At 32.2% G+C, this 61,550-nt stretch overlaps 1 protein-coding gene across 1 annotated transcript; it reads right to left on the bottom strand.

The window, feature by feature from the left end:
- Positions 1–11,820: 11,820 nt before the first annotated feature.
- LOC118197489 (thyrostimulin beta-5 subunit-like) lies at positions 11,821–39,136 on the bottom strand. Its single transcript, XM_035368998.2, has 3 exons — positions 38,932–39,136; positions 24,407–24,629; positions 11,821–13,491 (listed from the first exon to the last, which is right to left on the bottom strand). Exons 2-3 carry the CDS (start codon positions 24,611–24,613, stop codon positions 13,201–13,203), a joined length of 498 nt encoding a protein of 165 aa, XP_035224889.1. The 5' UTR covers positions 24,614–24,629; positions 38,932–39,136; the 3' UTR covers positions 11,821–13,200.
- Between the last annotated feature and the right edge of the window lie 22,414 nt (positions 39,137–61,550).

The raw sequence follows: 61,550 nt of genomic DNA, 5'->3' as shown, positions 1-61,550 counted from the left end.
GTCGGAAAACTTCCGGCTACCTATCAGCACCTGAAGCATAGTCGAAGTCAGAGGTACAGTCAGTCGAAGTCAGTCCTCCTTAAATTTTCTGTCCTACAGCTCATCTGGAAGCATTTCACTCTTACCACCTCCACGTCCAAGAACGAAGTGTCCTCCGATCCAAGTGTTCGAAGTGAAGAATTTTCTGTGTTATCGTTCGTCTGGAAGCATTTTCACTTCTACCAGCACTAAGTCCAAAAACGAAACGTTTCCTCCTTGGTTGCCAAACTCCCAAAATTTCGATCCAGCCTATAAAGAGAGCAATTTACGTTTTCCGCCGAAACCTAACCGAAACAGCACACGCGAAAGTCAAATGAAGGCCAAATCAGAATTCAAACGTACGACAAATTAAAAATTTGGACTTTCCGTAAAATAAAGTCTATTAACTTCTCTACTTTAAACTGGAATTTACTATATAGCTCTGATTTGAACTTAACCTTGTCTTTCACAATGGAGAACTCTTTAATGAGAGCATTTTTAAAATTTTCAAATGTGTAGATATCGTTTTCTGGCTCACCCAATACAAATTTTCCAGTGCATTTGTGCCAAGTGGAAGCATGGCCTCTAAGTGCATCAGTAGTGATAGTAATTTGTTCTGTTTATGACACTAGATACTGTAAGAAATGGGAATTTAATTGTTCGAGCAGGTTCATTACTGAGCGTTTCCAAAAGTGACTGCCAGTTTCGTAGTAGCCCTTACTTTTACAATAACATATCAAAATCCCTGCATGGGATTAACTGTAGTGGGCGGAACTTGAGGCGTTGAGGGAGCCAAACTACTCTTTGAGTTTCTCGCGACATGGTTCTTTTCAAATATCGGCCGCTAGTGTAGAGTTTGGACTTCTTAGGCAGCATAAAGTAGACGAATTCGTGTAAAAACTAGAGGCGAGTTATGTCTGTGCCCTGTAAGTACCACAGAGACAGGAAAGGATGTAAAGGATGCTTTTATTAACTCAAACGAAGCGTAACAGTCGGCACCAGCTTGAGCTTACAGAAGCCAACAGTTATGATTTAAATCAAGGATAATGGACTAACTAAAACTAAAGAAAGTACGTTAGACTAACGGCTTCCAGTTTGGAATAATGTGCAAGCTGGCTGTGACCTAAGGCCGGAGAAAACAAGACTAATGGCGAGAATATTTCAACGCCGCAGAGTACTCTTCGCAAAGTACCAGCGTGGCCTTCAAGCAGACAGGCTGTACTTCTGCCGTTTAAAGCCTTCCTTTAAATGGTTTCTTCTTTATACCTCATTTAAATATCAGGCCAGCTAGAAATTTACATTTTGGCAGGAAAAGGGAAATGAGAGGGATAAGAAATTGAAATAAAATAAAATAACTGGTTAAAAGCTTAAACGTGAACTATATAAAGATATAGCTTTTATTCTATATAATATTTGATTTGAGTTTTTGACTGAAAACGTGGTTTGCATTACATAAGCGACCTGGAATCTCTGAACTACTAAAAGCGTTTTCCCGCCAGCAATAAAATTCACGATGAACTCCCTCTGTTTAGTTGTCTTATCCACTCAGTTACTTTTGATGTGACTATTAGAAATGTTTAGTTTGCGTAGTGTAGTTTACATTTATATATAAAAGCGTTGCAACTGCAGATTAAACAAAAGGCCCTTTTAGATGTAAGCAAATTAAATAAGTTACGTACCAAAGGAGTTCTGTGTTATAAGAATGTCAAAATCTGATATTTTCTTCCGCTATGAATCCAAGGATATTCATCAAGATTTCGCTCACAACAGAATTGAGGCACATATAGCGAGCTTAGGGGCATCATCGATCAGTGACGTCATAAAAGTTTCGTATTTGAAAGAGCTTCATATTAAGTGTGAAGACATTTCTCAAAGCAAGCAGTAATGCTGAATGCTGTCTGAGCTTTTTTAACGATTGGAAGTTTCTGTTTAAATAACATTCTTGTACGATCGCAATATGAGTTCAAAATATCTGCCGAGATAACTAGGAAAGTGAGATTGCTATTTTGGGAAGTCTTCAATACTCTCTAACAAACACGTGGATTTGAAAGTTTGCAGTTCGTAGCAGATACTTCAGTTTCAGAGCCTGTAGCCAAAACTGTATTTATCTATTATAATTAATTTAAAACTGAATTATCTATTAATTCTACAAACTTTAATTATCTATTATAATTAATTTGAGAAAACTCTTTCGAAAATTCAAGTGCATTCCGTGAAATAAATAATTTCATTAGTAATCAATAATGAATTTCTGCCGATTTATCAACTAAAAAAAGAGACTAAAAAAGCCGTCGTTAATTCACAATAATAATAAAAACGTGAAAATTTTAAATTTTAACACAAAATCAAATTATTAGCTCTCATACTAAATTTAATTAAATCATCTTGAGTTTAAATGGAAGTATTAGAATTATAATATCTCTTCTCTCCTTTTTTGCTTGCATTTGAATACAGCAATAAATAAACGATTGAAGAAGGATTGTTTCCTGAATGCTTAATTACTCACCGTTAAGTAACGATCAAGCTCTATTTGACATTTTCCTAATTTTTTCCGCAATTAAAGAAGTATAAGATTTTGTCCAAAAGTCAAAATTTATTGGCAGATATTTAAACAAATGTTTGCAAACGTAGGCTTTTGCAATAAATTTTATCGTAAATTAAGTCAGAAGCTAAGACATCAGATTTTTGGTTTTGATATATATAATGTCATAAAACGTATCGCTTTAGAAAACTGTTTTCTTGCAACATTTTTTTCCACTTTTCATGTCAAAATACAAGAGAGCGTTTTGCCCAAGGAAAAGGAAACTTTTGTGGATGACCTTCTAAGGGAAACTCATATTTATAAGAAAAAGCGACAGTCTTTTGTAGATAACAGGTTATGGAAAACCATACCTTGTTATATATATATAATAAACCAAAATCTCCAAAATCGGATATATGTTACATATACATATTATGACTTTCTTAATTTCTATTGTTATTGACATATTTATAGTATGTTCTAATGAAAAGGGCAATTGTAAGAACTCTTTTTTCAAGTTTCTTTGATGGCTATCATCCGATTTCCTTTCTGTGTCGTCCTATAACAGGAACCTAATACTAGCTATTGCCCATTCCGATTCTATGTTTCTTAAATATTACAAAATAATTTGTTTTACTAGCGAAAGCAAAATGGTCTTGCTTTTAGTATTTATGATGAGAATTCAAACAGCATGAATTTGAAATTGAAGCTATATTTTCCAGGCTGAGCTGCTATTCTTAATCCTTGCTGAGAAATGGATTCAAAACACTTCTAAGGCCCACCAGCGGCCGAGCGGTAAAGTCGCTGAACACTGGTAGTTCGGTCCGAGGTTCGAATCCCGCGAACGGGCTGGCTGCATGGGTGTTTTCGTGGTTTTCCCCATGTGTAACGTGTATACGAGCCAGTTTCCCTTAGAAAGTCCTCCACGAAAGGCATCCCTCCCCTTAGGCAGATAGCCCTAGTGTGCTTTGCCGTAATTAAAATACACACACACAAAACACTTCTACTGGTTTCGGATCAGCGTGTGTTTTAAACGATAGTTTAGAATTCTATAATCCATAACATAATTCTATAATTAGAAACTTAATTCTATAATCCAGTGATTCTCAAGAGGAAGGTTAGGTTATTTAATCATGGCAAAGCCTCGAGGGCTATCTGGGTAAGGGGAGAGATGCCTTCGGGGAGAACTTTCTAAGGGAAAATGGCTCGTATACACGTTACACATGGTGAAAACCACGAAAACACCCATGCAGCCAGCCCGTTCGCGGGATTCGAACCTCGGACCGAACTACCAGTGTTCAGCGACTTTACCGCTCGGCCGCTGTTGGGCCTCAAGAGGAAGAGAAAACTAGGTGGTACGTAAGCAAGAGAAAATAGGTGGTACATAAACAAACAAAGTATTTTTAACTATTACATTCAAAAATTAAATAGCCCAACATCCTGTTTAAGTTTTTCTCTAGCAATCATAAATTTATACTATCTGAGCTTTGTTCAAGGTCAATAGCCGCTCATTGACTTTAGCAAAATAATTCGTTTTTATTTTCACAAATATTCTTTTAGCCATAGACATAACAAAAGTTGTCATAAATGATGTTTTTAAAAAGAGTAATAGAAATAAATGTTGCATTTAATTAGAAATAACAAAAAAGTTCCTATAAAAAATAATATTATCTCATTAATTCTTTTAGAGTTTATCGATTTAATTAGCATGACTGCACTTTATGTCGCCACAATTTCTGGGCTCATATTGCTGTATCCTCAATTAGAAACAATTTTTTACGTCGCTTTGCTGTCTCTAATAACAGGTATTTTATCCTCTTGTTGCTTTGTCTTCCTTACTTTTCTACGCGATTTGAGAATATTGTCGTTTGTGTTTGAAGAACTCGTAATATATTGCGCATTTAAATACTTGTGAAAAAATAATAAACCAAACCTAGATTTTTCAAAATGGAAAAATGGATTAACCGAAAAAGTGATGATTCATGGATCCAGAAAAAACTGAAAGCACTCAGAATATTGAAAAGAAAAGAGAAATTGTTTATAGAAAATATAATGAAAGTTATTTATCACTTGGGTTTATTTGGAATGGATATGAAATAGACCCTCAACCTCAACGTGTTGTTTACAATGAACTATAATCTAATCAAAGTATGAAACCATTTTTTCTTAAAAGACATCTTGAACCTAAACATGGCAATTTTATTTAAAATTTAAATCTAATAAATCTAAAAAATATTTTAAGAGAAAATTATCATTCAAAAATAGTAAACACGTAATGAAAGGTTTTGCAACTTCAAATGAAAAAGGTTTGGAAGCTAGTTACCTAGTAAGCCTAAGAATTGCCAAGACTGGGCAGGCTCACACTGTTGGAATAAACCTTATATTATCAGCAGCTAAAGATATTTTTTTAACATTATTGAACGGAAAAACAGTTAATAAACTTAATAAAATTCGGTTATCAAAGGATACAGTAAATCGACGAATTCATGAAATGGCAAATTCTATAAAAGAGACACTTATTAAAAAAATAAAACACAGGGAGTATTTTGCATTTCAGTTGAATGAAAGTACTGATATAACGAACTTCAGTTATTAGTTTACGTACGTTTCGAAGAAGATAAACGAACTGCCAAAGAGTATTTATTTTGTGAATTTCTTCATGCTAGAGTAACCGAAAATGAAATTTTCAAAGTAATTGGCAAATTTATGGTTTTGAATGATAGTCCTTGGAATTAAGCGCATTACCGTGTGCAGTGACGGGGCTCGGGCTTTAACACGAAAGCATTCCGGTGTTATTTGTTAAATAACGAAAGTCGCACCTGAAGCTAAATTAACTCACCGCTAAATTCGTTTTGAAGCTTCAGTAGCCAAAACATTCCCCGGAAACCTGAAAATCGTTTCCAATCAAGCTGTGAAAGCTGTTAACTTTATTTAAAGCCACGCTTTAAATTCAAAAGTATTTACGATTTTATGCCACGAGATGGGCAGTGAACATGAAACGCTTTTGCTATATTCCGAAGTAAGGTGGTTATCCAGAGACAACGTTTTAAATCGTCCTTTTGAACTTCTATCAAAAATTCAAATCTTCCTTTGTGATTCAAAATTACAATTGCAAAATTGTTTATTTAGTGAATTATGGTTGTCGCGTTTAGTATATTTAGCTGATATTTTTGGAAAGTTAAATGAATTAAGTTTAGGATTTCAAGAACAAAATGCTAATTTGTTTACCATTAGAGATAAAATAAATGCAATAATAAAAAACCTCCAGCTAATCTTCTAACTCGAGAATTGGGTAATAATATTTTAAGTTTTTTACCACTTTTAGAAAGTTTTGCTAATTGAAACTAATTTGAAAATAAAAGAAGAATTAACATCCGACATTAGAATCATTCTTTTTCATTGATAAATAATTTCAACATGTATTTTCCCGAGGATTATGAAAAGGAAAATTGGATTAATACATTTTATTCAACTGTACCTGAAGATTTATCTCTTGAAAAAAAGAACAATTGATAGAAATTTCCTGTGACCGAACTCTAACTGAAATTTCAAGAAAAATAAATACAGGAAAAAATTAAGAGTGGATCCTAATTTGCGGTTAAAACGAAGTGAAATAAGACTAGATGTAAAGAAATTGATCTCTTAAACAGGACCAAATTTCACATTAAATTTTAGAATTAAAACTATTATAACTTAAATTTTGATGATTAAAATGGTAACCGATTTTAATCTAATATTTTTGTGTGTGCATATTTAATACAAATAGCCAATAGGTTGTGCAATTATAAATATATAATTTTTTTTAATATTTCTATCAAGAAATTGAAAAATAATCATTTTAAAATGAAGTGGTGGTACTAAAGTTTTTCAGTTTTTATTTAGATGGTACGCGTTAGTCAAAAGGTTGAGAACTGCTGCTATAATTAAATGTCACACATCTGGAAACAGGTGGCTTACACATTTTCTTTAAAAACTTAAATTTTTAATCATTAGCAGCTGTTAGATCTTTACACTGCGTTTCTCATTCCAAAAGTTATATATAATATCAGTCTTAAAGCATTAATGATATCTGTTTTTGACGCAGTGAAAAACATTTTTGTAACTTTAATTTTGGACACCGGTCCAGAATATTGGTTGCGAGGTGGTCTTCCATACTTTAAAATTTTTTTCGTACTTTCGTAATTAATCTACTTTTCAGGTGACTACTTTGGTATGTAGAAAGATGGGCACTTTATTTTTAGTAGTAACTAGATGAATGTTAACCACTTTTTTCCGGAAATTAAAAAAGACAATCTATAAACGCAATCGGGCCATATATTAGGCAATGATCATCTTTGTTCTCTTCCTTTTAATGTAGGTATAACAAGAGCTTTATTCTAGGCAATTAGTAAAATCATCATCTTGCAGTCTCAAGTCTATCGTAGAGAGTGAGAAATGTTTCCAAAGAATTACAGGATATATATGCGATCTATAGAGGTATTTAATGTTATCAGAATTATTACTGATTTTATTTGTTTCGATAGCATTCTTTTAAAGTCAAGTGTTATGAAGCTTCAATTATTGTAACTTCTATAGCGGGAAGAATCAAGAAAGGCCAAGCGTCTTCATTTATTAGCTTGTAAAATATAAATGTTTGTAAGTAATTGCCTAGATTAGACACCATTAGAAAGAGAACATTAAAAATTTCTGATTCAAATTGACGATAAAAATTGATTGAAACAGGCATCTTTGACAGCCTACATACATCTCTGGGAAAGGGCAAATGATTGGATTCTCCATCGTTTTAAAACAGAGTTGTCCAAACAATCCATAATTGAGAACATTGCTTTGATTTTGTATCTCATTGAAATGCTAAAATTATACGTTGTTTTGAATGATATAGGCAATCAGTTACGTTTTTATCAAACACTTTTATTGGTGAATTATACGACGTTCATTAAATGCGCTTGATATTGACTTTTATATAAATGAAATAAATTGGTGATAGCGCCATACCATTACCGGTGGCATATTTCACAAGTGCACATCTGCGTGTGCACTGAGAGGCACACTGAGAGGTTTCGAAAATGGACCAATGAGCTCCTATTGCTCTTGTGATGCTAAATATTTGGGCATGTGAGCGTAAGCTGTTTACTTTTTAATTTGTATTTATTTCGTAGTTATAAATGTATGGCGTAATAGCAGAAAATCTCATAGTGCTTTTGGTTAATGAGCTTAATTAATCGCTGACATTTCACATACGATTTTTATCACGCATTGATGTTTGGATTGAGAAAATGACTCAAGCTACAATTAGCCTCGAATGTTATGCATTTACTAACACCTGTGGATTAAGAAAAATGCAAGTGTATAGTTTTATTTTTATTGAACTGAAAGGGACTAGAAGCGTTACAATGAATCTAGTGTCTTCTTATTTCAGTGCTTGCATTATTTTAATTTTGAAAGTGTAAGATTCAGAATTCATATCGTGTATGATCAAATTATATCCATTGTTAACATTAAAAGACATGTGAATAAATTGAATATATTCGTTGAGAATAACATAAATTCATTCTTCTTTGATGAGTATTTCTTGTGTAAACAGTACATTTAAGAGCGAGCGGTTAGTAAATGTGAAATTTAACACACTAAATGTATACGAATGCAAATTAGTAAAGTTCACTTTGAATAATATTCTGCATTGGCTATTATTATAGAACCTATTTTTCATATAGACTGATAACAAAAAATATTTCATACAGACTGCAATAAAAAGTGCCGAGTTCTATTGCCATATGTAATTGGTGTAAATATTTTTCTCATATGCATAGTTCTATGTAAAGATAGCATTTGAGCTCAGATTTTTATCACATATTTTTTCCTTCATCTTATTAAGTAATATTTCACATGGATATTTTTGCGGACTATAGAACATCTGTTGTTTGTATTTATTTCAAATTCTTTCAACCAGATAATAAAATCTTCACAATTGCTTATATTTGATTTAACTTTTCAATGAAAATTTTGAGAAGAAATCGACAATGCTTTAATTATTTTTTACCGAAAATTGAGTGCCAAAATATATTCAACCGTCTTGCTTAAATCTTAAAGTGCGCGAAAGGTCATGTGACATGACAGAAGTATTACTGGATGCCTATTGGTCCAAATCAGAAGCCACACCTTTGGTGGCTACACAGATGTGCACTTGTGAAATATGCTTACCGGTGCACTATCAATAGCAAATGGCATGAAGAATTTTCATTTTTCTAAGAAAGAATAGAATTTTCAGAAGAATTTTCATTGTTATAAGAAAAGCATCAGAAATATCGTTTCTTCTCAACTATCTTCTGTTAAGAGCCGATAGTTTAGATGAAATGATAGTAAATAATAATTCCTTGCAACAGTATTTTTTCTTTCATGAATCGGACATGTCCTAATATTAAAGCTTCATTCTCTAGCAAAGCAGATTTATACAGCATTAAACTAGAATGGATTGTTTTTAAAAATCATCTAATGAATCATGGACGTTTTAGGACATTTCATTAATATGATCATGCGCTGGATTATTGCTCAAAGAAGTTTTTATGATAATATTGAGTGAATTGCAATTACATGTTTTATGTATTTTGTACGTAAATGAAAGTCTGGAACTTGAACTTCATCAAATAATTAAAACTCATCACAAAATTCAACAATTCAACATTTGGTGAAGTGAAGTTAATTTTCAACTATATTCTTATCGCGGATGGGCCACTCAACCTTCCCCCTACCGATCATATGACCAACAGCGCCCGCACTTGGAAACACTAGTTTAAGAAGTCCTTCGTGAAGACGTATGCCATTTAGTTTGACAACCTTAATCATTAATTAATCATATTCAATGCCTAATCTTGTGCAATTTTACTTTAGAGTTGGAAACTCCTCTTGGTAACATGAGATTCACTCTTTTTTTGTTTTCTACTACTTATAGCTTCTACATCCTTTCTTTTCAATTTGTTATTTCTTACTGAAGTTTTTGAGTACCATGCAAATATAAATTAAATACTTCCTCTGGTGGTTGTGTCGTCTCCACGGAAACCCAAAACTGATTACAAAGGACCATGTGTAGACAAAAAGCAAACAGCTATCTCAGTGAGTTTCTCAGAATGCAGCCGCTCGGGATCAAGTGTATATTCTTCAAGAAGAATCAAGGCCTTATAATTGCGGGAAAGGTAAAAGTATGGTCAGGGCTAAATGTTTATTGGTCACAGTTGTTGAGAGATCTTGTGCTATCGCTTTCTGTCTTCATACCCCTGAGTTATAGTTTTTGTGGTTTCTCAATCAGCATTAATTTCACAAATCTGGTAGTCTTTCTTGTTGGCATTTCCTCTGTGTCGATACTTTGCGAAAACATCGTCAAGAGCAATTTAGTTATTATTGCTATGTTCAGATCTCTTGCTTCTTTGACAAGGCCTGTTTGCGATTTCTTTTCCAGTAATGCCAGCGTGAGCAGGCATCCACTGCCTAATACATATTTTATCTAGCTCGTGAGTTTCCTTCAGCTGATGCTGAATAGCTTGGGCAAGAGTTTACTGTATTTATTGCTTCCACGATAGCTCTGGAGTCACAGAAGACAACAAAACTATTTAGGTTTTACGTTTCTCATGTGACTCATCTGACATATGACATTCATCTAAGACTTTGTTTATTGCTCACAGCTCGTTAGTAAAATATGAGGCAAAGGTGTGTGTGTGTAACTTTGTGGTTCTATATTATACCATTTGGTAGCGCTATATATGTATGCCAGCTCAGCAGTTCTGGATAGTTTCGTCAGCTGAGCCGTCAGTATATGGATAGATGAGGTTACTTTCTCATACTGTTTTAATAGTCTACATTCCCTTTTCAAAGATAGTAGTTGTTAAGGGGGCTCATACACCTTAAACCCCTTATGAGCTTCAAATTATGGGACTGTTGCAAGAATTGAGATATTTTATTTATTTTAACAGTAATTACCTCCAACGTTTTACAGCTGACTATATAATATAGCTACTTTGGAAACTAGTAACCAGAAAGTTTGTGTTGCCACAAATATTTTTGTAATTTAATCCGCTTTGTGACAAAATGTTTCGTCATTTTTCCACCTTGCGCGCATGATATTTTAAAAATGGCTAATGGTACATACTCGAAATTTGATGGAATTCTTTATATGGGCACTATTTTCTAACTGAATCAAAAATCTGATGAATATTTTGATATTAAAAAATTTTATGCACGAAAACATTACAGATTTTTTTAATAAAATACATTTTATAAACTCAACTCCAAATAAAATAAAAATTTAACATGAAATTCTCAGTTTTTTTTTTTTGGTTTATAGTAGTTTCCAAATGTTATGAAAGCTATATATAAACTATAGAATTAAATAATGCAACATATAATTTTAAACTGTGCGCGCAAGGTGGAAACATGACGAAACTTTTTGTCACAAAGCGGATTAAATTACAAAAATAGTTGTGGCAACACAAACTTTCTGATTACGATTTCAGAAAGCAGCTATATTATGTAGTCAGCCATAAAAAGTTGGAAGTAATTGCTTTTAAAATAAATAAGTGATTCCAATTCTTACAACAGTCACATATTCGAAGATCATAAGGGGTTTAAGGTGTATGAGCCCCCTTACTTTTTTCGCAACTACTGTCTTTGCAAAGGAAATGCAGACTATCAAAACGAAATCAGAAAGTAAACTTATAAGGTATTTCTCCAGCCTTCCTAGCGTGCCTTCATGGTGTAGTGGTTCTGCACGCTGGCCCGGTATCCAGAGGCCCGTGGTTCGATTCCCGGCGAAGGCGATTGCTCATTTTTCATCTGTCCGGCTTCCAAAAATCACCTAATGTCTCTACAACCTCGCCCTTCAATTTAGCCGAATAGTTGGCATAATGATGGCTAAAAAAAGACGTTCATTTAAACTTGAGGCAAATGTTTAAGCACCTCGAAGTATGTGTTTAATAGGAAGTCAACAAAAAATCGTTAACAGTTTTACTTATTGCAGTGCATGTCAAAGAGAAATTTTAAACAATTGGCTTAGTCTAAAATAAATTCTATTATTTATGTAAAATTTATGCACTTTTGAGATAACATTAGTTATTTAAACTTTCTGGATTACTTCAAATGTTTAAACTATACAAGTTTCCTTAAAACTTTATTAACTATTTTATTTAACCCTCTCATGATGTAGATTTTTGTGTGTCTATTATTATGAACGTTGTGTCCAAGAAACAAATCTTAACATAATAATTTAAAACAAGCATTTATTTACTGTTTTTTGAAGTTTCAAAATAACACTCACGTCACAAAAAATGAAATAGAGTACAATAATAGTGTTAGAAAAATTAAAGTAAGATTCTAATGTACTTTTGTGAAAGAAGTCTCGTTACAATTATTTAATTTGAATTTTATTCACTGGTTAATAACAAATATGGAACATTTTCTCCATTTGAGAAATTTTAAGTACAGTAGACTTTTCACTTTACAGCTGAGTTGAAGTTTCTTTATGAAACTATTATTACTATATAACTTATTTCACATTATGTAGCACTGCAGGGTTTTTAATTTACAAATATAATTCTTGAACTTTGAAATCTCTTAAACATTATTTTATAGTAATACAAACCATGTATACATACTACTTCAGTTCCTATGAAAGGACCTTTTCGACTTATATCAGCTTATTTTGTATCTGATCTTTTTCCACAAAAGAATACAAAATGTTGAGAGAAAATAAAAAAGTATAAAAGACCGTTATGCAAAATTCGGAGTTTTGTTTTCTTCTGATTCTCATATACTGTAAGAACTGTGAAGAAACAATGTTCATTTCGTAAGAAACTGTTTATTAGCGACAATATCATTCTGCTTATTTTCATCAATTATTAAACGATAAACCATTTAGCAATTATACACGCTTAAGTAATTTCCCTTTTCATTACACCATACCAGTCGTGCGCATTATGAAAAAGTGTTGAATATTCATTAAAAGTAGCAAACATTTTGAATAGATTTAAAAATTAAGTGATAAAAAATAAATTATACGTCAGATTTTTAAATTATAGTTTAAAACTTGCTTTTTTTTTTTTTCAAATTATTTCCCATAAATTCTGAGTTTTTTTAAATGTTGATTTCATTGCTTTCTTAAATTTCGCTTTAAACTATCGACATGTTTGCACTTCAAAAAATTTTACTTTTGTTACTGTAAACACATACATTATACTCTAAATGATTTCAATTCGTTTATTATTAAAATTTCACTTACTTTACATCATATATATATACACACTGGTATAGATATATAGCTATATAAAGAAAGGATTTTACATTTAAGAGTTAAAGTGATTTTCTGAGTGTTTAATCTATTTAGCTGACGGTGTAAAGCAAAAAAACTCAATCAAAAGTAATTTCCATTTTCATTTCACCTTACTAATAATTACGAAAAATAATGTAATATCTCTTTTCCCTATACTTAACCAATAATTCTATAAATTTAATTTATATTAAAATATTTACTATGCTTAGATATTAGTTCATTTATGATCCTAGTAATCTTTCAGATCAATAAAAAGTATTCCTTTTTTTTTTCAAACGTTTGCAAATTCATTGGAAGAGCTCTCAGTATAACCGTGAAAATTCTACTGTACAATTGAAGAAAAATATTAGTCTAGTGACCCCGTTGGCAGAATGCGACCAGGTTTCGTTACTGGAGCGGAAAACACCTCCTTATTCTGATGCTGATGCTGATCAAGTGTAGGAATACCTTGGCAACTAGTGGTTGAAGAATCGCATTTCAAGCAAGCACAAGATGTCGCCTCATAATATTCATATGCGGCAGTGCTAATATCAGCTCCAGGATCGCAGTTTTCCAGCAAAGTGTACCGGATCTGTCGACTCTCATGTACGCAGACGGGGTGAAAAGGTCTTTTGAAGGGAAACCTCCAGTCTCCAATCTGTAAATTGAAAATAAAATGCCATTGCATATCTATTTAAAACAAAAATTTTTAGTATACGTACAGTAAATAAATTTGCATACTTTAATGTCTTTCAAAATTAAAGTATCCAAAATAAAACGCATAAATTATTTTTTATATAACCCTGCAACTAGAGCTATGATTGGTTAATCAAATATCATTAGCTGAAAAAAGTAAATATCGCATAATAAGTATTCGAATTTAGCAATTCCTTTTAAGCCCTTTGCGCTAAAAAATGCATTTTATTTAAAAATTCCAACAAAGATTTCGGAATAGAAAATAAATACGATTTATAATTTGGCATTTTCTTTAAGCTTTGATAGCATTAAACTGCATACTGCTACAGTCGATGGGCTGTATAAATCTGGAACTTTCGAGAAGAAATACTTTTAACGACAAAATCCCTACTAAGTGTCTACTGGGGTGCTGCGTATATGATTAAATTCAATTTTATCAGAACAATTTTTATCGTATCCATGAGAATTCGGTGAAGGGCTTTCGTGATGTGTTTTGAAAGACAGTAAAAGAGTCATTCCCCTAGTTCCAGATTTATAAGTCACTATGTAATATTCATGCACTAAAATAACAATTTTCAAATTTAAGAAAATTGCATCTTATAGTGGTTGCATCATTTAGCATAAATGTTTTTGCGTTATAAACTATATAAAAGATTTTCATTTGCCATGTGTTTCCGAATAAAGTATCGCATTTTTCTGAGATGTGATGTTTGAGCTTATTATATTACCACTTATTACACCACATATATATTCCCACAACACACGACAGGATGGTACTTAATTAATACTTGAAATTCCCAGTGTATAGACAATATACATGTATGTATAATAAGATGACCTTTTCAAATGCAATGCACAACTCAATGGATTATATGACTTAGTCGCAATAATATTTTATTCCGGCAGGCTAGAAGAAACGGAAGATGTTTTTAGCAGTCCCTATAATTCGTTCTTAAGAATGACGAAACGTATGTGAAATATTCGAAGTTAGGAGCCCACCAGGGGCCGAGCGGTAAAATCGCTTAACATTGGATGCTCGGCCCGGGTTCCCCGGCATTGAATCTCGACGAAGTCAACTTCCCTTAAAACGTGTTGCACGAAGGTATCCCTTTCTTAAGACAGAACGTTTAATTCTTAGAGGATTTGAATCAGCTAATATTTAGTGCAGAAAATACCTCAACAAATGCCGGATCCTATCTAGAACCTCAGATTTTTCAAACATTTAGAAGTAGCAAAACTGCACAGATAAAATAAAAGAAACTGTATAGGTCAAGTTTTTTTTGGGGGGAGGCATTTTAATTATCTTCAGTAAAACATAGGAGTGCATTGCTTTTGAAATCATTTCCCTATAATGTAAGTTCACTTAAACTGAAAGCGATAGTAAAAGGTGCGTAAACTAAGAGAGTGCTGGAACTCTCTTAGTTTGGAATACTTTGTACACTTCTGAAATTGTTATAATTTAAAAATAATAATAATAATAATGGTGTGATTTAATTCATATACGGTGATTTAATTCATAATCGGATTTAATTCATAATCATAATTAATATATATATATATGTGTGTGTGTGTGTGTGTGTGTGTGTGTAAGATAAAATTACTTAAATCAAAATTTAAATTTAAATTAACGGTAATCCTTCAATTCCCCTTCTCTGTTTTAAAAATCCTAACAACTTCTCTGGATGGCGTTATTACTAGATCATTCCGTCTTGCATGGCCTGCGCAATGCTGATGACGTAACTCTTGGGAATTGAAACTTTTCTAACCTAAACCAAAACTTTCTCTTAACAGCTTTCATATAGGATAAATGCGCCACTTCAGCATTTATCTCTATGCTGCTAGGACGTAATTTCTCTGTGCTCTCTTTGCTATCGCAAAAGTATAAAAAATGTAAATGTTCTGTGAATAGACACGACTAAAGAGCCAAGTGATTGTGGTCATAAATGTCAATAAGAAATAAAAATGTATTTAAAACTGCCTCGACTGTCAAGTTTCTTAGATATTACAAACTCAACATATTAACATACTACGCAATCAGAATTCTTCTACTTCAAGATGGATTGCCGCTCTACATCAAGTACCTAAGTCAAACAACACTGCTACGCTTCTACGTCTCAGTGTTCCTACGTCAGTGCTTCCAAAATTTTCATTAAACATATCATATATATATATAATGTTGTATGACCTTAAATTCACTTAGTTCGAAAACAAGTTTTTCTAATACTTGCGCAATAGATGCAAAATAAGATAATAATAATTCATTTACTAAAAGATATTGATTATATTATCTCCTAATATAAATTTAGTAGAAGTATCTAAAAAGAGTGAACCCATATGTAGGAAGTTTAATTCCGAAAATTGTGTTTTGAAGTAACTTGAATGTAAATTGTTAAAAATGTTTTACGGGGCAATTTTCGGCATTAAACTTCCTACATATGGGTTCCCTCTTTTAAGATACTTCTACTAAATTTATATTAGGAGATAAAGTAATCAATATTTCTGTAGTATATATATATATATATATATATATACTATAGAACTATTGATATATATATATATGTATACATATATGTGTGTGTGGGAATTCAACATCCATTTAAATTTTAAATTATGAAAATTTAATTGTATACAAACAAAATATTAATTATTATTGCGAACTAATTTGCAATATCATTCAAATTCAGAAAGCATATGTAAATTAAGTGCAAGTATCTAAAAACATGAAAAGTATTTAATAATCAAAAAAACTTAATCCTAAAAATTTTAAAGAATAATTTTAAACTAAATTAATTTGCATAAAGTGAATAATTTTTGAGCAGGTAGGAGACAAATCATTTCAAAGGGAAGTTGCCTCCAAACCTAAGTCTTTTCGTGCACTAACACGAATTACTCAATTTGTGTTTCGTCATCCATATAGGCATGGGTAAAGAACTATTCCAAACCAAAAGTAAAACCAAAAGTAGTGAATTTCTTAAATAAGAAATTTAACTATAAAAGAATTTCGAAAAATTTAATAAGTAAATCGACTAAATATGTATAGACTAAATATAAATCGACTAAATATATATCGAAACATATAATCGACTATATATATATACATATAACAAGCAAGGTAGTTAGTACAATACTGTTTGACCAATTTGGTCTAGAGAACATTTTGCGCATTATGCTGCAAAATAAGTAAATTAGAAATAGTAGTAAGCTCGCCTAAAAGTTATATATCGTTTAATTTTTTCTTAACTATCTGCTTTAATTATCTGCTTTTAAAGCATTATATTGTGCAATTACAAATACACTCATGTCCATAAATTAAGGATAATTCTGAGTCACGCGGAAATCGGACTCTAAAATAAATATATCGCCTGTAAAATCACTACACACATCTTCAAGAATCATATGCAAATTTCAGGAAGTAACCAGATGACAACAATGGTACGTCACAATGACGAGAGTGTAAGAGAGTGATATATAAGGAATACAGACAAAGAAGTAAAATTGTTCGCAGGCGCTTTATAAGCAATAACCGAATAGTTATGACACAAAGGACGCATTTGGATGACTTTTTACGTGGTAGAATTATCGGCCGTCTGGAATGTGGGCGTACCCAACTGGAAGTATCAGACGAACTTGGAATTGCCCAGAGTGTCATCTCCAGGCTTTGGCAACGATTCCAAGATGATGGTAATGTGAGTAGACGTTACAGCACAGGTCGCCCCAGAGTTACAAAGCCGAATGAGGACCGGTATTTGGCAGTTACTGCCAAAAGAAACAGGCGGAGCACAGCCTCAGACCTGTCTCCTCAGCTCTCTTCAGCCACTGGTACGACAATTTCAAGGCAGATCGTGTACAGACGCTTAGGGCAGATTGGTCTATATGCTCGTAGACCTGTCAGATGCGTTCCACTTACTGCAACTCACTGTCGCCTGCGGTTAGCCTGCAGTAGAGAGCATGCATTGTGGACAGCGCAACAGTGGGCTTGTGTGATGTTTTCCGACGAGTCCAGGTTTAGCTTGCAGTCTGATTCTCGCCGGACTTTCATATGGAGAGCTCCAGGTACCCATTACCACCAAGGAAACATCATTGAACGACACCGTCACGGTGGTGCAGGAGTGCTTGTTTGGGGTGGAATTATTCTGGGTTCCAGAACTGACCTGCATGTTCAAATTGGAACCATGACAAGCCAAATCTATCGGGACGTCATTCTGGAACAACATGTACGTTTGTTTCGGGGCGCCATGGGCGCACAATTTGTGTTTATGGATGACAACGCCCGTCCTCATCGTGCAAACATTGTAAGCGAATGCCTTTAATCGGAGGATATCACCCGTATGGATTGGCCAGCATTCTCACCGGACTTGAATCCAGTAGAGCACATGTGGGACATACTTGGCCGACGAGTTGCAGCCCGTCAACCTCCTCCTACATGTCTACCGGTACTTCGGAGAGCATTGCTTTTTGAGTGGTGTAATATTCCCGAAGATCAGATCGATAATTTGATACTCAGCATGCCTAGGCGTTGTAAGGACTGTATTGCACCGTCTGGGAGACATACAATGTATTAACAATCATACCAACCATGCAATATTGGTTTTTTGTAAATAGGGTTTTTTTTTTGTAATTTTCTCCAGGGAGAAAAAATCGCTAATGTTTTTAATAATATCAAACATATAGCATCTTATTTTCCTCTTTAACTTTTGTTTAATAAATAAACTTTACAAATAAGTCAAATTTGTTTTGCTTCTAACTCTTCCTTTGCCTGATTTTGCATTATCCTTAATTTATGGAGAGTGTATTTTTATTTTTGCTGAAAATTTAGAGGGAATTTACACGTGCTATGAAAAACTATTTTGAGTAAATCAATTTTCCATGCAATATTCTTTCAATAGACGGCACGTAATCTGTAACACCTCTTAATTATAAAAGCTTAGTTATTAGTTGAAAGATACCAAAAATATTTTAATAGTAAAACAAATTCTAGTGTCTTTCAATTTACGATTCTTGTTCTACAACTGGTTAAGTGGTGTTGGAAAAGTATAATTACAAGCTTCGTTAAATATTGATAATAGGCATCTACTTCAGTTACAGAGTTTCTAAATAAGGGAAATAACTTTATGAAAACAATTTCAACATTATGGGTGGGGGAAATTCGTTAAAATTAAATTTCATTTTTTGTGTATTTCTGAGAGATTAACTATTCTATTTAGGGAAAATACTTATTATACTTTAATTATTTCAATAAGAACGTTCCAAAATTTCTTGAGCAAAATTAAAGGAATTCGATTAGTAAATATTTTGATGGGGGCAAGCAAAAAATATAATAATGAATGATATTTTACCAATGGCAATGACATATCAAAATGAGCAAGTTATTTATTTTAATAACAGGCATAAATAAACGAAGATAGTAAATCTATTCTTGCGTATATCCCAGAATTTTGAGTGCGGAGGTGTGTAACACTTTTTTTTAACAATCTAAGAAAATCTCTAATTAAAACCTGAGTTAGTGATTAATATCTAAAGAAATAATCCCCTGTAACCATCGTTTTCGAAACACAGAAGTATTATATTCTAAAAGAGCTAGCTGGATTGTTTCATACGTTGTAAAATCTCTTCAAGTCAAAATTTTACAGATATTAAAAGCAATTTTCTTGCAGACTGTATCCGCTGTAAGTTGTAAACATTATTCCAATTAATTCATATAAAGGGCTTAAAATTGTATATAACAGTCTTTTCAGTATGTACTTCCTCTGAAGTAAATGGTCCATCTTGCAGCTGGTACTTTAAATATAAAATAGGCAAATATCGCACTTGAACGAATCAAATTAATCTCCCCGACTCTGAATTTATTTTGTATAGTTTATCTATAAAAAGGTGCAAGAAATCGTTATATTTTATAATAGCAGTATTTTTGCTTTTTTACATATTATATAGTATGCCTTAAGGCTTGCCTCTTTACCGGTATTCCATTGCATATCAGAAGAAATTTAGAGAAAAAGGTGGCAATTAGTCCCAATAAATCGTTATTATTCAGCTAATCCAGTTTAAGCCTTTTTTTTTCTCTTTTTTTTTCCCTGAAAAAATCGTTTTTTGAAGTTAAACACAAATCTTGAGCACTTGAGTATCTGAAGTAGATAACACACTCGTTTCTTTGTTCTTTGTTTCGAATTAAAAAACAATAAGCTTGTCATTTTACTAATTTAATCCTTGTGTTTTTATTTAAAAGTTATTTACTGTTCCCACTATTTCGTGAAATGAATTGAGATTTTATATAGCATAATCTTCGAAATATTTAGTCATTTTTTACGTATCGTATAGATTTTAAAATGTAAAATGTGTAATCATTGAGATTATGATATGTAAAAATGAATATATTAAATTAAAATATGTAGACGTTTAAGGTGAAGAATTCAGCAATGAATACTTGTTAATTATATTATTTAGAATGAAAATAAGCAAACATTTTCCTAAAGAGAAAATTATATATACATATATAAAGGATTTAATTTATTACCATAGGTGAAACCTTCAGAGTTGTCAAAATGTAATCAGTTTTATCGTTGTTTTCTTTATAGAAATGAGTCAATGATTATCTTTGTACCTTATTTTTCATAGCTTTACTATTTAGCAAACGATTATGCTTCTACAGCTAAGGTTTGGGGAAAATTTTCGCTTAATAAAATTTGTAATGTAAATGTATTCTTGCATTTACTAATGCGGATAACTTGATAAAATATGTCTTTGTTAAAGCAGATGAACCAGACGGAATCGCTTTCCGTCAGTTCCCTAATATTTACATGGTTTTCAATAACGAAACAATATGTCTTCTGCTATGAAATTCACAATTAATTGAAATGCATCCCCTCTGAAAGCCAATTAGGTATCGAAACTCAATTGTATTATCAATCGAAATTTCATGCTTAGTGCATTGAACTACGGTAGCTTGTATACATTACTACACTAGAACAACGTCATATACTATAGAAGTCTGTTGTCATCATGCATCCCCAAGGTGACATCACAAAGCATTTCTATCTCTACAATGAAAATTTAAGCTATAAATTCCTGTTTACCTAATACTTTTAATATTTTGCAGTAAGAGTCATTTACACAGCCGTGACTCAAAATTTCTACATTACGAAGAGAACGAAGTTAGCAAAATCATATTTACTTTACAAATACGTTATAATGAAAGGATGAAGTGACTAAAATTTGAGATAATTTTGAGGCATAGAAAATGTAGAAATTAGCACCTCGAATATTTGCCTCTGGAACAAATAACAGCTGTTCTACCGCTCGAAATGGAATCGAACAGATGCTGAATGGTAGTTATGGGGGTTATATCTCAGTTCCGTACTAAAGACGACTTCATTTCTATTATTCTTCCGTCCTCAGTTCTTTACTAAAATTAATTTGTCATATTACCGTTCATTTGTCACATACATGTCTCTGCAACCATTGACTTACCATTTTATTTCGTGAGAGTTGTAGAATGAGCCAGTCAAGGCAAGAGTCGAACACTCTGTGTATTCAGGAAACGTAGGATAGGGCATGCAACATGGGGCATTGCATAGTCTTGTAGAAAGCTAGAACGTCAGCGGATCCTTAGTTATGGCCCCGAACAGACCACTGAAACCTGAGTTATGTAACAGTGGCTGGACTATGTAACGCGTATGCGGACTTAGAGATGAATGGGATATGTATCTAGTGGCTTCATATATTATTAATGCAGTTACGATTAAGATTATTACGATGAAGAATGCACATTTCCAACTTTCATTCCACTAGGTGCTTCTACTACACATACATACAGCCGTTATAACGCTGTAAGCAAAAGCTGCCTTCGTCAGAAAACTAAATGTCATACCATCGATGCGTCCATGTGAGTTGTTGAACGCAATGAGAGCTTATTATCGTGTTGCAGCATCAAGGGCAGCCAAGGTAGTGGCATCCTTATAGACAATCCATGGCGTTAAGGACGGATCCGAATACTCGTTAAGGACATATATCCGGATACTCGTTTCTGTGCAGTAACCCAATTTCATGTCCCAAGACACGTGATGTGACTTTATAAATAACAGCGCTGAGTATAAGATCTGTCCTCGGATATCAGTAAGTGGAGGACCAATGAGATTCGCAAGTCGCTGCGCGTAGCTCTACTATCGACAACAAATTCTTATAACCATCGACAACAAATTCTTATAACTGTCGAATTTCGATCAATGCCCGAGATGATAGGCTATGATCTTCCGGCGATCGAATTCAGGGACATGCTGGTTAAGAGTTCCTTCTTCATATATGAGATTAAACACAGCCTCCAATAAAATTGCAAAGAATAAATGAGATTACAAATTAAAAATTTGTATTTTGACATTTTCCTTTTATATTGCTTCAATCTGTGATTATTTTTGCTTATAATGTGCACATGCCATGAAAGGAAAAACATTTGTTTACACCAGCGTGTCTTCTTAATTGAAAACAGTGCACATTTGAAGGTACATAGTATACAGAGATCATTGATGAACTTCAGCACAGTTTACCTGAGTAGTTGGCTTACTCTAGCACTTTTGTTTTCTATTCCTGTCTACTGTAAGTTGTGTACTTTTTGACAGCTCTTATATGTCTTTAGCTTTTATACTTGAATCATTTCGTATCAGCGTAACACTCTGTCACGTAAGGTTACGAAAGTATCTTTTCATATAGTACTTAAGATTATTTAATGAAAAAAGGGCATCTCTTTGAAGCCATAAATAGTGTCTTTAACTACAAGAAAAAATTCAGTGAAATATTATGAGGAAACATAGGCAGAAGATTTTGAATCAACTACCCTTAGTCTCCTTGATATAAATGAAATGAAGTCTAATTTTAATGAACAACAATACTATTATAGTACATATTAATTTTATATAAAAAAGCAATGCTAAGCTTCCTTTTTTAAACGCAAAAAAGTCATCCTACTTAACCTGGAGAAACATTTAAAGTACTGTTATGCATGAAAAAAAGAAACAGTAATAAAAATACTAGTAATTGTTTCATAAATTATATCATTGTTCAAATATTTGATTTGATGTTTTATATTGATTTTAATTTTGATTTTTAAATATGCTGTCCTTATTTTGATTTATCATATTTATTTTAACTTACTAGCATTGTTTCATTACGATTTTCAACTGGGAATTCTGGATATCATTTTAATCAATCTGTTTTCAGAAATTTAAATTATGGTAGATTATCAGGCAACTCATTATGAACAAGCATATTATGAGAAGGACTGCTTGAAGGTGTCAACAAAGCACATGGACTCATCAGTGGTATGGCATCGCCTTTTCTGACGAATGCTGCTTTTGCATACTATACCATAATGTGTAGTATTCGTGTGCAAGAAGCGCCTGGCGGTACGTTGTCCAGCCCCGTTACATCACTGAGATTTCAAAACGCCTTTCGGTGCCACAATCTTAGGTCCACTGTTATTCCAGTTTTCTGCAGGACTATGCTTTACCTCATGCTGCATGCTCTATCCTATGCTTCCTCAATACATGGAGAGTGTTCGACTCCTTCCTTGGTCGGCGAGCGAATCTTTCACAGACTGAAAACTGTAAATCAATGGTAGCAAAGATATCCGCCAGGTAAGTACGACCAATGAACTTCAATAAAGAATTGAAGTCGCATGAATAATAGAACTGAAACCGCCTTAGTAGAGAAATGAAGCAATGATACCCATAAGTACCATTCAAAGTCTGCTCGACTTCATGTCGAGCGGTAGAACAGCTGCTATTTGTACCAGAGAAGGATCAAGTAGTATACCCTACTTGAAAGCACTTCTTGTTAAAAATCTTTCGAAAGAAATATGTCGGCATTTATGCGGTATGGTAGGCATACATGGGGGAAATGAAGAATGTTTCGCTAATGTAAAATTTCATTGTTAATCGAATCCAAAATTAAATTTTCCGATATCCAAAATTATTACTATTCTTTGAATGGCTTTCTGTCCGTTATTAAAAAGCTATTTTATACTAAAAGCACATTTCTGCGGATTTCTTTTCTTAGATGATATGCGCGAAAGTAGCCCTTTACCGTCATTAGGCTCTTAAAAATGCGCTGTATTAAATAAATTCCCATTATTTTCCTACAAAGGCCCGAAGATGACGCGTCCAATCTTATTTAAGAGTAATGAAAAGCTATCATCAAAATGGGAATAAAATCAGCCTTTGTGATTTTGTTTCTAACGGCGTGCATTAATAAATTCTAATGCTGAGCTTAATGCGCCGATTTAAAACTGTAAATTCAGGAGTTTTAGTATTTATTCGGAAAATCAGTGAGCTATAAAAAATCATTATCAAGGTACAATTATATTCGTGAGCTGATATTTAATATATAAATAACATTTTTTCTTGAGGAACAATATTTAACAGAATAAATCAAATTGATTTTTAAAAATATAATTTTTAAATATTTTTATTTGTTTATTTATTCATAATCCTTTTTTTGTATACTGTTGTTTTCTTAAATACAAATATTATTTTTCAACCTATGTGATTTTATTAGCAAAAACCTTTACTTTCCCAACTGAATTGCAGTTCTGAATTTATTTCTTAAAGTATTTAATTACTTATATTAAAAGCAAATTTAGTTCCCTGACATTAGACTCCAAATCTGATGTTTATTAAATACAGAATCATATTTGCTACACCAAACCTAAGCACACATTCTAATTTAATATACTTTTTTTCTTATTCAAACATATTAAGACATAGAGAGTAGATATTTTAGCCAGAGTTCTAAATTTTAAATTTTATTTTAAAAAGAACAAATTATTAATGCTGTGAATTATTTGAATATTTCAGCATAAATATAAATATGATGAAAATAATTAATATTACCTCTCCTGAATCACATCGGCCCCAACATGACATTGCAGTGACATGGTCCCAACACTGCCGCCCACTAGCATCAGTCTGAGAAGCTCGAAATGTGAATTCTCGTCGATGACATTCGAGGGTGGTCTCTGGATCAATCACAAGTTCTGGATCAACCGTAGATAGCCATGCAGCTATCAACAAAATTCCTATCGTGTGATGTCCAAGCATTAGAGACAGGAGGATACTGAAAGAAATGTTACTGTAAATAATACAATGCCAATAAAGGAAGAGAGAGAGGGAAAACACTTTAAAGTTCGAACCTAAATCCTAATTTTTTTTAAAGGATGGGCTCAATTGAACGCTTTTCCTTTACTTCACTTAGCAGTTAGATCTGTCGGAATGTACTTTTAATATGAGACTCAGTATTATACTTGTATGGAAGGGGATATGATTTAATTTTGAAAAACTATACATAAGAAAGGCTTGCGCGTCGCGCAGCAGTACCACAGGTCCGGGATTCGATCCTCGTGCTGGGCAAGGTTGATTCAGCCATTCATCCCTTCAGTGGGTTGGTAAAATGTGTACCAAGTTCACTTGGGGACTAAACACCTTGTCCAGGCAAAGATGCTCAAGCACCCCGGAGCCCATGTTCTAGAAAGCAGATATCAGGTTACTGCAGGTCATAGCTCTCTAAGCGCTGTTTGTGCGCCGAGTTTATTTTAGTACATTAAAGAAACGTTTAGTTTTTATTAGTCTTTATATTATATAAACTATTATAAAGAAAATATATTTCATTTTATGATTTATTTTGTTTTTGAAAATTGAAGGTATAGTTTTAATCCATTGGAAAATTTCAAAATGACCCAAGCAAAATCAAGGAAAAAACAATTAGATAAAGCTAATAGTTTTTAAAAATGGGACACTTTTCAAAACACTTCGACTTTTACACTGCCAGAGAGTCTCCCTTCTAGTTTTATTCTTGTAGCATGCACGGCACATTTTACTTTAACGATAGAAAATTTTCTTTTCTTCTTAGTTTGAGGAATATATTCCCGAAAGTGTGTCTAATTATTGGCCTTCAGCATAGCTGATGTGTCATTATGCGAAATACGTCCACGAGTTTATAATCTGATAGAGTAACTTTTTAGAATTTGTTCAACTATATCCAACCGAAAGCTTCAAATCCATTTTTGTTCGTATTTTTGGCTTTCGTATATAACAGATATGAACTATACAGTGAAATATCAAACATATGCCGCCCAGCCGGTATAGTGATCAGTGACCCTGACTGGCGTAGCCATAGACCCGGGTTCAAATCCCGGAGAAGGCATGTTCGTCCTTTCATAACGGGTCAACGGTGGCCACCTATCCTGCGTTTCCATAATGAAATGGCCACCACTTCCGACCTTTGTAATAGTGTAAGGCTAATGGCTATTAAATTTTAAAGCACCCTTCCATTAAAAAAATATGTCCGTTCGTACATTTCCGCATAACCGGAAATCATGCTAACTGTTGATCATTTTTATCAAAGACTCACATTCCGTCATTATATTCAGTCAAAGGACTAGTTTTGGAACATTCTATTTATTACCACGTTTCTATTTCTCTTTTTTCCCATATCTACGATGTCAGCATTACAGTGTTTGTTGCTGAGCATATATGCATCGCTTTTGTCGCACCATATCAAAGCACGTAAAGCTTGACTGGAGAGAACTGGAACTTCTCTTTATCTAACTTTATCTCTGTATAACTTTCTGGGTGCACTCCTAGATCTCCTAGATGTCCCTATATGGTCCTAGTAGACCATGCGAATGCTTTCACAGAAATAAACTGTTGAAATCTTTTGATAATTTTCTTGTCTCTGAATGCTATCGAAATTAGGACCTTTAATGTAAGTTTCTACTTTGTGAAGCAGAAGGCTTTCCAGATATGACTGATTTGGTGAATGAGAGGATGATTAATAAAATACTTTGTTTGCAATCAAAACCTTGACGTTATATATATTGTGTTAAGAGATAACAAAAATATGTTATATGACTGAGTATTTTCTTACATTAAGTAATTCTTTTCAAATACCGAGTCTCATGCTTCTCAATAGAATACTAAATCGGTAGAGGTAGTTAAGCATTTTATTTTGGATCAAAAGACATGAAAAATATGTAGTACCATCGGCAGGATTCGAAATCCGGACTTTACTTTCCTGTTAACCACGAAGACACGCGATTAGGAGGGAAGAAAACCTTACAAATCTGCTATCTTCCTTGAATGTAAAATTTCTATATGAATTATTGCCTGCCAATCGAAAAGATGACTAGCGGCGTCTTTACTGGAAAATTCTAAAAGCAAAGTGTCTCTGGCAGAGGCAAAATTCTTCTTACTCAAGCTGGAGTTTTCCGGTTTGTCTCTGAATTTTTAATAAAACGTATCGGCGTTCATCACTAATAATGACTTGATTTAAAAACTAGATAAATTTTTCATAAAATCTAATAATATTTTCGTGTTTAGGGTGATTTCATATTTTTAATTGTGTTCCATTATGGGTCACACCTAGTATAAATCATGAATTTTTTTATAAAAATATACATTATTTTCCTTTTTAGTGCCATTTTGACATTTTGTAATTTTTTTGGGTGTACAAAATGTTTCAAAAATCCTCTCGTTTTTTTAATAATTTTTAATCGTTCCTTGTCTTTCTGAACCTTTTTTATATTAAAAGCAATATCAAATTTCTATCGTGTTTGAGACTGTCATAATAGAGGTGTAAAGCAATACTTAAAAACTACTCTCTTTTTATTATATTACAATTTGTTTGTCTCTTTTAACCTTTCTTATTATATAAAGCATTTCTCCCGCCTTCTTAGCATGCCTTCGTAGTGTAATGGTCAGCACGATCGGCGCGTATCCGAGGTTCGAAGCCCGGCGAGGGCACTGCTCATTTTTCCTGACTCCCACTTCGAAATAACCTAATGTCTTTACATTGGCGCCCGAACCAAAAAAGGTGGTGGATGATGATACTATACCACCAGGATTTGGCGATTGGGTTCCCTAATCCTCAGTCGCCCTTTAAAAAGGGGAGTATATAAGGTATTTCTCCACCTTCTTAGCATACCTTCTTCATGTAATGGTCAGCACGCTTGACAAGTATCCGAGAGGTCCAAGGTTCGAGTCCCGGTGAGGGCACTGCTCATTTTTACTGTCTTCCGCTTCGAAATAACCTAATGTCTCTACAATTATATTAAAATGAACTAACATTGAGTATCAAATTTCGAGAGTCTCATAATAAGGCATGAAATGTTTATAATGAGCAGCATATGGAATACAAATAGGATGTATTCATCAATATGTTGATTAACAATCAGCATGCTGATGAATATGTCATGTGCCCTATAGTGTATGGCATATGTTGCTACTGTTTCCTAGTTACATAAAATCCTTATTGCTTTTCAGTTTGTAACCTCTGAATAGGTAATAGCAGATATCGATTTTATATATTCAAATAAAATTTTCCTTCAAAGTTCCTTTGCAATAATTATCACTAAGTATTATTTGATGATCTACTGTTATTGATTTAAAAATTAATTCCTAATTACTTTATAAAAGCTTTGTATATCTCCCTACATGTATATGTGTATGCATGCCTGTATGTATGTATATGCATGTATGTATATATGCATACATGTATGTATATATGCATACATGTATGTATGCATGCATATATATAAGTTTGCATGAGATATTTTGGAAAATTTGGTGGCATAGTCGATCTTTGAGGTCATGATGTTGAAGCTTAGAGAAGCAGTTGCAGAAGTGACCGGTTTTAAAACTTTCTGCTTTCTTCCCATTGAGAAACATTTCTATAAGCCAACACAAATAAACTGGCGTAGCAAGAGCGCCTATTCTAGAATTTTTTACATTTTTGATGTTGAGGTAAGAACAGAAGTAGCAGGTAGCAGTCTAGCTAGACCTAAAAGCAAAAAGCTTGTGTGACAGTTTCATTATGAAAGCTTGAGGCAAATGAAAAATTTTACGTTTCACAATTAATTAGCTTCAGTTTGCTTTACCTGGAATGGATAATATTTAAGTTTCAAAACCTGTTATTGGCCGAAGCCTTATGTTAGTTTTCTACATCAGAGCGTTTGGTAAGAGTCATCTGATGTCTATTAATTTTAAAATGAAGCAATTTAGAAAGGTTTATCATAAGCAATCACTATTTTTAGGACAGAAAGGGGAAATACCCAAATTAAAATGAAGAGTCATGGGACTATTGCAAATTAAAGCTAATACTTTCTTTGCTTTACGTATTTTTATTTAATGCACACATACGCATAAATGTTTGTCTATGTGTATACGTATATGTATATATGTGGACACAAAGATTCTTTTTACATCGGAGATTAGCAACACCGTCACCAACAACGGCACGTGACCGCCTCTAGCTGAAATGCCAGTCGGGAGAGAAAGACAAAAGCGATAGCGTGATTCGGAAGCAGCAAAATGTGATGTGAAAGTGACGACGCGTTTGAGGAAACTATAGAACTATAGAGTGTTCTGTGACGCCGTTTGATGTGGCACCATTCTATTTTCGTGATATTATGAACTAACCATTCATCTTATTTTTTTCATTTTTACATGTTATCTTCGGGCTAGTTATGACCACGTATTTTCATCATTAAAGTACTATATGTTATTACCGGTGCTATCATTACAATAGAGTAAAATGACACCCTTCATATATAGAAAGAGACAGAAAAAAAGAGATAAAATATGTAGAATTAATATCAATCAAATGTTGGGAATTTTCTAATGGTATGCAAATTAAAAACAATTGAATTATAAACCTGGAAAACAAAATTGAAATAAAATAATTAATGCAAAATAAAACAAAATTCACATAATATTAAATAACAATTGATAATATTTTTATCTTTGTCAAGAAGCAACCAAAAGAATTATCAACAGAATACAGCTTATGAATTATATTTGAAGGAATTGTTAAAATAATCAAAGCATTCCTTAAATTTAAAATAATTGAAGGAGAAGGCAAAATTTATAGTATTTAAGAAACTTAATTTTTTATTAATATACAATGATAAAAACCTGCTGTTATCTGAAACGAATCATCCAGGTATTCGATTTGACGTGACGCGAAATCAAGTATTAATTTTTTTTAAACAAGAAGAAGAAAAGTTATTAATTAAAAATTTTAAAATTAGTAACTTAAAAAATTAATTGAAAGTAATTAACTTTTTAAGTCGCTAATAAATAATAAAAATTTCAGAATGCATTACCTCAATACGCTAGTAACATTCCCTATGTGTTACTCAAGTCTAATCAGCATAATATTCCTCGTGTCTCCAGTCTAATTAGTTACGGAAGATAATTATAAGTAATGACTATAATAATAAATTCTAGAGTAAATTTAGGCAACAAAATATAAGTACTATTTCGAAACGGCAGTAAAGACTCAGTGGTAAAAATAAATATATATTCCAACACTTTCAACGAAATTTTTCAAACGTTTTCAGTTTTAAAATTTCGATTAAGGAGGAAATATTTTTAAAAAGTTTGCACTTTCCATGAATAACTCACATAATACAGAACTCTTAGCTGTTCAAACAAAAGGCTGCGATAATAACACCCTCATAATCTAGAGCAAAATTACACCAAATTCAACGTCGCTTGCAAAAAAAAGTGGAAAAAGAATAATATCATTTCCATTTGCAAAGGAATATCTTCTTAGTTAAGAACCTTTTCTTTCTCTGCTCCTACAAATTACTAATTCTTCTCCTTTGTTGACAGAGGAGCAACACGAACGGACTATAAGCAGCATTAATGGAAACAAAAATTACACGCACTTAGCTAATTATCTACTGCATTAGCTTGAAGGAACATCCACTTTTTAGCGAGGGGAGATAAAACTTGATGAAAATTTAAAATTAGGTAATGAAACGTAGCGAAAGTGGCATGTGTCAAAATGACACATTTCAGAAAGTGAAGACTGCGAGATAGTGTGGTTATGATAACTTCGAAATTGGTGCAAAGATGCCTTACCCGTTTTACCTTAATAAACAGTGATTAGATAGATATCTTGACAAAAAAAGTATATTCTTAGACAATGTACCACTTTTCTTTTGTACATTGGAAATAGTCTTCTGAATTCTTTATTTTCGAATAGTATTTTTACTGGAAAAATGAACTATTTTTATTTATAATATTTAGAATAAAAAAGAACATATATAATACTTTATATACCTATCGATTTTTTAAAAGAATCTTAATTGTGGCGTTAGCACTTTTCTTGTTTACACAAAATACTAATAAACAAAGGATTATATCATTTAAATCTTTCATTCAAAAATGTGTTCAGCATACTTGTTTTAATACTTATAAATGTACGACTACGCAATTTGAAGCTTTTCATTTAATCAAAAAATATTTAATATTATTTTCCTGTTTGAAAGTTCTTTAGATTTCATATGCAGTCAAAAAGTAAGACATTAAAATTTATATACTGTTTATCATTTACATAAAATTAAATAACACAACTTTTATTTTTGTTAATTGCATTTTTCAGCTGTATTATCAATATTAAATATCCTGTGTTTTCTTATGATCAGTAACTGTTGAAGGAAAAGCGTAATTATGTTAAAAGAGCAGTTTTAGTTCAAAATAATAATTTTAAAACAAATAGGATGAAAATGAATAAAAAATCCAAGTGTAAAACCACTATAAAGTATATTTAATTAACCATAAGGTGTATTTGATCTTTTACTTCTGATAAAATTTCATTTTACTTTCCTGTTTTTCTTTTTATTCACAAGTCCAGTGAATCTCTATTTTATTAGTGTGCAGTGATATTCTTAAGTAGAATTTTTAGTAAAATAGCGTTTGGGAAAATCTTCAGAATAAGTCATGAATTTTTCTGTCGTTATCAAATTAATACAAATTCTCAGAAGGCCGCGGATTTTCTACTAGAACCGCCTTTTAAACAGCTCTATAGCCTTTTCTTGCTCAAAAAGATTAGTTTTTATTTAAGTATTCAACATATTTTGTTCATATTTTGAGTTCTAAAATTCACTTTTTATAGCTAAAAGACCTAAACTACTTATTTGATTATGTATCGAGTTCTGAATAGCTATAAACCTATTATTTTGATTTACAAACGCTACATTAACATTATTAAGCCTCTCGAAGAATATATTCTTAGATTTTAGAATGCTGTAAGAATGCGTGTTATTTGAAATTTACTTTGTATAAGAACTGTATAAAATTCAAAAAGAAAAACTGAAGATTTTAGTTATGTATTAATCAGGAAACTTTTGTCAAGTAACTCAATTTCATCAGTAGCGTTTCAAGTAACTCAATTTTATCTGTTCGTCCTCATCTGGATTATCTAGTACGACTGCTTGCTAATGACATAAATAATGAATTCAAAATTAAAATCATGCAGATTTATTAACAGATCATATTTGTTTTAGTGGTAGACTTTTTATTGAAAATTATTTAGGAATTTATTATTTTTGAACACAAAAATAGATATCCGATCCACCAATTCATCTTGGAAAATACTGAAGCAAATGTAACAATAAACAACATCAAATCATATAAAAAAATTTTAACCTATCTTTAAATAGTAGATGTTACAGGAACAATGAGAATATCTTTTGAATTCTAAGAAAGATTAAGAGTATTGCTGCAGATGAATTTACTTATCTTGCTTAGTTAATGTCTAAATCGTGACAATGCACAATATGTTCGAGACTTTGAAAACTTCTGTTGTGAGAACCTGAAAATTAGTTCTAAATTTTCAGCCTTTCTTTTAATTTGAAAAGAGCGTCTGGTTTCGGTTTAAAACCCCCAGTAAAAATACGTTAGTCATTATAGAACATGTTAGTGATTAATCATTAATTAACAGATATTTATTGTTTTATATCACATTACGGTTCCCCGATAAACAGCGAATGGGCTCTTCAGAACACATTATTATGTTTTTTTCAGCTCTAATCAAGAGGTAGTCACTTTGCAGCATTCAAGTACTTTGATAAGCAGGCTTAAATCAAGCTTGTCGACCATCTGGAAAACTGGACATAGGTTTTATAACGCATTATATGACTGTTCGAGCAAAAGCAGATGAAAACACTCGCTAAGGTCTTTCCTGATTTATCTAGAAAATGTAGAATTACGAACTTTGTTACAGACTCACAGTCCAAAATAACCCTCTTCTTAAAGTAAGCAAGTTTTAACCAACACTCATACCCCAGATTATCATTTCGATTACTTTTAAGGTACTTAAGGGGTGTTGGAACTCAAAATTTTCAAAAAAATGGTGATTTCGGATTTTTGCATTTTCAAATTCTTTACACTTTTATCTTTCTAAAAATACCATTCTTTAATCTCTATGAAAATTAGAACTGTAAAATGTCTAGTTTTAATTTGTCATCGAATGCTTTGATAAATGAGGATTTTTACATAAAAACGCGTTTTTCTCCAAACGTGATTTTTTTATACTCCATGTATCTTTTCTTAGGAACTACTGCTCATAGGTATCTAAAATTTTTATGGCTTATTTATTAGGTTTTCTAATATTTACTGAAATGAGCTTTATGTGATAAACTAAGAAAAAACATGTTTTTAATATTTTATTTTTTTTTTTTTTTTTTTTTTTTTTTTTTTGTGTGTGTGTGTATGTTGTGTGTGAGAAAAGTGCTAAATTTTACTATGCCTAACAAAATATTATGTAAATTACTCTAAAATTCAAAATGTTTCAAAAGCTCATTTCAGTATAATCAAATAGGTATACTTTAAATACACAAAAAATTTCAAGCGTGTATCTGCAGCAGATTTCGGGAAAATGTACATCGAAAATGGCCAATTTATCATTGTCGGTATAGGGGTTGCCGATACCCCTTAACACAATTAGATAAACATATTTTTGAAATAAATGAATTAAAACACATGTTTATATTTTGTTACTCATATTATTTTCCAAGTATTTTGTCATCGTTCAATCTGGAGATTGAAAGAGTCTGCCGAGGAGATGAGCTTAAATCTCCTCAGCAATCACTTTCAATCAAATGTGGCTTGTAGGTTTGCAATCTCTATACCTCCATTGAGCAGATGCATGAACAATCTGTCAGTCCGAATGAACTGTCATGTCGCTAGTAGCAGCAAGAATGAACACTTTCTTCTGAAAGGACACAATCAAAACTGAGATAGCGTGTCTGAGGAAATCGGAGTGTCACAATGCACTGACATGGGTCTGTGTTTAATGACAGGTATATTCATCTCTTATTCATCATTTCTCATAAGCTAGTGAAAAATAGAGATGAAACAAAAATTAAGACGAAAAAGAACAAGAGTATCTTATACTGTATGTAGTTATTTGACTAGTGATTATTTACTTATTTATAACCACTGACGTAGTAATAATCTTTTAAGCAGAGACTTCATTTACGTTCACAGATACTACGTATAATTAAATATGTAAATGCATCTTTCATTATTTATTTATTTAGCATATTATTATACCATATATAAATTTGTAAATGCATTTTAATTATTTATTTTTTATATTTCTTTTTTAACTGTGTAAGATAGTGGCATGTATAAGATTTGGATTAAAAATAAAATATTATCTATTACATTTTTGCGCTTAAACAAATTTACGGAAATCGTTTATATATTTACAGTTTCAGATTGTCCAGTTTATCAGAAATCTCGTTCTGATGTTTAATTAATGTAAAACTTTAAAAGACGCTAATTAAGATTGCCAGTCTGCTTCAGAAAATCCCATGGTCTACATCCATATCAATATATATCTCTAAATCATATCCATATTTAATATAAGTGCTTGTAAGGTTTATCCTAAATTTTTAACAGTTAATTTTTAGTTAAAGCTACTTTCCTATCTTCCTTAATTTCAGCTTACAATTTCCTTGCAGAATGTGTTTTCAGAATCGCGGTTAAATGCAAATGAAGGAAGAGTTTAAAGTTAAAGTTCTACTGACTTCGTTAGAGAGCCAGAGTTTCTGACCAGCGCGCGTTTGCCTTTTAGGCTACACTCTTTCTAAGCTATTTCTACGCTAGGCTGTATTTCAGTATTTCAGGTCCTTGATAGCTTCGCTGTTTAGTTAGCGTTAAGGGGCAAACTCCTGTAGAATTGTGACAGCTTCGGGTATATCTCTTTAGATAAGTTTAGTTAAGTTTTATTTCTTAGCATTCTTGAGTTCAAGCCCAAATAGAGGCTTTTCTGTATGTCCTAGGACCGTCTGTTAACTTTATTTTGAGCAATAAACGGTAATTAACCCTTCCTAAGTATCTGTTCTCTGTCTACGGAACTAAAGCGATTATTCGCTTACCAGATTTCAAGGTTCCACAAATTTAGCTGTAAATTATAGGTTGGAATATTAAATGCTAAAGTTAATTTTATAAAAAATTGCAAGAAATTATACATGTAAAAACACTTTTATAAATACAGAGCAGAAATCTGTTTTCTGATAAAAGGAGACTATGATTTCTTTTGGTGACTACATCTCAATAAAATGCAGGTAAAACAGAAAATATATATACATATTACCAATTACTTTGTTCTAAATCTAAATAATCAACGGGCCTTATTATAAATTTTCTGATTCTCCACTTTGTATTACTTTAAGTAAATGAACTTTTATTATATGGACAATCCACATTACTGTAAGCTTTAAGTATGTTTATCTAGAAGTAGTCACTTGCACAATGAAACTGCTAAATGCATTTTCAGTAGATGATAGTATATAACAGACTCTTTTAAAATTACTCTATAAAGAAATAATACTACGACAATCCATTTTATTTCTGCATAATCCGCATTTTTAAACCTGGAGAAAACTTGATGATGCCAAGAAGTAATAAAGCTTTAAATATGCTGCGTATTTTAACAGTAAAACTTCCGATAACGAAGTATAATTCGATCTTTTTCCAACGCCTCTTTTATATCATTTAGTTTTCATTTATTATAACATTTTTATTTAAAGACATAATTCAGTATGACGATTTTAATAAACACTAAATTCTTAATTTAACTACATTTATTGTTTTGAAAGCTTGAAATAAATCAGAAAAAAAGTTTGAAACGTTCATTAAAATGTTTGAAACGTCATTTTAGGTTTTTAAGTGTTTCTATATTTTCTTAATTTTCCGAACTTCTTCGTTACTTTAACAAATGATCTTGACGGAAATATAATTAAATTTAATTGCTATTCGTGATTAATTTTGGTGCAATTTAATTACACCACTTTTCATTTTTTAATAATTAGCAAGATTTTACACAAAGAAAGTCACGCTTTAAATATGAAAGAATTTACAAAATAAAACGTCAAAGCTTTAATAAAATCAGCAACGAAGCGAAGTTGTAATTCAGATGCGGACTGTTTTTTTATTTCATTGTTAATCTAATTTGTTTTCCTGTATTGCAAGTAATCTTATTTTCAGAACAGTTAGACTGCAGTCTAAAATATATTCTTTATGGGATAAAACTTTCACTGGTGTCAACTAGTTTCCCGAACTCGTTAACTGCACTCAAATTCTCTTCCGATTTTTTATTTCAATGCTTTGTCTCAAAAACATTCGATCTCTATCGAAGTATAATAAAATATTAAAAAACAAGTAAATGCAAAATTAAAAATTTGTTGCACCATGCGAAATATTTTTCAAAACAAGATATATGATGGAATGTTAATAATTAGAAATAACAGTACTTTAAAATTGTTGGATACATCTTATTCAAAAGTTAAGTTACTGATATAATCTGTTCGCAATCTAATTGTTCACCCGCAAGGGTCTTTTGGCCTCTTATAGTAGTTTAAAAATTATAGATTTCTTTTCATTTGGACTATCTAACAATATGCCTGGATGTAAACAAGTTCCATTCTGTATTTATTAGCAAAGAATACAAATTTTAATGACCTATATAAATATTAACTGACAGATGACATCCTGTCATATGAAAAAGACTATACTATTTTACCACTCTGAACAAGTTTAGTATATTATTTGAACATGCGTTTAAAGGTTTTTAAAACGAATTATATGTAGCTTTCAGTAAACTAAACCCATTTGACTCAAAGTTTCTTTAAGTCGAAAAAGAGAAATCGATTGTAGTAATGTCACTAGTGTCGCAAAACTACAAAATGTAGTACTGTTATACGCACTCACATCTCCCATTTCATAATATTATGATACTCAATGAATTCTTTTATTAATTCACCGTGTCTGCCACTAGAAAGATCAGAAAGCAGTTCTTTTACCTAAGTTTTAGGAATTCATTTTTTGAAATCCACACTTCCATGTCTTTAAAAGTTCAACATCGTAAGAGTAAGAACAAAGAGTATTTTCGGCATTTTTAAAATTTACACATAAACATTACATACCTTAGTCTTTGAGCTTATCTAATTTATATAACGCCAGTAACAGAGTAGAGAAGTGATTTGCTAATTCAGTGTAAACTATGTTCAGGACCTTATGAAAATATTCAATTTAAATATTCAGTTAACTACTTTAATTCAAAAATGCACTATTGCTCTCGTATAACGTATCTTAGGAAAACAGCTATTCCTTATACTAGTATTAATCCTAATACGATTATCCCCTTAACATTTTGTCCATGTTTACAAAATTTGGAGACTATAATTATTTAAAAGGACAAAAAACAAACCCTCATCCCATTTATGTAATAGGCATCAACATCTTCACATTACAGTTGATTTATCACATTATGTATTAAATTTTAACCTGAACAGACATGTATTGGGAGGAAAAAGACACTGACTCTTCTTTATGAATGAATTTGAAAGGCCACTTAGCGAGATAATTTGTTTGTTTCTCGCTTTTCTTCGAATTTTGTGCTATTAGTTACCTAAAGAAAAGAGTATATAGTAGTTTTCGCATATCACATTTCTGAATTCTAAAGGTTTGTTTCGGTTGCATGTATTCAACAAGTAAAATTAAATAAATCGTAAACATCAAATGTTTGAAATAATTATATCACATAAGCATTATTTTAACGAAGCAGTCAATCGCACAATTTCTTAAATGCTCGATTAGAACTAGAAACCATATTCTTATTTATTCGATTATAGAAGATGTAAGCTGCAATATTACACTTTAAGGAGTCAGTCAGTAATAATCACTGGCACTATAGAAATAGTCAAAGTTTTGCCATACACTCAACATAATATTAAATCGCCTTACTATTATATATCTGCAATGCTGATTTATCATATATTTTCGTCGTGTCTTTTTAAGCTTCTACCTAATTTTAGACACTATCTTCAAAGCGCATTCTTGGGTATAAAAATTCTACTGAAACCATGGTTTTGTTTTACATTTTGTAATATTTGAAATAAGGCATTGGTTATAATATATAAACTAAAACCTTCATATATAAACTAAATTTTTGGATAAAGTCTAAATTAAGCAATTTTTCGTGCTATATTTTGTTCTTAAAGAATGATGCTGAAATTTTCAGATTTTTAAACATAAGGGCCGTTTACTGATGTCAAGGTGTAAAATCATTTCTAGGATTACAATGCGAGTAGTATGTCAAATAAGTATTCTGATACAAATTAAGTTCAATTCTTTATGAGAAAGTTTATTTTGATAAAAATTGAGGATCTTTTTCTCTTTCAAAAACAAACAGAAAAATTATCTTTGATAAGTAAATATATGAAAAATTATTTTACATGAAACAATTATGTTTGGTAGTTTTTCTTTAATTTTTCATTTTTAATTAGTTTAAATTTCTATGGAAATTTCAATAACATAAATATTTTATGCAAATTTAATTATTTTTAATGAGTGCAATGAAATCAATCCAGAAAACGTTTCTTTAGCTTACACAGTTTGAGTTAACTCGTCCTAAATTTATCAATGAATGTGAAAAATTAATTTGTAGCTTTATAAAGTAAAATATGTTGTACAGAATTCAGTATATTGTTTCTGATAAGTTAAAAATCTACATCTAGTGTTAGTGTTAGTTACTAGTGTAAATTTCTACATCAAAACCTTTTAACTCTAAAAAAGAAGTCTTTCAAGATAAAAATTTTCTACCAAGTAATACATAACTGAGCAAAGAAAGATATTTTAGAAGTGCAAAACAAGGGTTTATGATAAAATAATAAATACATTGCCCGATATCATTACCTTTTGTAACTACATAATAAAGAATTTCCATTTTATCTTTTTAAGTTACTAGATATTATTCTGTAAATAAATCGTAAAATAAATTAATTTAGTATATATAAATTAATTTAAATATATTAACAATTATAAACAATGAGGTGCTTAAAAGATATGCAATCACGATTTTTCGATATGTTAAATGTCGTAAAATAGCTTAGTCATATTACCTAATTCAAACTACATTCTTTCATCGTTTTTTAAAGCAAAAAGAAATTAAGCGTTTTTAATCCAAAAAATGTGCAGAAATTTAATTATTCATAAAATTTTCTTAAGAAATCACAATAAAATTGAATTATTTTAAAAATATTAATATATTTATAATTATTTACCCGTTTTATGCCACAGAATCGTAATCAGTAGTTAATATTTTCAGCGTCAGCGGTGAAGGAAATTCGGTTTTCTTCAAGTGAAAATGGAAGTTGTGGCATAACGTGGGAAGAATAACTCTTAACTCGTCCCTCACGATGCGTAGAAGACTTGTGTGTTTCTCATTTTCTATCGAGCCAACAGGCCAATCTCATTTGACGACGCCCACGTCTGACGTAAACTCTGCCCGATCTGCTCCCTAAAGAAGGTAAAAAGGAAAGGATTTCTGGATAATCATTTCATACTCTGTTTCACATTTATATCCTAAAAATATTTTATTCCACATTTGTACAATCATGTGATCTCTTCTGCCAGGCTTAATAAATAGGCGCGTGTATGTTTCATTTAGTTCTTCGTTTTAGATTATTCAAAGAATTGGTTCTGGTTAATGGCTTTAGTCAAACGATTTATTCCACTATTATGCCTCTTCAAGAAAAAGCTACCTCGCAAAGAAAAGTACTCGTTTTATGCGATGAGAAATAAAGTTAGGTTATAAATAAGTTAATATATGGCTAATATGAGATATTCCGTTAAAAACCTTTCATGATTTCCATCACAAAAGTTTCATAAACACTAAATGAAATAATTTTTTGTATTATTATTATTTACACTAGTCAATCGAAAATTGATTAGAAACAAAACAACTTGACAATTTTCATATTCAAATCGAAATAACGACATATTATTACTTACTTTTAGCGATTGTACCATTATAATGCGAGATGGTTAGTTAGTATAGTAAAAGTTTGAACTATCTCTAAATAGTAAGTAAATGTTTTCTCTTTAGAAAGGAACACTAAAAACATTCGCCTTGTAACTAGGAGAAATGAAATCCATTTGTCTGAAAAGAAAACATTAATGTAAAATTCAGAAAAAAAAAAACTTGAATTAAAAATATTCAGCTAATTCTATGTGTAGTTTTATTATTTTTCGGATGCAATTTTTAATGCAAGTAAATATTTATAGTTGTGGAGACATTAGGTACTTTTTGGAAGCAGGCAAGATGAAAAACGAGCAATCGCCTTCGCCGGGAATCGAACCACGGACCTCTGGAATACCGGCCCAGTGTGCTACCGTTACACCCCGAAGGCACGCTAGGAAGATGGGAGAAATATCTTATATAGTTTCTTTGTTACAAGAAACAAGTAATATTATTATAGCATTCTTGGCTATTATGTTTAGGGTATATTGATATGTTTATTAATCATATATGATGGTTTAAAACAGTTCACTAGTTTTTTAATTTTCATAAATATGATGAATAATTTAAGGTAAGTTTCTTCTATTCTTCTATCATATTAAAAGTATTCAATTCTGTTTTCTGTGCTGAATTAGTATCTACTGCTACAATAATAACCGAAGCATTTTTGTTTGTCTTTATAATACTTTTGATTTAATGGCAAACCACAGAGTTGTATAGAAAATGTTCTTTCTTGGATTTCAAACCCAAATCTTAATTTCTCTATTCTTTTATTTCATTCGTACATCCAGCGTATTTTGAACTTTTATTACTTTGGGAGTAATTTCGGCATCGTCTTTACGTGACTTTAAATCGCTAAGAGCTTAAATTACTAGAATTCTTTTCATCTTTCACTAACAGGAACCAAACTAAAATCTCAATACTTTACTTCATCTATTTTTCATAAGTGTGTAGGGACTTTATTTTCTTCTAACCAATTATTTTTAGTTTTACTTTCCTTTCGCTCCAGATTTCTATTTCCTGCCGGAATGTAAATCTTAAATGACGTATTATGCTAATCTAAACGTGTTTCAGAAGCAGTATTTAAGCTGCGTTTCAAGAAGTCGTGAGGAGTAATAGCAGAGTTAATTCCCAGTTTATGCTGCGACACCTTTCAGTTTATACCGATATTTCCAAGCTCGTCTTCGCTGTGTGCAGCCGATTTAGCGTTTAGTTAAACCAAGGAGCCAGTCGTTAACTATTTTAATTTAATGTGCATTTTATATTCTTATTTTCTATTAATTTAGTTGGTCACAAGTGGTCAGCAGTATGCTGATCCATGTTCAAATTCTGGAACTGTAACGTTATAGCGTATAAATGATGAAAGAATAAGTTCGGAATTAATCTGTACACTTCTAAATGGTAAGCGCGTGATTACAGATGTTCCGAGAGTTGCAGTCCTTCTTGTAGTCCCCTTCACATGAGGTAAAATAATCAGGAAGTTTAAGGAAGAACATAGTTTCAGAAGTGTGATCACTGAGTTCGATAGTGTCCCAGTATGGGTGGACCCTATAGGTAAACGGCTTTCCGAATGGAGGGTTTGGTTGTTCGAAGGACTGATACGAATAACAACGCAAAATATTCTCCATATTTACATGATAGCATATAACATGATTACATAGCTGGTTACAGGCTATGAATAACCAGTATCAGATAACGGAACTATAAACTGTAGGCCAACTACAAAGAAGCAATGAGCGTCAGATATCAGGTTAACTGTGACCTCTGTAAGAGATTTGAATTTCAACGATTCATAACCAAACCCTACAAACCGCAACTCTAACAATAAAATGAGCTTCGCACATAAATTTAAATTTAAATTATCCCATGAAGGTTGCTTTTAGAGTAACTGATTCATAGAAACATTCTTATTCAGTTCCCTCTTCAACCAAATTTTAAAAAATTGTACAACAAATGAAAATGATATATTTTGGATCTGAAGTTTCATTTGTTAAACTTTTACAGTTAAATGTTTTATTTACATGCAGAAGTTCTGCTTAAAGCACCATAGTCAATTTGTGAATTTTCTTTTTTCAGAATCGTTGTTTCATTCATAAAGCAATCGGAAAGCTTCCTAAATGTTTTCGAAACACATAAAATTTGATATCAATACTGAAAATTATAAACTTACAAATTAGCAAAGATAAAGCTGGAAATTGATCAAAACTAGTTTCTAATAAAATGCTTCGAATCAAATAATATATTTTTTTTTAATTTTAAGTGCAACGAGTTCCTTACAAAAATTTTATACCATATGAAATAAAATATAGAAATTTACTCCTGCTCTTAAAAACTCCAACACCATGAAGCATTCATCGGAATTGATTGAGATTTATTCAACTTACGACCGATAGCGATATAAAAAAAATATTATATTTTCATAGCTGTACCATAATATTAAATGCCGAAAATCAGGATTTGACGCCATGCGCTCCAATAAGATTTCGAAGTAGAATTGAATCAAACTGATTTTTAATGCGTACTTGAAGAACAGTAGTCCTTATTGCGTCTCACGTATTATGAAAGATCTATGTATTATGAACTATTTGTATATAAGCATGTACTATGAACTATGTAACTATGTAAGCATATATTATGAACTATGTAAGCATGTATACAGAATCAATGTATGCCCTTATAGGGCCCATGAGGTGTTGCCCCGGATAGTTGCTGAACCTGGACTAGACCCGAATAGTCTAAGTAAGCCGCACGGGTGTCCAGAGTCTGCTCTCAAGTCTCAACTGTCAACTATCCAAGTCCCCAGGACGAGCCAAGCAGCGGCCGAGCGGTAAAGTCGCTGAACACTGGAAGTTCTGTCGAGGGTTCGCATCTCGGCGAAGGCCCGGCTGCATGCTCGTTTTCGTGATTTTTTCTATTTGTAACGTGTATATGCACCAGTTTCCTTTAAGAGTACTCCACAAAGGCATCCCTCCCCTTAGACAGATAGCTCCCGAGTGCTTTGTCATAGCTAATTTAAATAAACCCAAACCATGAGTTGATCAGTATTGGCCGCGGGACGAATGTGTTAAGCAAGTTTTTAGCCTACGAAATCTTAGACGTGTTCACTGGGCGACATCTCTATTGAATGCGTAAATCAAGCAAGAAGCAGTATCGCACATGCTGAGAAGTCTTAAACGGTGACCAGACAAAAGACCACTGGACGAAAGCGCACGCGACAGAAGCCCACGAAAAAGACCTCACTGGGATAATTGCCCATGCGTCTAATACCCACACCGATGAAAGCGCACATTGATAAAAGCCCACACTGATAAAAGCGCGCATAATCAAAAGGGACTTATGCTTTTTTAATTATTTTTATATATTTATAATTTTAATTATAATAAATGGAGTATTCAGATCTGAATTCTAATGTCTGTTTGTATATTTTATCCCTTCTTTCTTTGTTTAATTTATTAGGTTGAAAGCAAACTTTCTACTCTCTGATTAAGTGATTAGCTATAACGTTTCGATGATAAATTCGAAATTGCATTTTACTATTTATTTACTTATTTAACTTTGGTATGTGTATGTGAAAATGGTGTATTTAATTATGGCAAAGCCTCGAGGGCTATCTGCCTAAGGGGAGGGATGCCTTTTGTGGAGGACTTTCTAAGGGAAACTGGCTCGTATACACGTTACACATGGGGAAAACCACGAAAACGCCCATGCAGCCAGCCCGTTCGCGGTATTCGAACCTCAGACCGAACTACCAGTGTTCAGCGTCTTTACCGCTCGGCCGCTGGTGGGCTCGTATGTGAAAATGAAAAATATCATTGTGGAGTTTCTCACATGCTATTTTTAAGGTAATATGGCTGAGATTAAATATAATTATGTTTCATTATTAAAACTATTAACTTTTTAATTAGAAACACTTGAATTTTATTTTATTTCTTTTTAGTTTTTCCTTTAGTTCCTTTTAGTTCCTTTTTAGTTTAGGAATATTAAAACAGTTAAGCACAACGAAAACTTGGCTAAGAGATATTTTATTCTTTACTTTAGAATGAGCTTATTATCAAAATTTAAACATATTTCTCATTGAAAGCTGTTTTGAATGTAACAATTATAATTTGGCAATTTTCTAGAGATATTTTCTTTTAGATTTCTGAATAAATTAAAACTGTCAGCTGACACCCTGTCAGAAAATGAATTCCAAATGTAACCTTTTAATCTTTCAACTACAGCAATTTGGAATAGTGTTTTTAATTTTAATTTTCTTTATTTTTTCTGGGGGGCGGGATGGAACAACTCTTAGAAGTCAACATGTCTACAAATTTAAGTACAATCACCTCAAACTATAGTAATAAATATGAAACATTTTATTAGAGATTGTGAAGATGGCAGAGAACAATGCATATAATAACATCTAATAAAATTTTGTCACTACATAAATATATATTTATAGTCATCAGATCCAAAGTTCATCGTTTTTAGATTCTAAGTATACATACTATATAAATTCATCATTCATTAATAGCATTATGTATAGTAATAGAAAATTAGTATTAATGTTTCAAATTGAAATTTTTTAATAATTTGTCTGGCATTTGCTGTATATTTGTTCAAGAAGCATGGATATCAGTTATATAACATGTAAAATACACAGAAAGCAGCTAATCTTATATAACAGCTGATTGTGAAAAAAATTGCAATGCTTTTAACTACAGTTATAGTGCTTTTAAATCTCCCTATTGTAAATAGCCATTTTCTAATCGACATTAGATTAAATTAATTCCATTATCCATTAGAAAATAATTATACTGAATTATATCTATTGACGACATTTCTAAGAGGTTGCCTTTTGAAAGAGACCTGCATTTTTTGTGAACATGAACGAAAATTGCCAACGAATATCACATTTCTAAGACCACCATATCTACAACCAAAATCCTTTAAAACCGTGAACCGAATAATTGTTACATTCAAAACAGCTTTCAATGAGAAATATGTTAAAACATTGATAATAAGCTCAGTCTAAAGTAAAGAATAAAATATCTCTTAGCCAAGTTTTTGTTGTGCTTAACTGTTTTAATATTCCTAAACTAAAAAGGAACTAAAAGGAACTAAAGGACAAACTAAAAAGAAATAAAGTAAAATTCAAGTGTTTTTAATTAAAAAGTTAATAGTTTTAATAATGAAACATAATTATATTTAATCTCAGCCATATTACCTTAAAAATAGCATGTGAGAAACTCCACAATGATATTTTTCATTTTCACGTACACATACCAAAGGTTAATAAGTAAATAAACAATAAAATGCAATTTCAGATTTATCATCGAAACGTTATAGCTAATCACTTAATCAGAGAGTAGAAAGTTTTCTTTCAACCTAATAAATTAAACAAATAAAATAGTAATAGAATATACAAACAGACATATTTGAGACATTAAAATTCAGATCTGAATACTCCATTTATTATAATTAAAATTATAAACACATAAAAATAATTAAAAAAGCACAAGTCCCTTTTGATTATGTGCGCTTTTATCAGTGTGGGTTTTTATCAGCGTGGGCTTATATCTATGTGAGCTTTTATCAACGTGGGCTTTTATCAGTGTGGGCTTTCATCGATGTGCACTTTCATCGCTGTGGGTATATGTCGCGTGGGCAATTATCATAGTGGGCTTTCTTTTGTGGGCTTTTGTCGCGTGCGCTTTCGTCCAGTGGGCTTTTGTCTGGGAACCGTCTTAAACACTTTTAGCAATAGGCAGATGTACACTACCACAGCAGTTGCTTAATAATGACCATAATATTGCCTTTAATTATTTAAAGAAACTATCAAAATAAGGAACTAGCTTGCTTTCCAAATCTCATCACCTCAAATGTAAAAGTACACTTTCGTTATTTCAAGACCAAAAATAGAGAAACTGTTTCCTTTTTTTTTTTTTTTTTTTTTTTTTTTTTTTTTTTGGCATTACACTGAAATTCTGATTATTTGAATGCGGATTACAGATTTTTCAATTTTACCATTATGGGTTTGCACTACCCATTTTGCGCATTATTTGTGCAAAATGGCCACACCTATTCGGCTACTGGTACGCCTAGTTTCTGCAGATACTTTTCTGATATTCAATAATTTATTTATCTGAATTGTTACTAATTTTATTTTAGGTTAAAATTTGTAAAATGCAGTTAACATTTTCACTAAAAATAACAGCAAAACACACATGATTTCCGTCTCTGATCTATAACATAATCATTAAATAAACCGGGATCCTCGATTTCATGGGACTCATAACCCACATCAGTTAAAGATTATATATTCACTATTTTTTTGCATCAAATGAAAAAAAACTAAAAAATATTAAAATTTTATATTATTATTATTATACTTATTTATTATTAAAATTAATTTTTTGTTTATTAAATATCATGTTCTTCGCACTTAAACCATAAAATTCAGCTCAACAGCAATATTGCAAAATAATTTAAAAAGAGCATATCTTTAGAATTTCCGATTCACAATCAGGTGCGCTGGAAATAAAAATGTTTTCTCCCAGTACAGTGTTGCCATTGCTCGTTTTGAAATCGTCGAGTTTCTTAATCAAAAAACTCATAAATGCTTTATAAAATATGAAATAGATAATAAGACAAATTCCAAATTTGGGCTTCCAGATGCCCGTATTCGGGTGGAGACGTACGTTATTCAAAATTTGATGACTCTAGGTACCGTCTTCTTTTCGCAATGAGAGAAACATACATACATTTATGCAGAATATTTATTATTTAATTTCGCTCAATATAATACAGAGCGATAATATTTGGTGGCAGCAATTTGGAAAGTGATTCTAACTTTTAAAGTTTTGCAAACGCAAAATTCTAAAACGGAATTAATAACCCTTCTGGACTAACGCCCTTTGGACTAAAAACTATACCAAACCTTAAATAATTACGACGATTTATTTCTTAATTTAAGTTTTCCATTATTAATATGCGACGTCACTTTTTTAAGAAGACGATTCGGATTTCCAAATGACTTTGATCATCTGTAGATTTATCAAGCATGATTAATGGTGATGTTCATTGTAATTTTTAACACTTCAATGAAGCCTTACTCCTAAAGTCATATTTATAGCGGGCCAACCGGCGAACGGACGATAAAATCGCTAAACACTGGAAGTTCCGTTTCCAGATGAATAGGCTGGTTGCATTGGCGTTTTCGGGTTTTCTCGGAGTGTAACGTGTGTACGAACCAATTTTCCTTAGAAAGTTCTCCAAGAAAGCATCCCTCTCTTTAGGTAGATACAACTGCGTTGTTCATCTGTGTAAGGATGCGAATGATTTAAAGTGTTATTTCGTCTGCACTTCTTATTGACACTTTGCAAAAAAAAAGTCGCATCATACCATACTCATAATAAATAAAATGCATTTCGCTTAAAAGTACAAATACATCAGTTAGAAAATTTCTAACTTTACCCTTTGTATACGCACACTGTAGTCGACATTCAAATTAAAGTCTGAATGGTAATAATAAAACCCCACAATATGTAGATGGCATGCATTTCTCATCCGAAACATGTAGTTTCTTTTATTTTCATTTAAACGCTAATATACAATTTTAATATTTTGTCTTTGTTCTCTTTGTACCATTTTACTGTTATAAAAGAACCCAAAGATTTTAAAATTGAAATTAATTTAGAACGCAGTTTTTAATTTTATTCAGCAGCTTTAAAAATTTTAGTTTTGTTAAACTGTTAATATTACACGTTATTTTTAAGAAGATAATCGAAATATTTGTTACCATCTTGCACATTTTTTAATGTTTCATATCAAACACTTTTTCTGAAGGTTTAGACCGCAATCTGAAATTTTCTCATTGCAAGACTTTTTATGATTATTATTTTATCAGAAGGATTACCATTTCCATAAGTGGGTGTCTTAAATACGTGTATTCTTTGTTCTACTTTTATTATATAAAGCTTTACATTATTTTAAGTAATGCCTACTAACAATTTTTATTTCAGCAAATTTCAAATGTATAAATTTAACCAAAATGTTCGAGGAGTTTTTGTAGTTGTTATCGCTTGTTAAAAAGCTAAATTAACGTAATATTTCTTATACTTTCATAATATTCCTCTGTTAACACACTGTTATCAGATTCTAAATGCAAATTCTTCATGATGGAAATATAAGACGATTCTAAATAAAATATTTTAGTACCAAATAAACGAAATTGGTTTCCTTGATTAATCTTATAATTATTTCCCTCATATCTTAACTATTTTTTAAAATATGGTGAATATTGCGATTGATAAGCAGAATTAATAAACCGAGATTTAAATTTCCAGAAGAGTCGTCAAAAATTCTCAGAAAAATTCAAATAAAGCTGGGGTTGAGGCAAATTAAAAGATCCCGAAGTGAAATTAATTTTTAACGCCAAGTTCAAAATTAACGCCAACATCCAAATGCAGATACCTTTACCGGTAAGACTACCGTTTCAATTTCTATTTAAGTGCAATGAAATTTGATATCTAGGCATAATATGAGGTATATCGATTTTTGTAATGTGTATAAGAACCGATTTCCCTTAGAAAGTCCTCCAAGAAGGCAACCCTCTCTTTAGTCAGATAGCCTTAGAGTGCTTTGCCGAACCAAAACAATATCCATTGCAAAATAAAGACCAAAATCATAACAGAACATCATTGCTAGTCGGCGATGCACAAGCTGTTGTATTTATCACCAATATCATAAAACTGTGTTGTTCATCTGTATAAGGATGTGAATGATTTAAAGAGTTAATTTATCTGCACCTCTTAATGACATTTTGCTAATAAAAACGTTACATTAATAGCCATAAGTATAATGAATAAAATGCGTACATTAAATGAAATACGTACGTTAGAGTAAAGCTATTTATAAATTTATTACATATTTTAAGTCGCGCTTTCAAAAAAAAAAAAAAAAAAGAAAAGAAAAAAGAAACTTGAATTTCGTCGATTGGCAAATTAGGACTGGAGTTATAAGACTGTCCTATTGTTTAAAGCTGTATGTGTTATAACACTATATGTGTTCTATACATATGTGTTTCAAGCATGCTCTATTATTAAAATCACAACTTCGTTATGTTACCGGCTTCTATGTTATATATGTTACTGCCCTCGCAGACTATGCTACCAATTCGCAGCAACACATCGCGACTAGTTGTCTTTAGGACCTCCTATGGTTAACCATAGTAAAATATAGTTAACCTCAGGATTACGCTACAGTATCCTACGCTCTTGTAAATCTGTATTTAACTGTTGACTCTCTTTAAAAAATGTAACTATTACAGCAAACCCTTGCCGAACGTGGAGAAAATGTCATTAATACTGCGCGTGCCGCAAAGCTTAACATAGAAATAATATGTTAGATATTATTCAGAGTGTGAACGTATATATAACATAAGCAAACCTAAATATGCTGTAATTAAAGAACTTTTATTACTGCTTAATAAGTACGTGATACAACTATTTTTTCTAAACTGACATCACTCTAAGTTTCTCAGCAAGAAGCACAAAAGTTTCTAGTGCCTGTCATAAAGTGTCTTCTGCTTTCTTCGTTTAGGTCAATTTTCATCGCAAAATCAGATAATTCCTGTGCCTTTTCTAACAATTAATTTAACGTCTTGTAAGTAAATTAAATGAGCTTTATCTTTTTTCTTATTATTACTGATTTCACTGTCGACTGGCATTATAAGATCATCCAATTTTTTATTCATCATTTCTCGATTAACTCTTTGGCTTCCTTCTTCCATATCTGAAAATCCTTCGCAGGCAAATGCTTTTGCAATCTATCCGATTTCTTTGGCCTTCATTTTTAGTCAACGGAAATCTTTTAACAGTTTTGATAAGTTTTGGCCAGAGCTGATGGCAACAAGCATTCAAAGTTGATGAATGAACGTTGAACTGAGTGTGAATGAAATTCTAGAGTTGGAAACAATTAAGGTAATACATGTATGCGAAATCGAGTTCCACCTATCCACGCTCGGCAATGGTTTACTGTAGCAGTTTGTTTTTGACCAAAAGCATTACCAGAATCATAAACATAAATTTTATATGTTATTGTATGCCACGCTATAATGATAAAGTAAGTAGGCTAAAGCAAGGAAAACTGTTTTGAAAGAAAATTACATAGAAGAGAAAATAAACTAGTAATGCTGCACTATATTCATCAGCTACATGATTTTAGGCTGTCTGTATACATTAATCATCTCTCTCTCGGTGATGTCTTCAAAGGACTGTAGATGCTATACGTATTAACTATAGATAGCTATGCGTAATAAGAATGGAAGGTATAACGCAAATAAAAATTTTTACTTACAAAGTGCAAAGATTCATATAACAGGGCAAATTCATGAATAATAGCGCAGATTCAATATTACTGTTTCCTAAAAATAAGGCAAAGGCAATCAGTGCTACTACTTCGCCTACTCGCAAATGAATCATCGTAATTGTCATGAAATTTTACACGCAGTATTGTACTGATATTTATAACCTGAACATCGTTGCAGTAAACACTGTTGCATTAAAAAAAGTAGAAAGTTTTAATTTTTTTTTTCAAAATGCAAGATCTTTTTTAAAGAAACAGTTTCAGCAAATCAACTCATATGGAGCTTATAATCTTTTCTAAAGTTTATAGTGTTATATAAAACATGATTAAAAATAACTAAATATCACGAGCTACCATGTTTCACTGCAATACTAAGTTCCGTATGTAGAGTCGTTAGGATTTTTTTGAAGCAGAAGACCGACAAAATGTGCAATGCCCTCACCGGTACTCAAACCTGGACCTCTCGAAATATGCGCCGAGTGTGTTACCCGTTACATCACGAAGGCATGCAGAAAAGGAGGAGAAAATACCTTACAACTAAAATGACTTACAGTTCAAATGGCGCTGATCAGTGTCATGCAAAGTTTAAACAGGTACTTTCTCGAATTTTACCCCCTTACAATTGCTGTAAATATCCAAAAATGTTTTCAATTTATTTTTTGATTAAAAATAACATTACGAACGGGCCTAAGTTATTCAAACAGCCTACTTCAAGAGTCAATTTTGCTTTAATTTTTTCCTAAGATTTTGGTGTAATTAAGGAGACAGAAATAACGGAGATTCGAGCACTGCACCTCCTGATTGCTAGCTGGACGTGCTATCCCTTTACACAATGTAGGCACCTGTAAGGAGGGTGAAAATAACTTATATACTTCCTCTTTTAAAGGGTGGACTGAAACAAGAGAGTACTCAGTCGCCAGATTCTGCTGGTGACGAATTATGTCCACCTCATTTAGTTCGAACGCCAGTTGTAGAGACATTAGGCTTAATCGATGCAGAACACATGAAAATTTGCACGTCTCCACAGGGATTCAAATACCAGGTGTCCCTATTTCTAGCTGGACGTGCTATCCAGCTACACCACGAAGGCATACAATAAGGAGTTGGAAAATACCTTATAGTATACAGTAGCCGCCGGTTATTAAAAATCCCTTTCATTCCAAACATACTTGAGTTTATTTAGCGGCTAAGTTTAATAAACGGTGATTTCAGTATTGAAAATTACTGTATCAACTTTGAACGTATTTAGTAAGATAGTAACTAATAATTAATTAGTAAATTATAATTAATCTAATAATTAATAGTTAAATTATTAATAAAAATTAATTCCAAAATTAAACTATTTGCGAAATTTGGAAATTTTTAATTTTAATTTTTTTAATGAAAAAACTTATAATTACATACCTTATGATATTTTTAATTTTTACGAAGAACTTCTCCGCGCGCACAGAAGCTGTTCGTACTTTTTTTAGATTTTGTTTTGCTGTAAAAAAATCTTTCTGCTTGGAATTTTTTTTAACTGCAGCTATATTTTTGAAAGTATAAATTATCGTCTGCTACTTGACAGTTTTGTTTTCAAACAAATTATCGCTTTTAAAGAAGCAGTGGATAGAAGACTATGTTTGTATTCTTTCCGAAGAAAATTATTCGAATCATGGACCTCTGGAATAAAGGCCCAGTGTGCAGAACCACTACACCACACGAAGGCACATTAGCAAGGCGGGGATAAATACCTTATAAAGGAAAAAACGAAATGCTTCAAATGTTGCAAAAATAAGCTCTTTAATGTTAGAATAAATCTGCCAAATCAAAGGACAATTGCAAAATCATTAAACTGCTCAGTGTCAGCTGTAAACAAAGTGATTAATGCTGATTTGAATCTTAAAAAGGTGCAAAACATAATGTGCATCGTCTTTCTCCATGACATATCGCCGAAAGCAGAATGTGCTCCAGAATTATTTATGAAAAACATTTATGCGGATAAAAATAAAAAAATGTTGTCACAATATATGGATCTTGAGTGTATATAAATGAATACAATAAAAAGAGATCCATTTATTACCATGAAAGAGGAGAAAAATTTTAAATCATGGTTCAAGGAATCTAAGGAAATTTTTTGTAAGGGATTTATGATTGAGGCTGGTTTTTCATATAATGGCAAATTAAAAATAAAGAGAGTGGTGAAAAATGTTAAGATCAACTCCAACTAAGAAGGTATTTCATATTTGAAAACTGGATAAAAAAATATATTTTATATCCAGTTTTCAAATATGAAATACCTTCTATTTACACACGCTGTGATCAATCAGAACTGCATCAAGACAAAGCAAGCAGCAACACATCAAAATTTACTGTTAATTTCCCGGAAAAATTGAACAAGAAACTGGTATCAAGGCCATACGCTTCATTTATATACCTAACTCAATCTCCTGATCTACCATCAATGTATTTTTGAGCTTTTGGACGTTTAAAAAGCGGATTGTCCAAACATCGACCTACAACCTCCTTAGATTTTGGAAGTCTGTTCGTGAGCAATGGGATAAAATACCTCTTCTGATACAACAAAAGGCTTTTATTGCTTTGGAAGTTGCGATGTATAGAGATAGTGAAGAATAAGGATTATCAAAAAGAACATTTAAAGTATAAAATTTTTCTGAAATTACAATGAAATTTGTCTAAAAAATGTTCGGAACAGCCTCTATATTTGTTTCTTATTGTTCATCAACACTTTTTCAGCTGCCATTTCAAATTCGTAATATTGCTTGTAACTTTTCTGATTTATACCTTTCATTTCAAGAGTTCTTCTTGCAGTTTGAAATGTTCTTTTCGTTTCAGCTGAGGATGGCATGTGGTCACTTTCTTCCGCATCACTTTCACTGTTAGGTTCAGTTTCTGCAGCTCTTTTAACAATTTCTATAATATCGTAGTCCGTATTTTTACATTCTGTCTCAATGTTTATCATCCATTGCAATGTGTTCTGAAAAGCCAATCTTCATGACTTCCCTCAATGATGTCCAAAGCATCAGAAATAGCTTTCATTTTCTCTATGACTTCTAAATAAAAGACACGTTTTCTAAAGCAATTTCTAACTGTATTGTGGGAGACTGTTTCCCGTGAGTTCTGTATAAAATATGCATTGCATAAACTTTAGCATCGACTTAGTAATCGCCTTCGAAATGCTTGAATTTTCACAAGATTCAATTTTGTTTATCTTTTTTAGGACATCACCTTTTCTGTAATAACATTTGAGAACTATTTTTATACTTTGACCTAAAGGCTGAATGATAGAAGTCGTATTTTCAGGAAGAAACACTAATTTAATGTTTTTTCAGGAAGACATCAAATAGGTGTGCAGCACAGTTATCCAACAGTAAAGCTATTTTTTTTTTCATTTTTCAGCTCTCTGTTCCATTTCAAACGGAAATCGGTAAAAATACTGCTTCTCATCCGTGAGTTCTTGTTATTTTGTTATTTTCTACATTAATGGTGATCTACCCCTTGCTTTTCACCTTGTAATTTCCGATAACAATGTTACTTCTCTCTTTACATCTTCTGAGCCATCCATCAATTGGCATAGCATTTTTTCCTAGCATTTTAGCGATTTTTACAGCTTTGTGGTTAAAGAGCTCTAGAAACTGGAGCATTTTTTTAGTCTCATAATTTGAAACCATATAGAACAGAGGTTTCAATGTCTCTAGATTTTCCATAGCTTTTGCTCTTCTTGGAGACATCTGCATTTATAACTAGTTATTTATGAATGTTACTTCTTTGTTTAAGTAATCTGCACAGCACTGTTTGGGAAATTCCCATTTTTAAGGCTACTTTTCTTAGGCTGCATTTACTAAATGTAATATAATTTTTCAGTAATATATCCTTTTCTTTCAGGCTTAAATAATGTCATTTAAGCATTTTCGACATGTTACATTTGTTTCTTTCAGTGATTTGTTCATATCCCAAATTCCGGTATATAGCCAGTATGAAGATTGCACTTTGTCTATAAGTCGATCTGTCCCTTCAGGGTTATTATAAGTGTAATCAATGCTTTCTTTTCTTTTTACTTCAGCTTGCAACGAGCACTCCCCTTTTACAATCAAAGATTGGTAATGTGCAACGTGCAAGGAAGCATTTAATGATGTTTCGCGTCAGGACGCTCTCCAAGCTTAACGCATATATGCACTTCCGACCCCTACCAGCAAGTGTTCATAAAAAGGAATCCATACTCATTTGAGCACCATCTTTTCGTTAATCTAGGAAACATTCGTTCATTTACAATCAGAGAACTTGTTTCTAGTGCCTCTGAAGGACTGCTTTATTTAATCATAAGACACTCTGTGGCTGTCAGCTCTAATCCGGACAAAGACATTTTCAAACAGTGCCTGACAGGGACTGGGGAAGGGTACCCAACACCTCCACGGCGTATTGGTTCTAACTACACTGCCGAAATTTCTGTTAAACCCGCTTTATAAAACGAATGAACTAAAAACAGATTTTACCAGCCACAAATAGTTTATTCTGGGTTTGAAGAATCAGATTTTTGCCATTTTGAGTTTTTTAAGTGGCAAAGATTAATTTAATAAACGGCGGTTTTGTATTGATTAGTATATATTTGATTTGGATCCTGGAAATTTGAATATAATAAGCGGCTCAGTTTATTAACCAGTGAGTTTAATAAGCGGAGGGTACTGTAGTGCCTTTTAAGAAATGTTATTTGCTAAAGAATTAAAAAAAGGAAAAGAACAAACATTCTGTAATAGAGGTCCAGAAAATATGGCATTATTTTTTTTTCCATTTTTAATTAAACTAATGAAATAGTTTCTGAGACTTTCAATATTGAGCAACTGTTGTGCTAATCTGTTGTAGATGAAGTTTTTGTTGAATGGCTAAAAGATTCAGTAACTTCCTGGCTGCGTTTCTCTGCAAAATGCTCTATCAGTTGTTTTATTTCTTATAGTATTTAAAAATTTATCAAGATTGAGATCTAAACGGAACATATTTTTCATGAAGATGCAAAACTAGGTCCCTTCTTATGAAGGCAAATCGCGAATGAAATTCCAAATAATTATTTCAAAAATTTTTAAAGCTAAGCATGTGAGAGCTACCTGACTTGCAGAAGGAATATTTGCATGGAAAATCTTCTCATAAGAGACTGGGCTGGATTTATTAGATTATAGCAAACCACGCTAGACTACCTGCCTATGGAGATGGTATAGATTTACAGAGAACGTTTTTAAAGAAATGCGGAAATCCACGGAACCACATAAGCAGCCAAACTATTCGCAGGGATTCAAACTCGGATCAAATTACTTCCGGTCCGTGGTTTTATCTACTCCACTACCAATGGAGTCGTTTTGCAATTATTTCAGACATACCTTACAATATTACATCAGATTTGGTTTTGCTGTCACTTAAGTTCACGTTGGACATGAGAACAAAATAAATTTTAACTTTCCTCATTTTACACTCAGACTGAAGGAACCTCTAAGACAAACATTCCTTCGACTGCATCAAAAATTATCATACTTAAAATTAGTTTAGCTAGCTAAGAACTTCAAATTTTTTTACAAAATTTTAAAACTGAATGCTGTTCTTAGGTTCGATGTCAAAAAAGAATGTAAGTCTGGTGTCAAAACAGAATATGTAAATTCTTTCTTTGTATGATGATCTACCGCCTTACAAGAAAATGAATACGTAGGAAACGCTTTAGTCAAACAACACTCCATGCAACTTATTTTCCAGTCGATGGAAATAAATAATGAAGGTTTAAAGCAGTTTAAAATTAATATAAAATCATCAATTAATTTCTTTTAAAATATTAAGGTAATCGTGTTTATTTCTGAACGTGCAGAAATCTTAGAAATAAACGTAGTTCATTTAACGGAAATTCCCTATTAGCATGAAAACCCAATTAGTACTAGGTATTATTATTGTTATGAATATTAGCATTAGTAATAGTAGCAGTGTTTAGTAATTAGCTTTTAGTACTCTACCTATTACTACTACTACTACTGTATTGAATGTTGCATTCAAGATGGGATCCTGTTGCTTATAAACGAGTTACACTTCTCAAAGCAATGACCTTTTCATTTTCCGCTTAAAAATTAAAGTAAAACTAATTAAAGTGACTAGGTATTATCATAAATATGTTATTATTAATGCTTTTAATTTAAAATAAAAGTGTAAAATGCCTTTAAATGTTGTTTGCTCTGCTCTATTTTAATAATCCAGCTTTAGTAATCCCAAATTATACAACATTCCTGGTCATCCAGAAAAAATTCAGTTCCATTTACATAGGATGAATGGAAGGCTGCTGTACATGAAATTAGTGAATGAGTTCAACAATCATTTATCTAGATACGAATTTTGTCTGATGTTAACAGAAAACTATGACAGTTCTGACTATTATCGATAGATGGCAGCACTACCTAAGATGCTGCCATCCGACTTCAATTTTTCGTAAATTGAACCATAATTTTATATAGCATATCTTGTTGTTCATTTGAAAAACAGCAATATAAGTCTGAAAACAGTCTTTCCCTTCCTTCTCCCACATGCGGCTACAACTATACTTGCGCTTTTTACAAACAATCAACTGTCTCCTCCCTTCCAGTCTAGCTTTCTTGAAGCTAGTTTTTCACAAACTGTATGAAGATCATAGATTACCCCCGCAATGCTTTTCTTTGACTTTACTGCTATCATTGCTATCATTTTCTTTACCTTCACAAAAAAATATCGTAAAATTCGAAAAGTGTTTCATCTTCTGTAGTGGCAGAGGGCAAAGAATCCAGGTGCCCAATAATTAGATTTTGTTAGTTCAATCAGGTCCGGCGCCAGACCTGTGCGATTTGCACCTGGGGCACCTGGGGGGGGGGGGGGGGGGGAATTTAGCGCCGGTCCTGAGTTCAATGGGCATAAAATGTTAATTAAATACAAATGTTTAAGCATTAATTACTCTTTATTAACTAACCGTCTCTGGAAAGAATTTCCCTTTGATTTCAGTTTAAATACTATATGTAGGGAAAGATGTCTGAATTAGGCCCAGCTCCAGAATTCCTGACTCTCAAGACCAGTGATTCTCAATATTTTTAAAGCTGCCGCCCCCCCCCTAAGGATTGAAAAAATTTTCAGTGTGAAATCCTATAATTTAGGGAATGGGAAAGGGGTTTCCTGAATTATAAAAGGCAAAAATTTTAAGTAATTTTTTTCAGTCGACTTATACACCAAATTTGTTTGTTTAACTCGATAACCCTGGAAAGGTAATTAATTACATTCCTTTCGTTAAAACTGGAATGACTAACACAAAAAAAAAAATAAAAAATAAAAATGAACGAATTATATCAACGAAACGAATAATATTAATGAAAGAATAATATCAGTAATGAAACGAACTAAACGAATAATATCAATGAAAAAAAAATCAAGTATGGTAAGTGAGATGTTTGTGCTTGATGTTTCAGAGCCAGTTTCGACACATTCTGTTCTATATTTTTAGAGAGATGAAGGCGCAACTTCCCTCATTCCACAACTTGGTGTCGACTTCTCTTTTTTTTTTACATTAGATCAGTCACAGCACTGAATCCTCGCTCGACAAGGTAGGAGGAAGGAAAGGCAATTAAATATTTTTTGACGATAGTTCACAGTCCGGGTAGAGGCAAGTAATGCTACTTTGAAGCCAAAATTCTGTGAGACGATCACCATTCTGGAAGCTGGCTTTCGAAGTTTCATTAGTTGAAAGTTCGACTAGTTTCTCCTAACGGTACGAGCTTTCCCCGATTTAGCCATTAATTTTGATATATTATAAAAGACTATCAAACCATCGTTGTATTGTTTTGATGACGCTACTAGTAAGCCTGAGACAGACGGTGCTTTCAGGAACTTGTCCCTGATGTTCGTAATAAACGATAAATCTTTATCTTGTTTGTCAGAAGGAATGTTTTACAGATGCTTCTGCAAACAAGAAGATTTCATTGCCTCATTAGATAACACTTTGTTACAAAGTTGCAACATGGGCAGTTGCGAGTTCGGCGGCGAAGGAACGAATCCAAACTTCAAGTAAGTTGAACTGTATTGTCGACATTTCTTTTTATTAAACAACATCGTTGGCGACAGCAAAATATGATGAGGGAAAGATAACTATTTCCTAAAATTAATAAATCACGACCACGATAAAGAGCTTATAAGCGCAATTATCTAGGCGACTAAACCAAGTAAACAATAAAAGCAAATCGAAACTGAGGGGGAAAAACAGAAATGAAGAAAATGAACAGAAAAACAAGAAACACGGGTCAAATCCAATGGTGTAAACCGGATAATCGATTTAATAAATTTTTTGGGGAGTTTTAAAATTAAGTTCGGATGCCAAAACATGCTCATCGCCCCTCTACCTCTCAGAACATTCCCGCCGCCCAAAACTAGTTCACCGCCCTTCAGCAGCTTCTACTGCATCCCGGTAGGGGGGGGCGATGCTGCTGCCGTTGAGAACCAATACTCTAGATCAGTACAGTTGCTCCGTAAATATCCGTATAAAAACAAAAGTTTAGAAATTTCAAATTTAATGCTGCGAATTAAATAATAAAGAAATAATAATTAAATCACATAATAAACCAAGAAAAGGGTTAACAATCTAATCGGAAGTAAACACATCAAATTGAAACAAAAACAGTTCAATAAAATAAAATAATTGTTTTTGTACTACCGCGAAAAATGCTAAAAACTGCTAAAAAAAAATTTCAAGGCAAAATCAAAGTCTTTTTGCTTTTGATTTAAGTTACCAAAAGTAAAATAAGTAAGAACTTGTAATAATAATGAATGCAAAAATGTTCACAAATTAAGGGAAAATGGAACAACCATATAAAAATTGAAGTCTCATAGCTTAAAAGCGAAAAGGAATAATAATTACAAAATGACTATTCATTTTTCCGTTCTAGGCTTGAAAATTGAAAAGGCAATATGCCTAAAATTGGGTAAAATAAATAAAAATAATATTAGAAAAAATTATTCAGAATACCTATATTTGAAAATTTTGCTACATATAAATCTATTATGTATCCTAAGTCGCACTTTCGAGACATGAAAAACGCAAGTTAATTTCGTTAATCGGCCGAGTAAAACAGAAGATATTGAACTGCTCCCCACTTTTTTTGTGCAAGTTTACCTGTTGTAAACTACAATATTAAAAAAAAAAAAACAGTAATTACTTTAAAATACTTCAAACTGATAATCTTTTTTTTTCCCGAGAACTGAATACTTTCTTTCTAAGCATTCATCTGGAATTATGACTGAATCCATCAGTCATTTAGCCGTAACTAATAACGTCTCTCATTGTTTGATCCACATTACATCCACAAGAACGTTCAAAACAACACACATATAGCCAAGCCTTACACCGAAATAGAAACTTTGGGTTGCAAAAACTTTTGTTGGCATCATGTCCAAGGGGCTAAAAAGGTTTTTTCAATAATCAGCAGTAGGTTATGTCAAATCCTGAGACTACTAGAATTTAATGCCTCAAATACATTTTATCGTCTTTTATGTGCAGCTAAAAGTTTAAAACTAGTTTAAAACGTCGTCTATATTTCGCATTCAACTGACCAGTAATGATCTTGACAAACAGTATCTCAGTAATTATGTTTCAAAAGGCTGTCCAGAACGAACAGCTGGCTCATTTCCATATACAGGGTATATCAGTATAGCGGTGACAAACTTTCAGGCGAGGTAGAGTATACCTAGACGATGGGAAATCGCATAACAATGCATGCTCGAAAACGCTTTCCTGGCGCGGTAGTGACAACACAAAAGCCAAGAAAAAAAGGACACGAACGGGGGTGAGAAAACATGTTTATTATTCAGAATGCAGCAGAAACAATGAAAAACAACATAAAGAGACAAAAATCATCATCAAAAAAGATGTTCGAAATTACGCCACGGACCGTGATACAGGAACCATGCGTCATGCATTTCCCATGTGATCCTCCATTCGTGATGCAGGTTTTCCATGCGCCAGAGAAGTGACGCCTGCTTCACGGGTCGTAATTTCGAATACCTTCTTTAATGACGATAGTTGTTTGTTTTTGTTCTTATTTGTAGGTTTCTGCTGTGCTAAACATAATAAAACATTTTTTGCCTCACTGTTTGTGTCTTTCCTTTTTTGCGTTTTGTGCCGTCACTACCGCGCTAGGAGAGTTTTTCCGACCATGCGTTGCTATGTGATTTCCCATCGTCTAGGTGTACTTTATCTCTCCTAAAAGTTTGTCACCGCTGTATACATACGTAATAAAACTATTATTGTGATATTCATTATTGTGATATTCATTATTGTGATATTATATTCATTATTGTGATAAAACTGCGTTATTATTGAAATAAGATGATTTCCTAAGAGTTGCAACGGATTTGTGTCGGAAAGGACTGCATCATAAATTGAAGACTTTCCTTCGTAGTTAAAACAATGGATGCATAAACCAAAAAAACTCTCAGACATGGCCTGAATTCCACAAATAATTTTATTTCTGGATAATGCACCCCCGCCCCAATTTAGTACAATTTACATTTTAAACAACGGAAGAAATCAGAAAAGTAAAACTCCGCAAGGCGACACAGACTAGAAGCAGAAGTGAAAAATCAAAGAAGAGAGAATTGCATTTTATACCACCGGATTACATTTCCGATTACATGACAGTTTAATATCCAGATGTAGAGTTCAGATTTTATGGATAAGTGGGCAATACATATTAAATAAAGGATCTTTTTCATTTAGTTAGAAAATTTATTGCTCTGTTATTTCTAGAATGAAAACAGGAGTTAAAGGGCCATTAATTTGTTATTTGAAAGCCTGATTTTATATTTTACATATTAGATATATTTCATATCCCCCCTTCAAGAAGAAAACGGCTGGGTGAGAGAAAAAGTTTGACAGGATACATATCGTGTGCGTTAAAATTCCAATGGAAACGTTATTGCAGTGTCTGCATTAAACAACCACATCTTCAAACTTCGACGCGTAAAAGAAATTCGGAATGGATATCGAGTATCTGCAAGTTCAAAAATCTGAAAGAGAAAAATAAAATACGATATCACTTCTTGAAGCAGAGAAGAATAAATGTTTCGAACCAAGGTAATTTGATCAGTGTCGCAGCGTAATGAAATGTGATTAATACCTTCTTGTTCGCTTTAAATATTCGCAATGTTTATGCATTTCCGATCATGGCGTAAAAGTAAATTAAAGTGCTTTCAATGTCAACAATCCTTATTAGTGAAATGTGGAATACGAAATAGTGTTTTGTGCTCGTTTGTGTTTTTTGTGCTCATCTCATTCAAAGAATGGAATATCATCAAAAGTGGTGTTGAAGTGCTATTAAGTTCCAAAAACCAATGATTTTTCATTGAATAAATTAAGTTTTAAAGTAATATTGCATTTATAAGTAATTTTATTGTATTATGATTTATTGATAGTAATATTTTGTTTAAAACATTTTAAGATGAAAAGTCATTAATTAAAACAGCTTATGGTTTATTTATAATGTAGTTTCTTATATATGA

Source organism: Stegodyphus dumicola, chromosome X1 (genome assembly GCF_044657685.1).
Source record: "Stegodyphus dumicola isolate Sdum_Otavi_A_Nest chromosome X1, ASM4465768v1".
Lineage (NCBI taxonomy): Eukaryota > Metazoa > Arthropoda > Arachnida > Araneae > Eresidae > Stegodyphus > Stegodyphus dumicola.
This window is presented reverse-complemented; position numbering and strand designations above follow the sequence as displayed.

Bases quoted from the DNA above. Each gene is read 5' to 3' on its own strand.
- LOC118197489 (XM_035368998.2), bottom strand. From the start codon at position 24,613: ATGCTTGGACATCACACGATAGGAATTTTGTTGATAGCTGCATGGCTA. The intron at 13,492-24,406 runs GTAATATTAATT...TTCAATTTACAG, and splicing joins GCCGATGTGATTCAGGAGAG to ATTGGAGACTGGAGGTTTCC.